General features: G+C 45.7%; 2 protein-coding genes and 2 pseudogenes across 2 annotated transcripts; 3 read left to right on the top strand and 1 right to left on the bottom strand.

Annotated features, from left to right (window-relative positions):
- Nucleotides 1-21523: 21523 nt before the first annotated feature.
- Nucleotides 21524-32344, top strand: LOC123117800 (elongation factor Tu, mitochondrial-like). The gene is made up of 12 exons (XM_044538474.1): nt 21524-21701; nt 21814-21889; nt 21976-22071; nt 22229-22303; nt 22566-22670; nt 22771-22861; nt 22938-23143; nt 23330-23413; nt 25377-25442; nt 25519-25581; nt 31681-31921; nt 32012-32344. Exons 1-12 carry the CDS (start codon nt 21679-21681, stop codon nt 32080-32082), a joined length of 1197 nt encoding a protein of 398 aa, XP_044394409.1. The 5' UTR covers nt 21524-21678; the 3' UTR covers nt 32083-32344.
- An 18437-nt stretch (nt 32345-50781) lies between these two features.
- Nucleotides 50782-52328, top strand: LOC123117799 (uncharacterized). Its single transcript, XM_044538473.1, has 2 exons — nt 50782-52007; nt 52119-52328. The coding sequence occupies exons 1-2, from the start codon at nt 50820-50822 to the stop codon at nt 52326-52328; spliced, it is 1398 nt and encodes a 465-aa protein (XP_044394408.1). The 5' UTR covers nt 50782-50819.
- Nucleotides 52329-61666: 9338 nt separating this feature from the next.
- On the top strand, nt 61667-64944 carry LOC123117798 (uncharacterized; annotated as a pseudogene).
- Nucleotides 64945-66792: 1848 nt separating this feature from the next.
- Nucleotides 66793-72089, bottom strand: part of LOC123115329 (disease resistance protein RGA2-like) — a 5489-nt pseudogene continuing 192 nt past the window's right edge.

Genomic DNA, 72089 nt, shown 5'->3' with positions numbered 1-72089 from the left:
ACTTTAGGGACCAGGATAATATCACAAAAATTGGGCTGGGAGTATCATGAAATCCAGTATGTCAAACGTACAAAGGGTTATACTCAATGGGGTGTTGAGGTCTTAAACAATCATTATTTTAATCTGCAAGGGGGTGAAGAAAATACGGACTATATTCGTGGCGCCATTTATTGTTCCCTTTGCGACTATTCTGTCAGCCCCTCTTTGCTCTGCTCTTTACTAGAGAGGTGGAGTCCCCAAACCAATACTTTCATGCTCTCGTGTGGCGAACGCACCATCACTTTGCTTGATATGTCGCTTATGGCTGGGCTGCCTATAGTTGGCGAACCCTACGAAGAATATATCCCGTCACTCACTAAGCTAAATCCTTCATTACTCTTGTACCCGAACTTTTTATTTGATCTTTTGGATGTGTGGGAGGTTCTTTCTGCCGAAAGCAAGCATAAAGAAAAATTTGTTACTTTCCAGGCTTGGTGTGATTATTTCCACAACAAGCGGGCTGATTTTTCGCCATCCGCCAGTCTTCGCAAAAGTCGTATGTATGTCGCGGCTTTTGTCGCGCTTTGGCTTTGCTGCTTTGTGGTCGTTGGTGAAGGGCCGTTTATTCGCCCTGGTGTCCTTGTCATGGCGTCTTGGATTGCTTTAGGGCGGAAGATATCATTGGCACCCCCTGCGCTTTCATCCCTATATCTTGCTCTTCGTCGTATCAGCACAAATCCTGTTGGGCCTTCCTTTGAACAAACACCTATGTCTATCCACTATATTATTGGATGGATGCATCTTTATCTGAAGAAAGCTTTTGGGGCCAAAGGCAAAGGGGACAAACTTCCTTCTCCAAAGAGACTTCCTATGCAACTGGCTATGCTAAGCACCATGTTCCGGCCACCCAAGGTCTTTTCCCCGGAGACGGCGCATGAGTTTTTTTGAAAACCATAATAATATCATATGGTGCCCCTATTCCTCGCGCAACCTGACAGGGGTCGATAAACTACAAAGGTTCTTTGCCATTTCTATTCGCCGGGGAATGCTTCCTTGGAGGTTCTCGGCAGAGTCCATCGACTTATGTGCAGCCGAACCCTATCACCCAGATCGCGTAGCTCGTCAGTTCAAGCTAGATCAACAGGTTCCATACAACCCATTGCAATCACTATTAACTGAAACTGATGTTGGTGTTGCGTATGCGTACTGGTCACACTTACTGTGCCCAGTCCAAGAGGATATCCAGCATGCCCTTGGCACTAATTATGTAGGTAGTGCTTCTCTGGCTTGGACCAACTGGTGGAGGAAATTTGCACATCCACACTCTACAACCTTGAATAGCCTCAAGTCTGGCAATATGTGTGGCAAAATCCCGTACGATGAGAGGAAAAGCATGTGTGCGAAAAGGGGAAAAAAGTTTTACCCCACACGTACTCTTTCAGAGGATGATCTCTTTATCATAAAGGAAGTATTAGTAAACCATCAAAAGGCCTATATTGAAAAAATCGAGGCAGAGGAGAAGGCTTTTGCAGATCATTGGAATCCAATTTTATATGCTTTTCTTTCGGATGATGAACCTTCCATGGAACCCCGACGTGTGAGTTAAATAACTATTACTTGATTTAACCCGTTTTATGACATCAACTCCCTGCCTCCTGCATTTTGTTAACATGTGTTTCTTTCTACAGAAGCGAAAGAAAATGGATAATGTTGAATGTCCTTCCCCCGATCCTTCACTTCACGAGCTCGGGGAAGATGATGCCCTCGTCTCTACAGGCGAAGATGTGAGGCCTCTCACTAAAAGGAAGGTGGATACCCTAAACGAAGATAGTGATTCCAATCCCATTAGATTGGATGGACCTATCCACGTATCTGACCTTGGTAGTGTGGATCTCGATGGCATACTTAGTGGAGAGGTTGATCATGGTCTAGGTGATCTAGCTAATTTAAATGTGGATGATTGTGGTGTACCAAGCTCAGGTCTTGATCCCCCCCTTGTTTCACAAAGTTTGGACTCAAACTTGTCTCCGGGCGCTGATGTTTTAAGCATTTTGTCTACTTCTGAACAGGGTAGATTTATACAGCTCTTATCCACCTTTTGACATTATTATTCATCGTTTCCAAGATTATTAATTTTACTTCTTTCTCCATTGCAAGGTGGTACAGAAGAAGCTTCTAATCTTGTTAGTGGCGAAGGAACAATGACACATATTTCAGTGTCACCCTTGGATATTTCTGCCATTACGAAGCCAATTCTGGATGCCATCGATTTGGTGTTGAAGAATGCTTTTGAAGCCTTAAACACCCCTACATTAACTGATTCTCAACGTCGTGAGATTTTCCAGGCAGTTCGATCTGTGCTCCCGGTTGGTGATACTGCTCCTCAGATTGCCGCTGTCCGCACAGGTTGGGAAAAATTCGTTTCGATTTCAGATACAGTGCAGGAAGCCCGCAAAACAGTTGAGGATCAGTCAAAGCAAAAGTCTGAATTTGTTACTACAGAGGAGAGCAAGGCTGAATCAATTGAAGCGTCTCTGAAAACCTCAGCAGCAGAGATGTCATCTGTGTTGGAGAAACATGCTGAGAAGAAGGAGCGTGTGGAGGCCCTCAAAAACAGATAACGGGAAAATGGAGTGGCGTGCCAGAATCTGATGACGGGAAAATGGCAGGCATGAGACACGCGTTCACGTCATTGATACAGAATGAATATATTCAAATGCGTAAATGCATACAATAAAAGGAAGATCAAACATTGCAGGTACATTATTTCCAGAGCTCTTACATTTCCATAAAAGATCTATTAATTACATCTCCGGAGAGAAAACCCCTGATTAAGAATTCCCACATCTCTACTACATGGGATTACAACATACGACCATTACAAAATGATAAAAGAAAATTCGTCCTCCGCGCTGTCATCGACGCTGGCATGCTCAGGGGAGCCTTGGACTTTGTTCATGTAATCATATGCGATAACTTTCATTTGCATTTGCTTTCATTTAACTCGTACTGTTGTTGGTAGTACGTGTGTGCACGCTTGAATGACTTCGCTTACTTTTCCTTGTTGATTAACCATTATATAGACTTTGATTTATTTTCTTTACTTTGTATGAGAAAGTCATCTTAATGTTTAACCAATCTGTTAAATGAGTCTTCAAACATCATGATGCACGTGTATGGGGCATAAAATCATGCATGCGCGTGTTCTGTGTATGCAAAATACATTAGTACTAACAATTGTAGTACTCCTTGTTTTATGAGTAGATGGCATCTATGTTTTCTTAATATTTGCAAGCCGTATGGGGGATGCATGATCTAACTTTTATCTTATGCGTAGATAAGCTAGATGCGACCTTTTTCGGAGACACATATATGGAGCAGATAAAAAAACATTTAATTTGTCTCGGTGGCATATGCAAGTGCACTACAATATTTCAAGTGCAATAAGACTCAGATTATGACTCCAGTCATTTTTTAGTTAGCTTTTTTATGATGTATGTCCATATGGAGGGATCATACAATTTATTCTAGTTTGGTGGATGTACACCAATTAACGTAGAGTTGGCTAGGTACGACATGTCCATTTTACTCTGCACGTGCATACACTAGATTCACCAATATCTAGTTATTTGTCGATGATGCAAACTAGCACTATTTGGGGCCAATGCATTTCATATAGTATATCCATTTGGTCTATTTTAGAGACATTTGATTAATATAATACCGCTTATGATTTGGCGGTGTTCTGTTTATGCACCATGAAGTGGGAATGTCAGTTTTCCATGCACCCAACTTTGAACATGGTTAATTAAGTTTTTCTACATGACTCAATTTTAGCATATCATGCACACATGCGATCATCAAGCATGTGACTAAGTATGGTGTCTTTTGATGAGCACTTATGGTTTTGCAATTTTTTATATGCAATCTATAGTATATAGTTTGTCCATCATGTTTTCATGTTGATTTTCCCCGAGTCATACCATTGCCGTGATTCTGTTGAGAACAAAGTCTTCACTCTACATAAGGGAAGAAATACCTTGATTTGTGTCAATATGATGAAACCAGAGGCAATTTTCATGCATTTTATACTTCTTGACCTGTATCAACATGACCATGGCAAGAACATATGTCAAGTAGTATTCTCCTGCATCAGACTTTAGATCTATAGGAATTCACCATTCATGGTCGACGTGCCGGCAAGCTTCTATACGAACTTGGTCCATCGTACATCCATGAGGCCAAATATGCCTGTACAACAATTACAGTAGCCTGAAGTCAGAACAATCTCTTTTCTTTTACTTTAAGATATTATCATATATTTGACATGAAATTCTCTCATAGTTGGCGTGCTGGGGAGCTATGATATTGCTCTGTCCATCATACAACTATACGGATAAACATTATATGAAACTGGCATTATTTTAGTTGTCTCTCATTTGGCGATCCAGCAAGTCTTCGTGACTTGGTTCGTCACACAGATGTGGAGACTACATGATACTAAATGTACCCCTATATAACAAAGTTGATTTTTCTTGCCATCGACGTTCCATCAAGCTTCTGTATGAACTTGGACCGTCGCACAATTATCAAGATCGTTTTTTACATATAAGATGCTCGCTTTTAAGATACAGACTCACATCTTTCTCATGGTTGGTGTGCCGGGAAGCCAGTACATGGGCTTGGTCCATCGCTCGATAGTGATGCTACTGTTTTTATGCATGAGAAATATTTTCAATCATGTGCACCCGTACATATTTTTTACATACTACTTTTTGTACCACGGTTTTAAGCTCATGAGGGCGTGGAATACGTTTGATGTTTTTTTTTGCATCACAATTTATACTCGTAATTCGTTGGAGTAAACAATGTGTGTCTCAGTTTACACTCATGAGGATGTGGAGTATTTTTGATGCTTTCTTTTTTGCATCACAGTTTATACTCGTAAGTCATTGGAGTAAAAGTTTTTCTTATGCCCCAGTTTATACTCATGAGGGTGCGGAGTATTTTTTTTGGTGACCCAGTTTAGACTCTTGAGGGTATGGAGTATATATTTTTTTGGTGCCCCGGTTTAGACTCTTGAGGGTAGGGAGTATATATATTTTTTGGGTGCCCCAGTTTAGACTCCCGAGGATATGGAGTATGTTTGATGATTTTTGTTTTGCATCACCGTCTATACTCATAAGTTCTTGGAGTTATTTTTGGTGTGCCCCAATTTATACTCGTGACGGTACAGAGTATTTTAGATGATTTTTTTGCATCACAGTTTATACTCGTAAGTTGTTGGAGTAATATATTTTTTATACCACAATTTATACTCGTGAGGTATTGGAGTATGTTCCCTTTTTCTGCATCACAGTTCAGACTCATAATTGTTGGAGTATTTGTTTGTGTGTGATTTTTTTAATTAGGTGCACATAATGAAGCAACATTTGTATTGAGGGCATTAATGCAAAATATATGTCCTTTCCCTTCAGATTCACTTGTCTTCTATAAGAACAAAATTATGATGATACAACATTTTCTTCCCTGCATCATCATATTAAAAAATGCACCTAGTGAAATAGTCATAACCATAATATAAAGAAACAATGGTCATGTACATCCTTTTCGTTGATAAAGACTGAACAACCTTTTTCTTACATATTTCACCTAGGAACAAACATTTCAACATGCACTAAGATAACCGGTTACATATTTCACTTAGGAACAAACATTTCAGCGGGTCCTAAGATAACCAGTTATGTTGGAATGTCGCCTATTAACCACGAAACTCACATATGCATCCAGGCATGCATACTTGATCTGGTCATGGTCCAGGTTGGACTTTTCCCAGTGACTGGCAGTGATGCTTTTGTCCTTGTTAAGACTTATGTTTGCGACCATCTTTGCTAGCTTCTCCAATGAAGCCAAATTGCCTGCTTTTTGGTTATGAACCTTGATACCGAGTCCCTGCACATCAACAGGGTTTCTGATACCCAAGTTATAGAACTTGAGTTTTTCTATGTCATTGCCAATGGCGGCACCCACAAATTTGACTGTGTCATTGTCAAGGAAGTTGTGCAGATGTGGAGGGATAAAACTCCTGGCATGAGCCTGGTATAGCTGGTAAATCAGGCAATGCTTTCCCACACAAAGCTGCAAGACAGCAACACGTTGTGGCTCTTGATTAGAGAGAGCAAGTTGTTGCTCAACTGGAAGCTTCTTACGCTCTTTGTTGTGGACTTATATAGTGTATTCACAGTCAAGGCCGACAACACGACACTTTGCATGATTAAGATACTTTTTCGAGATGAAACTTATGAAGGCAACAACTGTTGAAGGGTTTCTAGTCACCGTAGTATGAATTCTTATACCACCCTTTCTGATATGAAAAAGGCGGTCTGGGTGATTGGTGTCGACACTCTTGGGGAATTGGACACGGACTTTGCCAACCTTAATATTGCGAAGGTTGACATGGTGAACATTTCTTCATTGAGGTTGAGGGCACATCGACTCAAAAGAAGTCAGAGAGGAATCATATTCAAAGGGTGTTGATGACGACAAGGGACATGACAATGTTGATATGGGGTTCACATGACATGTTTCATAGACATGGGAATTGGGGTGTACTTCCTTGCATTCAAGGGGGAACTTGGGAGCCGTCTCAGAGCATTCTCCATTGGATTTATCGGCCAATGAAGGAATAGGCTCTGGAGCATCATCTTGAACTTTATTCTGAACCTTTGATGCCATTCCTTGTAGAAACAATGAGGAGGGCAATATAATCATGGCATTGCCCCCATTCATAGGTTGCTCATAGTGGAGTTTGTCCATTGGCTTCCCTTTTCCCTTTTTGTCGACCCTCATACTTTCCCCAAACTTGAGTGCAGAGAAGACTTTTATGCATTGATCATGTTCAGTTGGTGATGCAGTCATAGTACCCAGATGATGATTTGTTGAAGTCCCACATGGACCAACTGGCACATCAAGCCAAATGTCTCCAATGCGGAGTTTCACCGAACAAGGTACGTGACTCTCCATACCTTTGAATAAAGAAAACTATATATTAGTTTTGTTTGAGTATATTTTGCGTACACAATGTTTATATACTTCATGTACTTTAGAAATTCACATGTTGCAATCCTATGTTGGAATTCGAAGATGAGGGGAGAAATATGTCCCACCGGGCGTGCCAGAATCTGATGACGGGAAAATTGCGGGCGTGAGAACACGCGTCCACGTCATTGATACAGAGTAAATAAATTTAAGTGCATAAATGCATAAATAGAATAGAGATCAAACATTGTAGGTACATTATTTCCAGAACTCTTACATTTACATAAAAATTCTGTTAATTACATCTCCGAAGAGAAAACCCCTGATTAAGAATTCCAACATATATATTACATAGGATTGCATCATATTCCTATTACAACATACTATAAGAAAAATCCTCCTCGCGATCGTCGACGCCGGCATGCTCGGGGGAGCCTTGGACTTTGTTGATATTATCATATGCGATGACTTTCATTTATATTTGCTTTCATTTGACTCGTACTGATATTGGCAGTACATGTACGCATGCTTGAATGACTTTATTTACTTTCCCTAATTGATTAACCAATGCATAGACTTTGAGTTATTTTCCTTTACTTGTATGAGAAAATCATCTTAATGGTTAACCAATCTGTTAAATGAGCCCTCAAACGTCATGATGCATGCATATGGGACATACAGTCATGCACGTGTTCTGTGCAATGCAACTACTTTAGTACTAACAATTATAGTACTCTTTGTTTTATGAGTAGATGACATCTACGTTTCCTTATCATTTGCAACCCGTATGGGGGATGCATGATCTAACTTTCATCTTATGCGAAGACAAGCTAGATGCAACCCTTTTGAGCATACACATATATGGAGCAGATAAAAGAATATTTAATTTGTTTTGGTGGCATATGCATGTGCACTACAATATTTCAAGTGCAATCAGACTCAGATTATGACTCTGGTCATCTTTTAGTTTTTCTTAATGTATGTCCATATGAAGGGACCATACAATTTATTTTAGTTGGGTGGATGTACGTCAATTAACCTAGAATTAGCTAGGTATGACGTGTCCATTTTACTTTGCATGCACATACACTAGATTCGCCCATATCTGGTTATTTTGTCAATGATGCCGGCTAGCACTATTTGGGGCCGATGCATTTTTTATATAGTGCACCCCTTTAGTCTATTTTGTAGACATCTGGTTGATATAACACCATTTACGATTTGGGCGGTATTTGTTTATGTATCATGAAGTTGGGATATTATTTTCTATACACCCAGGTTTGAACAAGGTTGATTCGTGCTACATGACTCATTTTCGCATATCATGCGCGCATGTGATCATAGAACATGCGACTAAGTATGGTGTCTTTTGACGAGAACCTATTGTTTTGCAATATTTTTTAAATGCATTTTATTTGTTCATCATTTTTATGTTGATTTTCCCCGAGTCATACCCTGCCGTGATTCATTGAGAACAAAGTCTTCACTCTACATAAGGGAATAAATACCTTGATTTGTGTCAATATGACCAAACCAGAGGCAATTTTCATGCAACTTGTATTTCTTGACATGTGTCAACATGACCATGGTAAGAACAAACTATCAAATTTGTGAGGATACCTCTTGACATGTGTCAACATGACCATGGCAAGAACAAACTATCAAATTCATAGAGAATATTACTTGTTAGAGTGCTACTTGACATGTGTCAACATGACCATGCCAAGAGCAAATTAACAAAAATATGTGGAGGATGAAGGCTACTTGGGATGTGTCAATATGACCAAGCCAAGAGCAAGAATCATGTCACTTGGAGAAAAATTTAAGCTCTGTGTCAATATGACCAAATCAAGAACCATCATATGGAGGAAACAAGCAAGGATCATGCTACTTGAAGAAAAGTTCTAGATCTGTGTCAATATGACCAAATCAAGAACCATCATCTCAAGCAAAAAAAGCTACTTGACTCATGTCGATATGACCAAGCCAAGAGCAAAAATTGGGTAGCATGGAAAAGAATTCATGATCTGTGCCACTGTGACCAAATCAAGAATCATCATATGGGGAGAAGCTACTTGGCTCATGTCAATATGACCAAACCAAGAGCAAAGATTGAGCAAGCATAGGGAAGAGCACCAATCAGAGAAGCAAAGGGATTAGGAGAAAACCATGAATCTCACCTTCTTGCTCCACTCCTCCCAGCCTCCCTCTCCTCACGTATGTGTGTGGGGGATTTTTCTTGCAGCAGTGTATGTGAAGCAGCAGTAGAACAAGAGAGAATGAGCAGTCCAACCTTTTTGTGCGCTTGGTGACCATGTATTTATAGCAGGGAGAGCAGCGAAGAGATGTGGCTGCATGCGCACGCCCACGTTCTGTGATCGTGCGATCGTGAGATCGTGCACGTGTGGCGTTGCTCCTTTCCTTTTCTCTATTTCTTTATTGCTAATTAACCGGCAACGTCCCATCACCCTCGTATGGGCTTAATTAGGCTTTGTTTTAGTCCCATTTACTTGTATGTGTGAGTGGGCTGATGGCTCATGCATATGTACGTGTGTAAGTGAAGTACTTGGGCAATTTGTTTCTCGTTAGCTCATGTGGGCTTAGACTATTTTAAATCATTGTGTGGTCCTTGTAGCACTATTCGCATGCATGCACAGCAGCCTTGTGAGAAGCATGTCCATGCATACGTGACCATATTTCTTTTTTTTGGACTAAGCACGATTAGCTATTAAATAGCTCATTAAGGCCTGGAGTCAGGGTGTGCACGTCAATATATTTTTTGCATGCAACTCAAGGTCTAGCGTCATATGGATTATCAGATGATTATTTGATCAGATGAATATTTGACCAAGTATATTGCGCGTATATTTCATTAGCGCAATTTTTTTTGCATCGTTTCAATATTTTAGTTTGTCGATGGAGCAGAACCGAACATTTTCATATAGCCAACATTTGCCGATCTTAGCGTTCCTCATGGCAATTTTATGTTTGTATTTTCGCCGTTAGTGGCGGCGGCATGCGTGCGAGCCATGTGTCATTTATATTTTTTTCCTGATGACAAAATTTGACGAGTTTCGTCGTATTTCCCAATCGTCGGTTAATATGTGCGTTACCGACATCCGTAAATATATCATATCCTATTTTGTCAGTCCTCATTTTGAGCGGTCAATTATATATTTTAAAATTGATTCTTTTCATTATAAAAAGGATTTTCCGGCTTTGCATCTATATTTTATGCACTGTATAAATTTATTTTATCTTGGTCAAAATCTGTGTCAACAAATGCAGTAGTTGCCAGCCCTTGAGCGATCTCCCTTCGTTGGATAGAGAGTGCGAAGCACACATTGATAGCCCAGAAGTATAGGGGATCGCAACAGTTTTCGAGGATAGAGTATTCAACCCAAATTTATTGGTTCAACACAAGGGGAGCCAAAGAATATTCTCAAGTATTAACAGTTGAGTTGTCAGTTCAATCACACCTGGATAGCTTAGTATCTGCAGCAAAGTATTTAGTAGCAAAGTAGTATGATAGTAATGGTAACAGTGGCAAAGGTAATGTAAATAAGCAAAGCACAATATGTGAAAATCTCGTAGGCATTGGATCAGCGATGGATAATTATGTTGGATGCGATTCCTCGTGTAATAGTTATAACATAGGGTGACACAGAACTAGCCCCAGTTCATCAATGTAATGTAGGCATGTATTCCGAATATAGTCATACATGCTTATGGAAAAGAACTTGCATGACATCTTTTGTCCGTCCCTCCCGTGGAAGCTGGGTCCTAATAGAAACTAAGGGATATTAAGGCCTCCTTTTAATAGAGTACCGGACCAAAGCATTAACACATAGTGAATACATGAACTCCTCAAACTACGGTCATCACCGAGAAGTATCCCGATTATTGTCACTTCGGGGTTGTCGGATCATAACACATAATAGGTGACTATAGACTTGCAAAATAGGATCAAGAACTCACATATATTCATGAAAACATAATAGGTTCAGATCTGAGATCATGGCAATCGGGCCCTAGTGACAAGCATTAAGCATAGCAAAGTCATAGCAACATCAATCTCAGAACATAATGGATACTAGGGATCAAACCCTAACAAAACTAACTTGATTACATGGTAAACCTCATCCAACCCATCACCGTCCAGCAAGCCTACGATGGAATTACTCACGCGCGGCAGTGAGCATCATGAAATTGGTGAAGGAGGATGGTTGATGATGACGACGGCGACGAATCCCCCTCTCCGGATCCCCAAACGGACTCCAGATCAGCCCTCCCGAGAGAGATTAGGGCTTGGCGGCGGCTCCATATCGTAAAACGCGATGAAACTTTCTCTCTGATTTTGTTCTATGCGAAAGAGAATATATGGAGTTGGAGTTGATGCCGGTGGACATCCAGGGGGCCCATGAGGCAGGGGGCGCGCCCAGGGGGAGGGGGCGCGCCCCCACCCTCGTGGATAGGGTGTGGGCCCCCTAGCCTTGATTCTTTTGCCAGTATTTTTTATATTTTCCAAAAATAATCTCCGTGGATTTTCAGGTCATTCCGAGAACTTTTGTTTCTGCAGAAAAATAACACCATGGCAGTTCTGCTGAAAACAATGTCAGTCCGGGTTAGTTTCATTCAAATCATGCAAGTTAGAGTCCAAAACAAGGGCAAAAGTGTTTGGAAGATTAGATACGACGGAGACGTATCACACACTGATAGAAAATGTAGTAAGGAGACTTTAAGATGGATACCTCATTGGGTGGATACACACGTTCCTCCTCAGTGAGCTGAGTGACAGGCTTAACAAGAGGCATGCAATCATCAATCCCCTTAGGCTTATGCAGTGGATCTAGACTGTGAATTTTGTGTCAAACACCGGAGAGGCCCAATATCTGAACAAAACGCTCATAGGTGATGCTCAGCACGGTATCATCGGTCATCCAGGTGATAGTGTTGTCAAGGCCAAAGAAGCTGGTGGCATAGAATTGAAGGATGGTAGCTTCATCCCAATCACACCTGAAGGTCATTGCTGGACCGAGAGTCATATCATTAATGATCTTGACTGGGTTGTCGGGGAACATGGCATGATTATCACGCAAGAACTTAAGATCCAGGTACTTGTGAGAAGCAAGTCAACGGCTGCAGGCGAAGCTAGAGTAGAGGTCCTGTTGCAAGCGAGTACGGAAACGAGCATCCTCAGCATCAACCCTCATATCAAATTGATTGATATCCCTTCGAAACTCAAGGTATTGACCAGCCCCCACGGTTGTGAAATCGTGAATGGGGCGATCCCCTTTGGTAGGGATATCCATGGAGATGTGGCAACCACGGACAACAGGCATAGCAGAGCCTCGGACTTGAGGCCCGGGCACCCGGAGGCCCCCTCCGGGTGCCCGGTTTTGACTGAGCAACGGAACTCCTAGGGGCAATGTCTTCCTTTTCCTCCCCAACATAGTCCTCCTCATCCGGATCAGAGGCAGACAGACTTGGTGATGGTGCCCTACGCTTCTTCTTAGGACTAGTGGAGGTCTTCTTCTTCTTAGGTCGAGCATGTTCATCGGAGTTGGTGGAACCTTGTCGGCGATTGACTGAAACAGATACATGATAAGAGTACCGATGAGAAGGAGTCAAAAAGTATGAACAAGGATAAAGCTAATTAAACAGTGAGGATGTGAACATTTTCGAACATGACCATGGGACAAGTCCAAGTGGTAGATCAAAATATTGACATGCCCATGATTAAGTTATTTTAGCCAAGTACATAGAGAGGATTTTAGGCTAGGCAAGTGACATCAAATCTCTAGAGAGATATATACACCAAGATAGCCATGAGAGATAATGAAAACCTTGGATGGTTGTGATAATAGGAAAACATGCAAGAGTAGATAGCAGCCATACCCCGGGAAGAAGGAGGAGGGCCGCAATTCTTGGTATGAGCCATGAAGAACTCCGGCGGTCGATCCACAAGTCAACACCCAAACCGGTCCCTCCCGAGTGATTCACACCACAACCCAGAGAATGGATTGGATGGAATCGTAGATCGGGAGGAGATGAAGACGTAGGCAGGAGATTGGGGCCAGAGGTTGGAGGAGATGGCCGGGGCAGCACCGAAGCACAGCCCTGTGGCGGCGGCGATGTGAAATAGATGGGTTGAGCGAGAGAGAAGAAAAGGGGAACTGCCCCCAAATCCTGAGCCCCCATCCCATTTTGTGTGTCTGCGGGCGATGGGCCGAACATCTGGGGTGAAGCCCAGATATGCGGCGACTAGCGGTCAGGGAGCAGGCGAGCAGGACCCCAGGGTCCGGATGTCCGGCCAGTGGACACAGATAAAGACTGAGAGATGGCAGTGTAAGGGCCATAGAGATGACACAGATAAAGACTGAGAGATGACACTGGATTGAGCCGGTTTGATGCATGGCATGCAGTCTTGGACCAACTTACCAAGGAGCGTCCAAGAAATTGACATTCACCAGAGGTGGACTTCCGTCCCACTTTGTCTCCAGCCCAATCCGCATCCGTGTACCCAATGAGATCAAACTTAGCATCCTTGGAGTACCATAGACCCAACTTTGGGGTGTGAACAAGGTATCTAAGAATATGCTTAACCGCCTTATGATGACTTTCGCTAGGGGAAGCCTGAAATCTAGCACACATGCATACACTAAACATCATGTCTAGTCTAGATGCCCAAAGATAAAGCAATGAACCAATCATAGAGAGGTAAATAGATGGGTCGAAAGGGATACCATTTAGTGTCTTCAGTGAGTACAATTTTGGTTGGCATGGGTGTCCTACATGGACTATCATCAAACATGCCAAACTTATCTAGGATATACTTGAGGTATTTTGCTTGAGACAAGAAAATTCCTTCTTGAAATTATTGAATTTGGAATCCGAGAAAGAACTTCAAATCCGTATTGAGTGACATTTCAAAATTCTTGGTCATGGAGGCTGCAAACTTCTTGCACAGTGAATGTTAGGAGAACCAAAAATGATATCATCTACATAGATTTGGCATAAGATCAAATCAACATTGTCCCTCTTAGTAAAAAGAGTGGGATCGATCACCCCTCTCACAAAACCATAATCGAGTAAAAACTTCTTAAGATGATCATACCAAGCACGAGGTGCTTGTTTGAGGCCATACAAAGCCTTATGAAGTTTATACACATAGTCTTTGTGATTGGGATCAACAAACCCAGGTGGTTGTGATACATATACTTCTTCTTGTAGAGGACCATTAAGGAAAGCACTCTTCACATCCATTTGATGTAATGTAAAACCATTGAAAGCAGCATAAGCAAGTAAGATGCGAATAGATTCAAGACATGCAACGGGGGCAAAGGTCTCACCAAATTACAAACCTTCAACTTGTGAGTACCCTTGTGCCACTAACCTTGCCTTGTTACGGACGATTACACCAGTCTCATCTTGCTTGTTCTTGAAAATCCATTTTGTTCCAATGACATTGTGCTTCATAGTTGGCCTCTCGACTAATGACCACACTTGGTTGCGTTCAAAACCGTTCAACTCTTCTTGCATAGCAATGAGCCAATCATTGTCCACCAATTCATCTTGTACCTTGAGAGGCTCAACACTAGACACAAACGAGAAGTGAGCACAAAAGTTTGTCAAATGTTTATGAGTGACTCTACCTTCCGATATTCCGGTGAGAATTTTTTCAACATCAACACGACCGACCACTCGAGGCATGATGGAGGTTAGGGTTTCGCGAGGTTCAACTTCATGCCCATCATCCATGTACTCAACATATGGATCATTAATCTGTGGTGGAAGATCTTCTTCATCTTGCATTTCTTGAGGTTCATCATCAATGATTGCACTTTCTTGTTCTTGCCCTTGATGATGATCTTGTTCTTGAGGATTGTCATGAAGAGGGACTTCATCATCTTCTTGTACTTGGACTAAGGGCCTTGGTTGAGCAATAGGATCTTGAGGAGGTATGAGTCTTGAAGTAGTTTGATTGTGTGAGGCTTCCATCTTCTTGTTCATCATCATGAGGTTCTTGTTCCATTGGAAGAAGTGCAGCAACACCCATGGTCAAAATATATTGAGAATAATCTCATTCACCTACATCACTTAGATCAACTTGATCCCCATGGGAGACATTAAATTCATCAAACACCACGTCACAAGTTTCTACAACACATCCATTGGATTTGTTGTAGACTCTATAGGCGTGAGAGTTTGATCCATAGCCAACAAATATGCCCTCAATTGTTTTGGATTGAAATTTTCCTAACCGTTATCTTTTGTTGAGGATGAAACATTTGCACCAAAATACCCGAAAGTACTTGACATTCGGCTTGTTCCTAGTTAGGACCACATATGGAGTCTTTTCCAATATAGTGCGGAGAAAGAGCCAGTTTGATGCATGGCATGCAGTGTTGAAAGCCTCGGCCCAAAAACTATGTGGTGACTTGTATACATCCAACATAGACCTTTCCATCTCCACAAGTGTACTGTTCTTCCTTTCGGCTACACCATTTTGCTGAGGAGTGTATGGAGCTGAATATTGATGCTCAATCCCTTCATCACTAAGAAATTCTTCCAAGGTGTAGTTATTGAACTCAGAGCCATTATCACTTCTTATTGCCAAGATGTCTTTATCAAACTTGCATTGTGCTTGCTTGGCAAAGTCAATGAAGGTGATCTTCGTCTCTTCCTTGGATTTGAGGAAAAACACTCATGTATATCTTGAGTAATCATCAACAATGACAAGTCCATACTTTTTCCCACCAAGACTATCCCATGGAGGAGGCCCAAAAAGATCCACATGAAGGAGCTCCAAAGGTCTTGAAGTAGACACGATATTCTTGGGTGGGTGCTTTGATTGATTTTGCTTCCCGACTATGCATGCACTACACACACGATCATTCTCAAAAGAGACATTGGTTAGTCCAAGGATGTGATTACCCTTTAAGAGATCTTGAAGATTTCTCATGCCGACATGGGCTAACCAGCGATGCCATAGCCACCCCTTGTCGGCCTTGGCCATTAGACAAGTTGCATGGAATGTGCTCTCTTTCGAGAAATCAACCGTGTAAAGGTTGCCATCCAACTCTCCAACAAAGGCCACTTCGAGAGTATCTCTCTTAAAGACCTTCACATCCGTTAGTCCAAAGAGTGTATCATAGTCAACAGAAGCCAATTGGCGAACAGAAAGCAAATGTTATTTAAGGGATTGGACAAGCATGACATTTGCAAGAGACATGTCATTTGTAATAGCCACCTTGCCCAACCTGAGTACCTATCCTTTTGATCCTCCACCAAACATAATGCTCATAAATGGTTGAATAGCTTTCATGAAGTCGTAGAACAATTTGCTATCTCCGGTCATATGATTGGTACATCCACTATCGATCACCCATTTTACTCCACCAGAGAAAGCAACCTACACACAATTATGACTTGGTTAGAGGCACCCATTTTGCAATGGGACCTCTCAAGTTATTCACAAGGGTCTTAGGGATCCAAATAGCATAGAAATGAAATGCATTTTGAGGACCAACGAATTTTGCATAAACTTCTCCATCCTTAGTTTTACAGAGTACATAGGATGGAGGCATGAACTCTTTTGCCTTGTTGAGAGTGGGCATGCCCCTTGTGGCCTTTCCACTCACAACCTTACCTTTCTCCTTGTGCCCTTCTCGTACAAATGTTTCTTTTAGAGGAGTGGTGCACATTTGAGTAGACGTCTTATTCTTGCTTGTGCTTGGGTCAAACCCAAGCCCCTCTTTGGCAAACACCTCATTGTGTTGGCTCAATACCTCTTCAAGGTTCTTTTGTCCTTGAGCACATGACACGAGACCTTTCTCGAGTTGAGCCTTAAGAAAGCGATTCTCCTCAAGTATAGATGCTAGGTCACTACTAGAGTTAGTAGTACAAACTTCAACATTGATAATAGGAGAAGAGTAAGCCTTGGCTAGAGTTTCAAGATAAGTTAGCTTGAGTGTCTCAAAACTCTTTGTAAGAAGGGTGACCTCTTCTTCCTTAGTCTTCAGGGACACGGATAGAAGCTCATAATCCTTAGAGAGAGAAGCATGAGATTTCACAAGCTTACTTTTATCATTCATCAACTCTTCGCACGAGTCCTTAGCCTTTTTCAAGGAGACAAGATCTATAGCATGAACATCAATGTTTGCACCAATTTTTAAGCATAGTTCATCATTTCGTGCTTCCTCATATTGGACTTTCCGCTCAAGGATTACATATTTTTCCTTTTCCTTGGTTATGAGGGTTCTGAGTTCCTTAATGGTGATGGTGTGCTTACCCACCATTTCCATAAGCATGCGAAACATAGTGAGCTTCTTTCCTTTGAAGGAGCACATGACCTTATTTAATTTTGCAAACATGGGGTCATCTATATCATTATCATCATAATTATCCTCCGCATCAAGCTACTCATCACTAGGAGTGGAAGGAGTGAAAAGAGGAGGGTTTGATCGTGGGGTTACCTTGACCTTGTCAGGAGAGTTTTCATCCTCTCCATCTTCTAGCACGACCTTTGCCATAAGGCACTTGTGAGCGTTGCCCTTTTAGTCTTTCATGTAGTTGTAGGTGACAACCTCACCACTCTTGTTGACTAGCCTCAAGGTGTTTTGAGAATCTTGAGCTACTCCGGCAACACCACTAACATCATCCGGATCGGATTCAACCATTGCTTTCCCATCTCTCTTCTTGATCTTGGAGTTTAGAGGATTAGGCAACTTTTTCTGGGGAAAGGTCTTGGGAAACCTTGATTTATCTTCTCTCTTCTCATAAGGGCATTTGTTGGAGAAGTGGTTGGTTTCTTCACAGTTGTAGCATTTCCTCACATTCTTCTTCTGAAATCTTCCCTTGAATTTTCCCACGCTAAACTTCTTGACAAAGAGAGCAATATCTTCATATGAAGGACTCTCATCGGAGTGAGTCTCATCACCATCTTCCTCCTCCTCATCTTCTTCTTCTTCACTTTGCTCCTCTTCACATACATGCTTGGCCTTCAATGCAAGGTTGATCTTTGATGTTGGGGTACCGTGCATGGCAAGATGTTTTGTGGCATTTGCTTTTGATTCTCCAAATAGTTTGAACGTGGATATGATGTCATCCGGGGTCATTTCCTTGAATCCATGGTGTTGTCTTATGTCCCACACCATTTGGTGATTATAAGGAGCAACAACATGAAGCAACTTGTCCACGAGAAATCTCTTAGTCAAGTTGAATCCATCTTGCGTCTTGTCACAATCACATGGCTCAGTGTCGGCGGTGAGAGTCATGAGACGCTCAAGGAGCCGCTTGGGGGATTCACTTTTTTCCATACAAAAGTTTTGCAATTGACCCTTGGCAATTTCATATTGAGCAAGCCGGAGAGTGGAGGTACCGGTCTTGGTCCTCACAAAGCTATCCCATAATTCCTTGGCACTTGTGATGTGTATGTATGGTCTCCTTTGCTTGTCAGTCATACCTCTCCTTATGCACATTATTGCTGTGTCGTTGAGATGCTTGTCATATACTTCTCTTGGTGTAAGATTCTTTGGGTCTACAACTTGATAACCATACTCCAAGATCTCCAACATCTCATCATTTCCGTATCGAAGATGATCCTGCATAGCAACTCTCCACAAAGCAAAGTCGGTTGTGTCATCAAATAAAGGAGGTTTGCCTTGGGGGTTATACTTTGGTTTCTCTACTTGAGGTCTTGCATAAAGCCAAGGAACACTGGAGTGTTCATTATTAGGAGGTTGTTGGCCAAGTGCCTCGAGGCCGCACCACCAGAAAGTGGTGCAAGCATCATGGTCAATGTGGCTAGTCTCATTTGGACCAAGGCCTCAAGAGAAGCATCATGCTCCTCCTTTTTCTTAGCAAGTGCCCGTTCCAGATCCTCAGAAGTGAAGGACTTGTCTTCCGTGGAAGCCGCGTCCTTATCCTTTAGATCTGCAACAAGGGGAGTCCCATCGGGGTTCATCTCGCTCTAGGGCGGTTAAGCCACAAGAATAGAGAACGAGGCTCTGATACCAATTGAAAGGATCGAGATGGACCTAGAGGGGGGGGGGTGAATAGGTACAATTACAAATTTTAATTGTTACTAGCAAAAGAGCCCGTGCATTGCAACGGGAGAAAAAACACAACACACGCTCTTAACCCAATAACCATTACTCAAGACCACAATAGGTCCATCACCTTTATTTTATCGAGGCATCATATTTGTGTTGCCCCTTATCCTCCTTCTCACCCTCGCCGGTGATGGCCTCAGTGTTCACACAAAACAAAACGTGTTTGAATATGTTTAATCCTAAGGCGTCTCTCTCTCCCTCTTTCCTCCCTCCCTCTCTCTCTCTCTCTCACTCTCACGATGAGAAATCTATTGTTTTTCCCTGGAATATTTTTCAGAGGTATGCATGTGTTGGTATCGATGTTTTTTCCCTATATGGTTATAGTGGGATGTTTATTTGCAATCCGGATCGCCGCCGGTACGAAAGAAAAATGGATCGTGCGCTATAAATTATAAGTTTGCTTCCAAAACAATAGTTAAAAAAATATTTAACAGGTGAAGTTAACATCATATTCTGATTCCACATATTTTTCTAATCAAATTTCATATATAACATGTTAAAATCAGAGTTATGGTCTAAAAGATACGGATAATTTAGAAAATCACTTGTTTTACTTAAATATGTTTCCAAAATAATATTTAAAAATACTTCACAGGTAAAACTAATCTCATATTCATATTTTACATATTTTTCTAATAAAATTTCATATATAACATGTTCAAATCGGAGTTACGGTTTAAAAGATATGGATGATTTAGAAAAGCATTTGTTTGACTTAAATATGATGCGCGGAAGAATTACCTAAAAAGTCAGGGGGGTTTCAAAAAATGTAAAATAACGGTTCGGGTGTGACTTAAATCTAGACGGCGGGTTGATTTCAAGAAAACATAGGGGCTTTTGTGTAAAATACAAAAAAACAATTTATTTTCTTACCTAAAACAGGACTACGGGTTGAATTCTCTGAAACAGAGGGACTTTTCTGCAAAATGCCATGACGGACAACCAGAAACCCAATTTTCTTTATTATTAGGTAAAGACTCAACAATTTAGGCAATAATGCGGAATATGAAATTGAGCCTAACAATTGCAAGTGTGATAGTATGAGCTAAGAAAGGTAAACAAGTAATGCTAGAAGGAAAGTGAGCAAGCACAATATGATATAAGTAAAGACTAAGAGACAAGTAACCACAAGTAAGCACAATATGAGCTAAGATTTTCATGTGAGTTGATTTCAAAGTTGCATTATTAATCATGAAAAGAAGAGTCAGAAAGGGCAAGAAACCATAACAGCTTTGTATAGAGAAAACCAGCCATGTTGTACAGTCCCTAAGAGCATCTCCAACAGCCGCCTAATGCGCGGTGTGCTAAAATTATGTTTGCAGCGCGCCGATCGCCTGTTTTGGCACAGCGGGGAGCGCTGGCTCCAACGGCCGCTGTAAACTTAGCACGCGTGCGTAGTTCCTGCAGGTGCGCTAAAATGCAGCATGCGCGTTCTCGCACCAACAACATATGCGCTCAAAACACAAGAAAAAGATCAAACACAAACAAAATAAATCAACAAAAATAGTTGAATTTCGTTATTACAACTCAAGCAAATAGTTTATCTTTCAATACAACTCGGTGCAATGCGTCTGAGCAACTCGGTGCTCATCCTAAACCGGCGCCGGAAGTTTGACTCAGGGTACACGGGATTATCCGCAAAATAGTGCCTGATCAATCTGTTGTGGGCATTAATCCTATCCTTCCAAATTTTCTGCCGATCAATAACCGAATCACCATGCTTCGATTTTTTATTGATGTGCATAGCTAGGATCATTGCAAGATCCTCCTCTTTCATATCAAATTCTTCTTTGGAAGAATCATATGACAAACTCATCTACAATGTTCAATTTAAACTAGGCTATAAAAACTACAAACAACATTCACCAAATTCATGTAAAACATGTGAAGTCGAAGCAATACATACCTTGCGGGTGTTTTGTCGAACACCTTGCGGGCGCCGAGCGCTAGTGGGCGGCCTGGCGCTGTTCGTCAGAGGACTGCCGCGCGCGAGGGGTAGCGGTGACTAGAGGGAGATGGAGGAAGCAGCGGCGGCGCGGGGATAGGCCGAGGAAGCGCCGAAACGGTCGCCGGAAGAAATGGCGTGGCGCGGGTTGGGGCGGCACCAGCGGCTGGATGAGGTAGATGGAGTTGCGAGCGGGTGCTCGAGTGTCCAGCACGCGGGAGCGGGTGCAGCAAATAAACGGCGTGCGATGGCGTTTTGATCCGCGCGCTGAACTAGTTATGCCGCGCGGGTGGTTTTTGCGTTACCGCTGGAGCGCTCGGAGCGATAGCACGCGCGCAAAAAGCACTAATTTTTCAGCGCGGCGCTTATATAGCGCGTTTTGGAGATGCTCTGAGAAAACCAAAAAATATCGCTTGCTCACCTCGTGCTGCTACCCGTGGTACACGGACGATCGATGCTCCCGCGTGCCCCCCACTACTCCTCCAGTTAGTTAGTTAATAATGATGAAAGAACTGAGCTGCTCAAGCTCCTTCGTTCTCGGTCAACGCCTTCTCCGTTTCCTCATTTGGTTCTGTGATTTTTTAGCGGTGCCTCTGGGCCATGGCGACCTTCACATCCCGCACGTCAGCTCCTCAGATCCGCTCTTCCCCGCTCGCTCCCTCTCATTTCTCGTTTCGTGGTTTGGAGTCTGAATGGTCTGTCGTCTCGGCTGAATCTGTGTGTGTCGCATCGCAGGAAGCCCCACGTCAACGTGGGCACCATCGGGCACGTCGACCACGGCAAGACCACCCTCACCGCCGCCATCACCAAGGTCAGTCAGATCAGGCCCGCTCTGCTTCGATGCTGTGCCAGTGCCAGCGGCTGATCTGAATTCTGAAGGCATTTTCTTTTCTTTAGGTGCTAGCCGAGGCGGGGGCCTTTAGTAAGGCGGTGCCGTGCAACCAGATCGACAACGCCCCCGGTGAGAGATCTAGAGGAATCACCCTCTCGACGGTCTGCTCTCTTAGCGCTTGCCCCATCATTTTTCGTATTTGCAGTTCATCGCAATGATGCAGAGGCCCGGGCTTATCCTCCTTCCTTAAAAAAGGAAAACAAAATCCACATTTGCAGACAAGTGCTGATTTCGCGGGGTTGTTTCACCTTCACGCAGGCTCATGTCGAATACGAGACCGCCAAGAGGCACTACGCCCATGCGGACTGTCCAGGGCATGTCGATTTCACCAAGGTATATATATGATCTAGATATAAGTTACCTTACTATAAAGAAATAAGGAATTGCCTGCATATGTGGATTTCCAGCATAATCCTTCATATCGGAATGGCTTCTTGCCACATCTGAACTTTGCATTCTACTCCCTCTGTAAACTAACATAAGCTCTAAATGCTCTTATATTAGTTTACGCAGGGAGTAGAGCTTAGTTGTCTGTCTAGCACACACTTCTCTGACGCTTTGCTTGTATGCTCTTAATTTGCCGTGCATTATTTAGAACGTGATCACGGGAGCTGCTCAAATGGATGGTGCTATTCTCGTCGTGTCAGCTCTTGATGGCGTGATGCCACAAACAAGGGAGCATATTATTCTAGCTCGACAGGTCACAAATTCTCATTATTCTCAGCAGCAATTTGTCTCTTTAGCATTTTTCTCTTTGCAGCTCTGAGCAGATGGACGCTTCTCCTCTCTGTAATTCTTAGATTGGGGTGTCGTCAATTGTTTGTTTCGTGAACAAACTTGACGTAGTTCGAGATGAAGATTTAACAGATTTAGTTGAGATGGAGCTTCGTGGTATGCTAGCATTTTTCAGTTGTCAGTTTTTGGTTTGTCGATTATGCTTCTCTTGTAAAGTAAATTTGTTGTGCAGAGGTCCTCAGTCTCTACATGTTCCCTGGCGACGAGATTCCTATCATCCATGGATCTGCTTTGGCAGCCTTGGAAGGAAGGGACGAGGAGATTGGAAAGAATGCTATTTTGAAACTGATAGATGCCGTTGATTCATACATCCCTGATCCTGTGAGGGTGCTTGATAAGTCTTTCTTGATGCCAGTTGAAGGGATTGTCTCAATTCAGGTGATTGGATTTTCTGATTGCTGCGCTAAACACTGTGATATACGTACCATAATATATGTATCCTTGAGATTTGAGAAGTTAAGATCATGAGTCCATAAATCATAATGACAAGATCATACATTCGTCTTACCTGATCTTATCGTTGCTAGCTAATTATAACACTGATTAATTGGTTTGAATTTGCAGGATCATGGTACTGTTGTGACTGGACGTATTGAACGGGGGGTAATTAAAACTGGTGAGGATGTTGAGGTCATAGGGTTGACGGAGGTGAGTTAGAGCCTGATTTGTTTTTTAATGCCTGATAGTGTCCCTGACCCATGGGACATGGCTGGCCCATTGTGATTTATTTCATGAATTTGACTAGCTTTATGCAACTATTATGTATTGACAAATAACTGAAATCACTAATTAAGAGGTATTTCTCGCAAAGGCCACTCTCACTTCCTCTGGCGCTGACAAGTTGTGCCGTGCAGGTGCACCACTTGTCGAATCTTGGGAGCTATCTTTTTTTTTTGTAGATTTGTTTTTTCAAAACGGTTTATCTCTTGAGGTGTGCGTACAAATCATGAACCATTTTTCGTCAAGATGTTCGAAAGTAGATCCCATGTTAATATGTTTTGATGAACTTTTGCTCAGCAAAAAATTAAAATAAAAAAAGGGAAAAGAATAAAAATAGAAACAAAAAAAAACAGGAATTGAGAAAAATGAAAAACCAAAATAATACAAAAACACAAAAAAACCGAAACCTAGAAGTATAATTGTACTTTCCAATTTTTCTAGGAAGCACATCCCTTTTTAGGAAGCATGGTTGTGCTTCTCGCGGAAGCACATGTTGTGCCTTTCCCTTTTTCGGGGAGCACAGTTGTGCTCCTCGTGGAAATCGTAGAAGCACAACTGTGCTTTTCCCCTTTTGGGAAGCATAATTATAGTTCTCGCAGAAGCATATGTTGTTCTTTTCCTGTTTTGGAAAGAACAACTGTGCTTTTTGTGGAAGCATGGACTGTGATTTTCCCTTTTCAGGAAGCACTAACACTCTGTGCATGTTAATACCAAACAAAAAAACCATACTGAAAATAAACCAAACCAAACCAATTCTAAGTAATGTATGGTTTCTGTTTCGGTATGGTATGAACTTTCCATATCGTTGAATTTCGGTTTTTATAGTATACACCAAAAAATCAAACGGTTAACTGAATAAGCTGAAGTAAAAATATATATTTATATTTCTTGAGGCGAACAACCATATAAGTAGTCATTTTTCTTGTATAGGAGCTGGAAGAACGTATATTTTCTTGTAATATAGTTATTTTTTCTCTTTAAAAAATGTTCAGCACATCCATAACCATGAAGGAATGAAACCATGCATGCATATATACTTATATAAGTTATATACCACATATTGAGTCATAAATTTATACATTATTATTATATCATTTTCAAATTATTATTATAACTATGTGTTTTGAGTCATAAATTCATAAATTATTATTATATCATTTTCAAATTTGCATCAACTTTGGTTATTATGGTATATACCGAAACCATACCAAAATAATTTGGTATATATCAAAACCAAATGATATTTTAATTTCATACCTTATTTTTGAAAGTATTAATATCGTACAAAGCAAAAAACCCATATAAACCAGACCATCTAAACCAAATGCGCGGAGTTAAGGACAACTGTCCTTCTCGCGGAAGCATAGGCTATGCTTCTCATGAAGAAGCACTGCTTTCTCAAGAAACAAAAACAAAACTATTTGTTTCCGCCAAAACCTAGGAGAAACCAAGCAAAAGCAGAAAAGTAAAAAAAAAACCAAAATGCATGCAGAAAAATAAATAAGATACCATGAGTGCGTCTGACGCAAGACACATGGCAGCTGCTGGGCCCACCACGCGCCGTCTGGAGAGGCTCCCGTGAGCACCCACTCCATTAACCCCTGAAGGGAAACCCGTTAAATAGTTGCTCCCATGAATAATAAGATACTCATTATCATGGTAAATCCTACTAGTGAAGTTGCACATGTGATTATTGCTTGCAGGTGCAGTATATCTGGTCCCATGTCTGCTATGCACGCATGAACCTAAATGCAACACTAGTCAAAGGCTGGTTGCTCTAGTTTCCTAGTTGTCCTCACAAGTTTATTACCCATTACATTGCTACCTTGATGTACACTTTTTTGACCGTAAACCTTGATGTTACACTGATGAAACATATTCTTGGTCACAGAGTGGTCCCATGAAGACCACAGTTACTGGTGTTGAGATGTTCAAAAAGATGATGGATCATGGAGAGGTAATGATTATGGAAGTAGACCATACATTGTTCTTGACTGATTCTGAGCATTGTGCTAACAACTCCTTGTGAGCAGGCTGGTGACTATGTTTGTCTTCTTCTCCATGGTCTTATGTGCGGTGATGTCGAGCGTGGCCAGGTCAGTGAGCCAGATTCTTAGTTGAATGCGTAGACGTTGGATCTACTCCCCTCTCATAATATAAGATCGTTATATTGTGGCACGGAGAGAGTAATTAACTTCTGCTCTTAGCCTTATCGGCAGAGGTCTTTGGGCAAACAGAAATTGCCTTTTTTCTCATCAAGGAATATTTGGCATGAAATACGTCATTAGTCTATTAAGAGTGAATTCCAGTTTTTACCCCTAAGTTTAACATTTTTGACGCTAATTACCCTATTTAAGAGAATTTCATCCGGCATACCCATTTAACAAAAGTGTTGCCACAAATTACCCTCTTCTATTTTTTGTGAGTGTTCTGATCTATGGGCCCCGATTACCAGGTCCACGTGGCGTGCCACGTCGTCGGTTTTTTTCCTTGGCGACTTTTCTACAGACTGAACCGATTCGCCAGCTTCTGCCGACCGGACCGGGCCGATGGCAAGCACACGCAGACGCATGTCCTCACCGATTTACAGGTCGCTTGAGTCTGATGCACCACGATCCCATCCAATCCCGCCACGCATATCTCGCTGGAGTCTGTTGCACCACGCATGGATCACTAGAGGAGAGGGTAAACCCTGGACTTTGCCCATGGATCACCGGAGCATCATCAAACCAACCATCACAGAATCACTAGAGGAGTTAACTGCACCCTGTATCAAGCGAGAACTATTCACACATCCAGTAGGCCAACGATGTATGTACTAGTTCCATGGAGAAACAATTCAGAGGAAGAAAGAAATACCTGAACTTGCTGACAGTGACGGGCGGGGCGGGATAACGCGCCAGCATGGGACTACACGCTCGAGGCACGGCAGCCGCACGCCATTGTTGTCGCCGCCCTTCAACACCCTCCGCCACCGTCGCGGCCCTTAGGCACCCGCCGTCTCCGTTGCCGCCATTCAGCACCCACAGTTGCCGTCGATGTCATTCAGCACCTGCAGCTGCCGTCGTTTCCCTTCAGCACCCGCCGTCGCCGTCGCCGCCGTAAGCGAATCCCTAACCCTAGGCGCGAGCGAGAGTGGTGCGTGCGGTAAGAAGCCGGGCGAGCGGTGCATGTGCTAGGCTAGACGCGAACGCGGTGCGGCCCGGGTCGAGCGTCGATCGCCACGACTGACGGTGCGTGCGGTTCAGCGATCCGGTCGGGCTCAGCGGCGCGGACTGGTTTCACATGAGGAAAAAACCCAGAAAAACCGACGACGTGGCATGACACGTGGACTTTGCAATCGGGACCCATGAATCAGAATGCTCACAAAAAATAGAAGAGGGTAAACCCTGGCAACACTTTTGTTAAATTGGGTATGCCGGATGAAATTCTCTTGAATGGAGTAATTAGCGTCAAAAATGTCAAACTTAGAGGTAAAAACTGAAATTCACTCGTCTATTAACTTAAACTGTTTGCACACTTTAGACAAAGAACTCGAAAAATGATTAGATTAGACCACAAACTCCGCCTATTAAATCAAGTAAGACAAAAACCGATACAGAAGAGAAAAAAACATCCACGTGGTTGCCATGTTGGGTTGCTTATACCGGCCCTATATGCGCGGACTGATCGGCATCCCTCATATCCGGCCCATATCAGAAGCGGATATTGGGAGGCCCGGGCACCCGGGCGCATCCGCCACATCCGACTGATCGCATGGACCCACGCGGAAACATGCAGAAACCCATCGGTCTAGCAGACGTCTCCTCCGATTTCAAATGAGAACGGTAAGGATGCATTCATGGCGTCACGTGTTGCCGCTCTGGTGCGCCGCTTGAGCACCCTAGTCCAGCTATTTAAGATGGACGTCGGTACCCAAACCCTACCTCGTACCCATTTCCCTCCCCTCCCATCCGTCGCCGCCACATTTCAATCCGCTCACGGTCCGCCATTAGCCATGCCCCGACGCTGGATCACGACGTACGCCATGCTCACGCCAGAGCGGCGGCTCGAGCTCCTTGAGAAGATCCGGGCTAGGAGCGAAGCCGGATCACAGCTGACCTACCTCTGGACTCGTCGGAACCAGAGGAGAAGGAGGAGGGTGCAGATGAGGCGGATCCGATGCCTCCGAGTAAGGGCTTCGCCATGCCCGAGGCATTGGTGGAGTTCGAGATGGCCCAAGCGAAGGAGGCGGCGGTGCAGTAGGTCATCCTCGACTCCATCCAGATGACGCAGACATGAAGGTCAACTGCCGCCTTCTCTGTGGGTTGTAGAGCTCGATGAGATCTTCGCCGAAATAGTGTCCGACGAGGAGCCAAAGGTCCGGCAGGTAGCCATCCGCCCGGAGACGGCATTGCCGGCTCGGAGGTTGTTAACATCTCCGTAGTATGTAGATTTTATTTGGCATGCTTGTATGGATTTGATGTATCAAATATGAGATAGCTGGATGCCGCGGAGCAAAAATAAAGGGTCATCAGTTACTGTTCACAAACGTATCCGGGCGCATCCGCAGGCATATAGAAAGTCGGATTTGCAAGTCCACCTGTAGATGCTCTAAGACCGCCTCGTGAGGTCAATATACCTAAGTTTGTTGGCCACTAAAAGTGCAAAGTGACTTGTCTCTGCATTAGGTTACAATAGCGTCTCGCGCTCGCGCGTTGACGCGCTCGATTTCAAACAGCGTACGTTTTCAGATCAATCTGGTTCGATGTGTTGTTTCCTTTTTATTTCTTTCCTTCTTTTATATTGCATGCAGCCACACACCCCCCTTAAAAGCAGGGATAAAGAGATTAGACTACCCATAATGAAAGTAGCATAGATGGTAATATTACACATATTTAGACAAAATAGATGATGTGGCAAGTAATTAATGAAGAAAGAGAGGCATGTGGTAATATAGCTAGTTACTCATAGTATAGGTAATATCACACATACCAAGACAAGATGAGTCTACAACCTAATAAATAAAGTGTTGTATGACACCACACATATATTACTTTCCACTGTAGAGTTAGTAACATATGCATGTTACTAGTCTAAGTTACTCCACAGTTTGGCTAGTCTTAAAGGAAGAACTCAGGGGCAGAGAAAGAACAGAGGAAGCACTCAACGCAAAATCAGGGGGTGAGGGAGATCTTTTTTTTAGGAGAAAATCTATCCGGGCCCCACGTAAAATCACGGGGAAAGTGATTAGGAAAAACTCCACGCAGCCCATCGAGGGTTGCGACGTGCGCTCGTCACTAAGTCTTTTCGGTCTGATAAAACGTCAACAACAAAGCAACGCTAACTTATGGCTGTGGAGCGAATAACCTGTGGTTGGATGGTTAGAGGGACTGTGGTATCCCCAGTCCACCAGGGTTCAAATCCTGGTGCTTACATATATTGCTGAATTTATTTCAGCATTTCCGGCGATGCGCATTCAGTGGAAGGAGACGTTCTCGTCAAGGACGAGATGCCTACAGTGACTTCGTAGATTTCAAGATGATATGGATGTTCTAAAAAAACTTATGGCTGTGGATTATTGCTAGAGGACACGAACAATCTGCTGCTGGTCGGTGGCAGTTGACCATGCCGATTCCGCAGCATCCATACGGAAACTATTTGCGTTGCACTGGTCCCTCAAGATTGCGGATTCGAATTGCGCGGAACACACCACGCGGCTTATTTTAATTATTTTAAAAGCGAGCAAACATGAAACTCGGCACTTTTGTGGTGAAAATCCTGTAAAAATTAGTTAGTTTCCTGTAAACTTTATCAGTTTGCAAGTGGTTCAAGATATGCCAACATGACATCATGTGCAGTGGCGGAGCCAGAAATTTTGTGAAGCCTGGCCGAATTTGCTCGTAAATGTCTAATTTTGAAATCGCCTAAATAACCGATGTTTAAATACACAGGATATAACATAGCGCCAAACTGAATGACTAATCGACATTAATAATGAAGTAAAATGCAAGTATAATTCTGAAGTGAAATAATATATCAACATTCATTTTTGTAGACGTAAATAACATTATGACTTGACAACAGAAGTCACAGAACTAGGCCATGCATAGAACCAAACTCATATTGCCAGAGATATCGTCCAAACAACATAGAAGACAATATAATGTAAAACATGGGTTTGTAATTCACATAAATTAAGTGGTGTGATTGGTGAATATATTCAAAATGGAGCCAGTCGAGGAGCCAGTCGCTTCCCGGCCGCCGCCGGCACGCCCAGCCTCGCTTCTTGCCGCTACTCTGTCTCAGCGTCCGCTCCACTCCCAACCGGGTGCGGCAAAGACGAACAACCGAACAGGCAGGGTAGCAGGGAGGGGTGGATCCTATATGACCGTTAGCGTCAAACCGGCGCAGCTTCGCTGAAGCCGAGCGAAGCCAGCGATCGACACGGGCCGGCCCGCTTACACCGAGGAACTGGTTTGGGGAACTTTCCCTAAACCGGTTTTTTCCTTCTTTTTTTGTCTTACAGGTTTTTCCGGTTTTCTTCATTATTTTTGTTTTTCATTTTCCTTTTCTTTTTTCCTGCTTATTTCTTCCTTTTCTTTTCTTTTTATATTTTCTCTGATTTCTTATTTTTATGTTTTCCCATAAAAGTCAAATTTTCTGCAAAATGTGCAGGATTTTAAAAATCCGTTTGAATTTTCCGAGAATGTTTGAAATTCCAAATTTTGTTCATGTTTTCATATTTGGTTCACGTTTCAAATTTTGTTCAGAATTTCTTGTTTGTTCACTGTATTGAAGAAAAATGTTCACCATACATTTTAATAAAATGTTCACTCTTGTATAAAAAAATTTCATCGTGTATATAAATTTTGTTCAACTGCATTTCAAAAAAAGTTCATCGTATTTAAAAAAAATGTTCAGTGTGTATTTGAATTATGTTCAAGGTATACTAAGAGAAATGTTCAGTGGGTATTTTAAATTGTTCAAGTTTCAGAAAATTATTCAGTTTTCAAAATTTATTCACAATTTAAGAAAATGTTCACGTTTTAAAATTGAGTATTCTAAAAAAATTACGATTTCTCAACATTTGGTCGCATTAGTAAAAAAACAATTTTTTGGCCAAAATATGTTGAAAAACCCCGGACCTGCCGCTCCTTCGATTTTAATTCGTATAGTGCTCCATAACAGTCGTACTCAGCCCATAGGTCAGCTGGCTATCACTGGTAGTAAGCATCGCTAGTTTGGGAGTTCGACTCCCACCAGGATTTGAACCCTGATGGGTTGGGGATACCACTGTCCACCTAACTAACTCAACCACAGGTTGATTCGCACTCGCTAACGAGCGTTGAGCAGGAGGTGGAGCGCTCGCTGTCGAGTAAACCACATTCGTTTCTCTCGCTCGATTCTTCCTATTATTCCTAGGCCCAGGTGCTTACACGAAGCCCAACACTGAACGTAGCCCAACACAGTGTTGCCCGGGTGATCATATGATTAGTATTCCGGAAAATGCCCAACCACTAATCACCTTGCCAAATGCTAATCATATGGCAAGAAGTAATCATTTGGTGGAAGCTTTGCAAATATATTTGGGCATTTTCCGGAAGGTTACTTCTTGCCATATGATTAGCATTTGGCAAGGTGATTAGTGTTTGGGCATTTGGCTGAAGCTTTGCAGATATATTTTGGCATTTGGCGAAAGGTTACTTCTTGCCATATGATTAACATTTGGCAAGGTGATTAGCTTTCTATTAAGGTTCTTTATTACTTTTTGCCAAGAAGGCTGGCCTTGGCAGAAACTAGTACATGGATTAATAGCCTTCCGCCAAACAAAAAGCTACTAATTATTTTTTTTAAGGGAATCACATAATTATTTGGTGATTAAAATTTAATAGAGAAAGACATTTACGCCTACGGTTGGATGGCGGCCTCCCGCATCCATGTCCGCAGACTGCCCCCCCCCCCCCCCCCCCCCCCTGTTCGCGGATAGATGCGGGAGGAAATGTGCGGGTGCCGTTGGGGATGCCCTAATGACCCATTTCACTCGAATATTTGCCACGCACAGACATTTTCTAGTTTCTGATCTGGTGATGCATAAGTTTGCTTCATTTTGATCTTGCATATTTGTAACACTATCTCTATCTTGTGTCTTTTCCAGTATTATTTGCTGCTTTTATTAGATGATTTTCATTTGGTGTTATTTCCTACAATACCAGGTGGTGTGCAAACCCGGCACTGTAAAGACCTACAAGAAGTTTGAGGCCCAAATTTACGTCCTCACCAAGAATGAAGGCGGTCGCCACACGGCCTTCTTCTCAAATTATATCCCACAGTTCTACTTCAGGACAACTGGTATCTGTGGAAAAATCGAGTTGCCTCTGCATGTGAACATGGTTATGCCTGGTGACAGCATAACTGCAACCTTTGAGTTGATGTTGCCTGCTCCGCTCGAACCAGGTCTGCCTACATTTCGTACCTTCTGAGATTTTCGGCATCGGGATTGCTTTAGTACTATAGAACTTCATCTGTCTGTTATATGCTTTGCAGGTCTAAGATTCACGCTGAGGGAAGGAGGGAGGACCGTCGGCGCCGGAATGGTCACCAGAGTCATGAGCTAATAACAATAATATGTTCCGACCTTTATTATTTTGGATTAGGGAGTTTTAGTAAACAAATGAATGTTGATATGAAGGATTTGTATGATCGGAAACACGAGATAAACGAGAGCCGAGAGCAAGGGGACTGGTGTGCATTTTGTTTGGATGCATTCTTCCAACCAACTGTGATGGATGATGGTTTGTTACCATTCCGAAAAATTGCTATTTTTTCTTCTCATGTTGGGTAGTTTGCTGTGTAACACCGCAGCTTGTTACTTTGACATGCTTCTCTGGCATATATTTAGCTCGGTGATTTAATAAGACCGTCTCATTTCCCGATGCATTTTTAGTCGATCGATGTATCCTTCATCTTTTATGGAGTTTGTGAATTGTGATTGGTACCATGGGAAAGACGCCATGCGGTGTGTTGTTTTTTCCTGTGTAGTCTCTGGCTGAATGGTTGCTAGAAATAGTCCTTGCGAAAGAGCCCTTGTTACCATTCACATTATTTGATTGAAACATTAGGGTAGGGGTGTGTAGGTTCAAACATTATGCTACCCACAAGGTTTCTGAAAAGTGAAACTCTCATTTCAGTCACTTTCCAGGCCCAGGGGGTGCAAGATCAGCATACAACAAGTAACCTCTTTGTATTGCGGTAGATTCAGTGTTGATGTTAACTACATAAATTCAAAAGGCTAGTGTATTACCAGAAAGTTTCCCAGAGACACATTCTTGGGAGGGGGAGGAGAATTTCAATGATGCCCCTAGCAGGCGAACACATCTGCCTAAGGCAGGCTAGGCAATTACTCGGCACATTCAGAAAGGAACAAGATAAATATGCATCCAGATTGCAGTACACACACATAATTCAGATAGGTACTACATTGCAAGGTCCACAGCGATCAAGTATTATCTGGCTATCAGTAACTACTACAAGTTCAAATTACTGCTTGCTTCTGTCACCGTATCCGTCAACGCATTTTCTTTTTCTTCTTTTTGCGAGGAACAAATTATCATCTCCACTGACGGGGAGGATCCATTCATGAGTTACTCCTTGACCTGCGCCGGCTAGCTTCATTCACCCGGGATCTCCTTTTATCTTTAGCAGGGAGGTCCCTTCTTTAATACCCAATCATCATTTTTCGAAAAGAAATGGAGGTTCCCTTTAAATGCTACAAAACCCTCAAATTTATACTCTTGTGGAATCTAGGCAAAAAGGGAACACAACTGGCAGAAATAAAAAAAACATAACATGATGCAAAATGCACTCATCAAAGCCCATGATACAAAAGGCATCTTCTTGCAACTTACATTATGCCTAACAAGAGATATGCATATAAAATCTTTACGAAAGGCAGAAAAAAATCTGATAGATATGTCATAGCATAAAGTAATATTGCCTTATTTGAACAATCTTATGATTTTTGTCAGAAGAGAAAAATCAATTCATGTTTGCAAAGCAACACAAATCAGTCATGGATGGTCATAATTTTTAACCAAAATTGGTGGCTATATTTTCTTGTGCGAAAATCCCTATTTATTATTAAATTTTGAAATATTTGTAACCGTGGTTATTTTTATCAAGTTGTAGGACCTTGGTTTATACCACAGTTGTAGTCTTTGCTAATAAAAATCAGCAGCTGTTGGACAGTGACAACACAAACAAGAAATGGCACTATACTGGTTCACCCGAAAAGGAAGAAGAAAAGTTACTTGGGAGTTGGGACTGAGGGCATATCCAAGAGCAAACATATAACCGTTGCCTCATGTGTCCGCAGATAGAGCCTAGTTGCCTAAAAAACAAGGCACCCAATGGCGTATGTTTATCTTCTCTCTCTCAATATCCATGTGCTCCCTCACCTTCGTCTTCTCAAGCTCCATTTGCTCCCACGGCTTCATTTCTCGATATCCATCCTCTTTGTCCATCTTCTTTCTCTAGACATTCAAGTAGATATTGTATATTTCCTCCTCCTCCATAATATCCTCCTTTTTTTTCCAATTCTATGTATTTCTTAAAAAAGGATCCCCGCTGCTGACATTGCGCTCGCCGCTCTGTTAGGCACAACCCTATCTTCTCCCACTTCCCACCTCATCATTCCACTTATTTTTGACTTGGACATCGGTGCACTTCCACCTCCACTTGTCTCACTTCATCCAGCCCAATAGATTGTTGGGAGCTTGAGCCAACATTGTTTTTTCCCTTCGTCTCGGGGCTTTGAGAATCTTCAAAGAGCTCACTCAATTTGGGTTTAACGTTCAAATCCATTCAGTAAATTAAATGACCTATTCTCATTTTGACGGTATAATGTTGCGACCAAGCACAACCATCAAAATAACCACATCTCAACATATTGCACAAAATAAAGAAAGCAAAAGATATGGTGATCAGTTAAATCAAACATACCTTAGATGGCTTCAGACTCTCCCACCAGACTTTGGTTCCTATTTACCACTTGCGCATAAGCACCACAAAATTTGCTTACTACCTGATGCAAACAATATCTTAGAGCTAGAAGTCCGAAGGCAACACTGGCTTAGATCTAGAAGTCCAAAGTCAATGTTAGGTTAGGGCTAGAAATCTGAAGGCAACACTATTACGTGAGTCTGAATCCGTGGTCCGAGGCATCCTCACAAAAGGCAATCCACGCCCCGCTCCGGGTTTGCTGCACACACTTTGCCACAAAGTCGGCACGCCGTTCCTCAGATTTGTTCATGCCAAGGTAGCCTCACCTGACTTTGATTGCGACGTGGTGACCCAACTGTTCCTAGCTAGGTGGTTTCCTGTGGGGTCTTCCTCACCTGGGTGGCTGGGTGCCTATGACTTCCATTTCATGCGCATGTCCTGCTCCAGCTTTTGTCGTGGCTCCCTCTCCTAGGAGCTGTGCAACGGAAAACCATATTCGTCGCTTGCTGCGGTGAATTGATGGGCATCACATAGGGCAAGGATGCTAGTGATGAGAGATGCCGTGCCCAACCGCCTGAACCGGTTTTTTTCCTGGGTTATTTTCTTCCCTGTTTTTTCTGTTTGCATTTTCTTTTTCATGTTTTTCTACTTTTTATATTTCTATTTTCTTTCCTATTTTTTTTATATTTCTACTTTTCAAAAATTTCTAAAATATTCTTATATACCAAAATTTGTTCAGAATTCTCAAAAAAACTTCCCATTTTCAAATTTTGATTGGAAAATTCGAAATGTTCCAACATTCATAAATTTTTTCGAACTTCAAAAATTATTCACCCTTTTGAAAAAATGTCCGTAATTTCAAACAATTTTATAATTTCAAAAAAATAACATTTGAGAAAATGTTTGGATTTTCAGAATTTGTTCATAAATTCAAAAAATGTTCAGTAATTTCAAAAACAATATCATTTCCTAATTTTTGTTTCATATTTTTAAAATTTGTTTGCAAATGCAAGAATTGTTTGAATATTTTAGAAATTTGTTTGTAATTGTGAAAAATATTTGTGTTGTTAAATTTTGTTCCCTTTTTTAAAACAAACATTCTGGAATTTGAAAAAAAGGATCATTTTATAAAAATAAGAGAATTAAACAAATATTTCAAAATTTGTTCGCAAATTCAAAAGCTATTTTGGAAATTTCAAAAAATGTCAGCTTTAAAAATGTTTGCATTTTCAAAAAATTGTTCAAATAATTTCAACATTAGCATTTTGTTTTTACCTGTTAATTTTTTTACATAAACTTCAAATTTTGTCACATTGTTTCAAAATTTTCTTGTGTTTTCGAAATTTGTTTCAAATAATTCCAAAAACTATACAATACAGTAAATAATTATGCTGCATAAATATCCCACTCCATTGAATTCTTAAAAATATTGCACTATATTAATCACCTGCAGTCATTCTTTCTAGTGGCCAGTGTCACTCGTCGACATGCTGTACATCACGAGTTCGAATCCTCTAAGCAGCGTGTCGCTTTTTTGTTTATTTTTGGCGGAATAAACATAGTTAGTTTGGTGCCTTCGATTGGGCCAGCGCAACCGCGGTCTGCAAGTGCGTCGGTGTGCTATTTGACGCAATGAGCATCCAATAGGAGCTCCCCTGTGGAACTCCTCTCATAGTTCCCTTCTCAAGCCCAAGTAAGCGGATGCCCGACAGTGAGTCCATTGCTTTTGCCCTCTCCAAGTGAGGGGGTGCCCTTATGTTTGTAGGAGATTGTTGTGACAATTTACATGCCATGCCAATGGGCATTTTACAAGTGTGCATTTGCTCTTGTCATAAGACCTAGGGCATAGGGGTAATCTTACTCAAGAATATTCATATGGCATCTAATATATTCCTTTAAGCTTGTACTCCCTCCTTTCCGGTTTAGATGGTCAATTCAAAATCTTCAGAGTAATAAACTTTTTTTTTCTAATTAAAACATTTCCCTTTGGCTCCCCATACATGAGGGAATGTTATTATTAGTTTCCCCTTTTTGACACACCCTCTCTCTCTCTCTCTCTCTCTCTCTCTCTCTCTCTACTGGAGTATTTTGGAGATTCGATGTCCTTTGAAATTCTGTGAGCCGCTAGGTGACTAAATAAAGTATCTATGCCGTAGCAGCGCACATGTCCACGGATCAATAACGTGGCAAAGGGCCAGGCCTATGCCGACGGCCAGGCCGTCGGCATAGGGCCGACCTTATCTCCTTGCGGTTCGCCCCCACCACCCATTCGCCATCTCCCCCTTCCTCCCCGACCCACACCCGCGCCGCCGCCCACCACCTCAGCCGCCCGCCCTGAGCACGCCACCGCCGGCCCCGAGCCCGCCGCCGCCCGCCCTGAGCACGCCACCGCCGGCCCCGAGCCCGCCGCCGCCCGCGCCTCCCCGCCCCGAGGCCGCGCCGCCCCTCCCCGACCCCGCGTCGGTCGCTCGCACCGACCCGCCGCCCCGCCCCGACTCCGGCCGCCCCGACCCCGCGCCTCCCCGCCCCAACTCCGGCCGCCCCGCCCCGACCCCGCGCCTCCCCGCCCCCACTCCGGCCGCCCCGCCCCGACCCCGCGGCTCCCCGCCCCGACCTCGCGCCGGCCGCCCCGCCCCGACCCTGCGCCGGCCGCCCCGCCCCTACCCCGCGCCTCCCCGCCTCAACTCCGCCCGGCCCTCTCTAAGGTGATTTTTTTGAAGTTTTTAGTGTTTTTTAGTAATTTTGTAGCTAGTTAGATATAGATAGTTGGATAGGTATTTAGGTAGGTATTTAGATAGGTATTTAGATAGTTAGATACATAGTTAGATAGATAGTTAGATAGGTAGATAGTTAGATAGATAGTGAGATAGGTAGTAAAAAAATTTGGTTAGATGAGATGCTATATGTTCCATACCTTGAAAAAAAATTGGTCACGATGATGAATATGTGATGGCGACGATGAATATGTGATGACGATGATGAATATGTGATGGCGATGATGAATATGTGATGACGATGATGAATATGTGATGCCGATGATGAATATAGGTAGTAAAAAAATTTGGTTAGACGAATAGGTGATAATGATGATGATGAATATGTGATGACGATGATGAATATATTGTTAATGTTGTTAGTTTTTTTGCCTACATGATGCAAAAATAAATGAATGCATGTTTAAATGTTTGAAATATGCTCTATGAGTTGTGATGTTCTAATTTTTTGTCGCGATGGAATTTGCAGGCTTTGTGGTTTCTCATTTCATTGGAGTGACCGTTGTCCGACGCGTTGGTCCCCCTGAGCATCCCTCTGCTGTTCGACTACTTCCTCTACAGCCGAGGGTGAGCTACAAGTCCATCTCCTCCAATTTTTCATATCACTAGATTTCATTGTCAAGTCAACTGACGTAACCTAGGCGTCTCCCGTCCGAAAGGGTTGCATCGATAAATATGCATTCAATTGCATATTTATCACCACAGCTCTTTCGGATTGTCCAGCGTTTTCCATGGACAGCCCGAGGATGTGTAGATTGGGTATGTTCTCCATGTTCTACCCCGTTCCGAGACAGGATTTCGGCGGTGCCTACCCATCGTTCTCCGGAGCACATTCTCTCGGCTATTTGCCGAGACGTGTATCTGGAGAACAGCGGGGAGGTGCTGCTGAAATTTTGTCTCGGAACGGGGTAGAATGGAGAACGTACTCAATCTACACATCCTCGGGTGGGATTAGGACCCATCTTTACCTATTAGAGATGTAGGTGGATTAAACGCGGTAGAAACTGAAAATTTGATGTGATTAATTTAAGTGAATCCTTAATTATGTTGTGTGGGTTGCAAAAAAGCAGAGGATGGCAGATAATCAGTGGATGTACAGTGGTTTTATCCGTCGGAATCGAGTAACATCAGAGTGGATCACGAAAACCGATGTGTATTTGAAGGAGATATTCCGTCGTCCAATGAGAATTATCCCACCATGCCCTTGTGCGAGATGTGCCAGACGTCACCGTAGAAATCAGACGGACATGAGTGAGCACCTTCGCACGCACGGATATATGCCAAACTTTGACATGCCGCCGATAAACATAGCCGAGCAGGACCGTGGTAGAGAGGAGGTGATGCGACAACGCATCGATGGATATGAGGATGACGGGGTCAGGGACATGCTAGATGATGTCATTGTTGCAGAAACGGCAAATGCGACACCTTCAGAGAATGAACCGGAGGAGCCGGAGGCAACCGCAAAGGCCTTCTTGGAGGTCTTGGCCTCGTCGAAGAAACCTCTTTATGCGGGTGCGAAAATATCTCAGCTGGATGCCATCTCGCAACTGATTGTAGTCAAGGCTGAGTACGGCTGTAGCCAGAAATGCTTCGAAGCATTCCTGGGAGTATGGGCTAACAGCCTCCCTGAGGGTCATGAACTGCCGAAAAGCATGTACAATACAAAGAAAATCATGAAGGCACTCTCTATGGATTATGAGAAAATAGATGTTTGCCCGAAGAATTGCCTTTTGTTTAGGCACGAGTATGCGGATGACAAGTACTGTAGGAAGTGCGGTTCGTCTCGGTACATTGAGGTGGTCGGTGAGGATGGTGAGAAAAAGCAGCTAACCATCCCCGTTAAGGTTCTTCGGTATCTTGATTTTATAAAAAGACTGTAACGCCTTTTCATCACGAAGGAGTCTGCCAAAATGATGAAGTGGCACAAGGAAGGTATAAGGTACAATCCAAAAAAAATCGTACATCCATCGGGAGGGGAAGCATGGAAGTCATTCGATGAAGAATACCCCGAGGAAGCAGCCGAGGCTGGGAATGTCAGAATAGCCATATCAGGTGATGGGTTGAATCCATATGGTATGTCGTCCAATCCATACAGCTGCTGGCCTGTGTTTGTAATTCCGCTCAATCTTCCTCCCGGTGCCCTAATGCAACGGAAGACCATGTTCTTGTCGCTCATCATTCCGGGGCCTGAATACCTGAGGAAGCAATTGGGTGTGTTTATGCTGCCGCTTGTGGATGCTTTGCACCATTCTTGGTACTTTCCGAGGTTGACATACGACCGGGATCTGCAGAGAAATTTCTTGATGAAAGTTTGGTTGCACTATTGCATGCATGACTTTCCCGGCTATGCTCTATTCTGCGGATGGTGTACAAGTGGTAAGATGACATGCCCAGTGTGCATGCAGGCTCTACGAATGATTTGGCCGAGTAAGGGTGGCAAGTATGTAGCCTTTGACCTGCATCGACAGTTCCTCCCTCCAGACCATCTAGACAGGGAAGACAAGAAGAACTTCACGAAAGGCCGGGTTGTTCATGAAGTAACCGAGATTCCAACATTTTCGGGGGCAGATGTTCTTGCTCAGCTAAAAGCTCTCAAGCCTAAAGTCAAAGGCAAAGGCAAAGCCAAAGCCAAAGGCTTCGAGGGATATGGTGAGACGCACAACTGGACTCACATTACCCCCTTCTCGCAGCTTCCCTATTTCAAGGACCTCAAACTTCCTTACAATATTGATGTGATGCACACCGAAAAGAATGTGGCAGAGTCCCTTTTCCACACGATCCTCAACATTCCTGATAAGACGAAGGATAATGTAAAAGCTAGAGCCGATCAACAGAGAATTTGTGATAGACCACGCCTGAACATGAAGCCTCCCACAGGCGGTCGAAAAAACCGGTTCAAGCCAGATGCTGACTTTGTCCTTAAACCGCCAGAAAAAAAGAAGTACTTATCTGGCTGAAACAAATTTTGAAGTTCACCGATGGTTATGCATCGAATATAAGTAAGGGAGTCAATCTTTCAACGGGCAAAGTGACCGGCCTGAAGAGTCATGACTACCATGTATGGATTGAGCGGATAATGCCGGTGATGGTTCGAGGCTATGTCCCCGAGCATGTCTGGCGAGTGCTTGCCGAGCTTAGCCATTTCTTCCGCACGCTCTGTGCTAAAGAAGTAAGTAAAGAGGTGATTGAAAAATTGCATAAGAAGGCACCGGAGTTGATAGTCAAGCTAGAGAAGATCTTTCCGCCAGGCTTCTTTACTCCGATGACACATCTCATTCTGCACCTCGCGAACGAGGTATTATTGGGGGGCCCTGTGCAAAATCACTGGCAGTACGGCCCTGAGAGGCAGAACAAGCATCTCCGACGGAAATGTGGAAACAAAGCTAAGATTGAAGCTTCCATAGCTGAGGCAGTTATCCTAGAGGAGGTGTCAGACCTCAGGACATCATACTATCCAGACCACGTTCCCCATCTGCATAGCAAGGTGCCTCGATACAATATAGAAGAGCCCAAGTATCAACCCAGGCTCGATCTATTCAACGCGCAAGGTGGAAGGGCTGGGGCCTCGAAATCTTATAACATGCCACGACAAGAGTGGGAGGACCTCATGTTCTATATCTTGCACAACATCAAGGAAGTTGAGGAAGTGTGGATGAGGTAATACCACTACACCATTCCTTTATGTCTTCCACATCATCATGTTTCATGTTCACTTAGTCCCGGTCTAACACCGCTTATCTTTTCTTAGTGATTTCGTTCAAGAGGAATGGACAGGAGTGAATCCTTCTACTGAGGCGGAGGCACTTACTCTTCTCCGTCATGGAAACCCTGGACGTAAAATTTTTGTTGCTTGGTTCATGGAGAAAGTAATTTTCCACACTCCCCTATTAAATACCTACTTCAACATTTATTAGTTAACCGAACTAATGCATGCAACAATTTCCATTATACTTGTAGGGAAAAGATCCGAACATATCTATGGATGATGAATTGAGATGGGTTTCCATGGGTTTTGACCCTGCCGTCATGACATGTAAAAAGTATGATGTGAATGGGTATCGCTTCCATACAGAGGAGCACCAAAACAGCCGCCCCGATCCCAAAACTATAAATACTGGAGTGTACACCCCCGGTCAAAATTCAGTAGACTACTACGGAAGGGTACAAAATATATACGAGGTTAAATTCCGCCAGGGGCGTGAGACCCTAAGTCTGCCTGTGTTCAAATGCCGATGGTTCGATCCGCGGGAGGGGGTAAAACATACGCCTTCCATTGGTTTGGTCGAAGTTAAACCATCAACCGTCTATGCTGGAGCCGATCTCTTCATTGCGGCTACCCAAGCTACACAAGTATATTATCTGCCTTACCCATGCCAGAAAGTGTATCTAAAGGGTTGGGAAGTTGTGTTCAAGGTGTCGCCACATGGTAAGCTACCAGACCCGAATGAAGACGATTACTACAACATTAACCCCATGACATACGAGGGAGTGTTCTATCAAGAGCAACCTGATGATGATGATGATGATGTGGTTAGAAACGATGACGCTAGACCATTGGGTGATGATGATGTGGACCCAAACGTCGATGATGCACGGAATGATGGTGAGACCATTGTCAATGAAAATGACATACTTATGCTAGAAAAGTTAAACGAAGACGCTGACAACGAGGAAGAGCCTCCACCTCCTTCGGACAACGAAGATGATATGATTGATAGTGATGATGAGATGGACCGAGAAAGAGGTTACAACAGTGATGATTCATATGGGTTCTAGCAGATGTACGTTTCAAGTCTTTTTTTCTATAGTTTAGGAATATGCCTTTTTATGCATTTTTATTAATGTGTTTATTATCATGCCTTTTTCTTCATTTCATTAATTTACTAATTGCTTTTTCTCTTTTCAATGCAGGTTCGTGGAACATGGGTAAGGGGAAGGCCGACGGCGTGGGTTTCCTACGCAAGGTCGTCGGCCTGCCTAGTCGGAGTGGTCGAGCACGTAATCCTCCCCCTCGGCTACTTGACGATGACTCCTCACAGGGAGGTCGAGGGAGAGGTGCCCCTAGAGGAGGAGGGGCGGGAGGAGAGCCTCTAGAGGATGAGGTGCTGGGGGGAGAGCCACTACAGGGGGTCGCGACCAGAAAGAGCGCACCCTCACCGACTTAGGGGTGTTGTCTTCGAGGCCCTCCTCTAGTGAGGTACCCTCCTCTAGTGAGGTACACTCTAGGGAGGAGGAGGAGGAGGAGGAGGAGGAGGAGGAGGTGGAGGAGGAGGAGGCACGCGAGGAGGAGGAGGAGGTTGGGGAGGGGGGGCAGGCGAGGAGGGGGGTGGTGGCGGGGATGATGGTGGTGACGGGAAGGGGGTTGACAACAAGGGATGGCTGCGTGGCAACACAAAGCTACCAAAGCAGGTTCCTGCTACTGAGGAGCAGAAGTGGCTCATTGAGCCCACGGGAAAAGAGTAAGTGGTTCATTATTTTGCTTGTCACATGCTTATTCCGGTTGTTATTTATTTTGCTTGTCACATGCTAATAGTTCATTCTTTTGCAGCAACTGGATATATTCTAAAGGGGTCCGTATTCCCAACGGCCTCATCACCGTCTTGCTGAAGTTATACTGGCCGGGGTTGTACTGTCCGGATCCAGTCAGGCAGCCGGACCGTCGGGTTTTGGCCACGAGCTGGGACCACTGGGAAGCGGCCCTCCACGCGGACCATGAGACCCATGCGAAGGCCGTGATCACTACTTTCTGGGTGAGTTCTCTTCAGAAGCACAAGTCCATTCTAGTTTCATGAATGATTTAACTCATGGCTTCTTCCATTCTTGTTTCATGCATGATTGTAGAAATTCTATCGAGTTCTTCCGGAGCACAGGGCTAGAGCGGACCAGATCGTGCTGCGCCAATGCAAGAAGAAGGCCCGCCAGATGCAGTACGAGGTGTGCTATGTGGCCATCTCGACATACTACCACGACGTTCTTGGTGTGAAGATGACCAAGGAAGAAGCGCGGAGGATGTGCATTACCTTGGAGAGGCCCGAGTACTTGGCGGTAAGTATAAAAGATTTTTCATTATGCTTTCATTACCATGTGGTACATTTCACCGTTTCATGTTGACAATTATGCTTTTATTATATAGGTGTGTCCAAATTGGTGTTATGGAATAGACGAGTCCTGGGCAGCATTGGTGGATCTTTGGTGTGATGAGGCTGGAGCCTGGGCGGCTATGAGAATCAAAAATAAGGCTAACCGAGGGAAGGAGGGCGTACATGCTCAGGGAAACCGAAACCACTATCTCCACAAGGCAGTTAATGTATGACTAACCCCATTAAACATTCTTCTTCTTCTATTTACCATCACTTTCTTATGTATGACTAACATCTGTTTGGTGGTGCAGGAGGAGAAACTGAAGCGGCCGCTCTCACACATGCAGGCGTGGGAGATCGCCCATACGCGGAAGGACCCCAAGCCTGGCGAGCCCAAGTACTACGGCAAGAAGACCGTGGGGAGGAAGAAGGCCTACTCCGAAGCATATCTGAAGTTACATCCGGACACACCTGACCCCATTGCGGCGGATCTGGACAAGAGGGCGGTGGTGATCATGGGGCCCAAGGAGCACAGTCGGGAGGCGGTTCTCGATGCTGTGGTCACTCCGACTATCTCCTACACACAGCTCCGTCGGATCGACCCGAGCCTGAGCCAGCGCACGAGCCAGCCAGTGACCAGTGCACAGTCCCTCTTTCAGGAGCAACAATCTGTAAGTATTTTCCCTCTTATCTTCATTGCTCACTTTATTTTCCGCATCTAGTAGTTTTATGAGTTCCATCATGTCATACCGTAGGCCTACCTGGAGTACACACGCCAGGAGACCATGGCGTGGCATCAGAGACTTCATGAACACCAAGTGCAGAGGGATCGCCAGCTGGAGCAGGCTTTTCAGGAAATGGCGGCCGGCAGGTGTCCTCAGTTGCAGCCAGCACAATGCCCTCCAGCACAACCAGTGCTGCTGACCTTTGAGGAGTTTGTGGCACAGAACGCTGGCCCCTCGCCGGTTAGTTCATCCCCAATCTATTCACCCAAAGAATGTCATGCCTTTCAACACAGTCATATATCCCGTTAATATGTCTTTTCAACATGCAGGGAACAGGTGAATCTACCGTTGGCGGTGGTCTTCGCAGCACTCCGGAGACACGGAGCCCGACCACTCCGATCCACGGAGGCGGAGGTGGAGGCGGTATTGGCGGTAGCGCTGCCGCTAGCAGTGACGACCTGGGCTTCGGCGGTCTTGGCGGTGACGACCTCCGCGGTGCTCGACGTCCTGGCGCTTAAGCCTAGTGTGTGGTGATGATGCTTGAGATGACTTGTGTGTGGTGATGATCATTTAGAGACTTGTGTGTGGTGCTTTTCTATATGCTTATGCTTATGTTGGTTGTGATGATGATCATTTAGAGACTTGTGTGTGTGATGATGCTTATGCTTACGTTCTTTGATATGTGCTGCTGATATGTGCTGTTATATATGTGCTGTTATTTGAATTGAACTGATTTGAAAACAAACAGAAAAAAGAAAAAAAATCAGAAGCAAACTATGCCGACGGCTATGCCGTCGGCATAGGACTGGCGTGAGCTCCCAATTGCTGACGCATGGCACCTATGCCGACGGCATAGCCGTCGGCATAGCTTTTAAACTAAGCCGACGGCTATGCCGTCGGCATAGGGTGCCACGCGTCAGCAACTGGGAGCTCTGTGGCACACCTATGCCGGCGGCCTGGCCGTCGGCGTACGTTTTGACTAAGCCGACGGCCAGGCCGTCGGCATAGGGGTGCCATGTGGCGTCCTGCGGCTGGCCTGACTTAACGGTGGCCGCCGTTAGGCGTGATTGTTGCCGACGGCCGGGGCCGTCGGCATAGATGTATGGCCCCCGTCGGCGTAGCATATATGCCGACGGCTTTTCTATGCCGGCGGCCTCCCTGGCTGTGCCGACGCATATGTTGTCGACGGCCCTATGCCGACGGGGGCCGTCGGCATAGGTCTATCCCGACGGGACTCAGGGCTATGCCGACGGCCCTGGCTGTCGGCATAGGGGGCGATTCCGGTAGTGAGTGGAGATGTTGATCCTCGGTTCCTGCACAACATTCCATTCATCAATGTAGCTAGCGACAACAGAATCTGCAATCACATGTGGCTCTGCAACTCTTTTCCCCTCCTTGGTATCATTCCTTGCCAGCCATACACCATGTAGCCCCTGGACCATTGTTGCTCTTTACTCCTTCAGACTTTTCGCAAGCCATGCCACAGATGGGAGCAAATGGTTGTCGGTGGGATCGCCACCGGAGCTCCCTTCTCGGAGCACCCGACTTTCCAGAAAAAAGGACAGAGTGAGGAGTCTGAGGACACGCCCAAAACCTGTGACAAATCGTCTCCTCGCATCCGCATGCAGCACAAAACACACTCGGCTTGATTCGTCGATGATGAAGTTGAGCGCCAATCGACCACTAGCCCATTCCACGTCATACGCCATCTGTTGTGGACCTTAGCCTTGTTCAGTGCATGGGTGTCCCAAAAGAGCCAGCCATTCCTTTGTTGACTGTCGATGCTAGGAAGCCTCCGGTCGTCCGATCTTCGCTCGTTTCATAGTCATACACAGATGATATAAGCTGACTTGACTGAGAACTGATTCTTCTCGTTTAGTGCCGTGTGATGTAGCTGTCCATCCCCTTGGTTGCCAATTGAAACTTGCATGATATCATTTGGAGTGTAGACAGATGATTTGCAATACGATGTATTGATCAGGATGCTGGTGCACGCATATATAATACAAGGGAAGGCCTCTACCTCAACTATATAAAACTAGGAGGTGGGCCACAACTCCAATACACGTGCAATACAAAATATATACTCAACACCCCCCGCAGTCGAAGCGTCGCTGGAGACACAAAGACTGGACCGAAACTCCTCGAAGACGGGAGTAGGCAATCCCTTAGTCATCACATCAGCAAACTATTGCGTCGTCGGCACGTGGAGAACCCAAACACGACCTAGGGCAACCTGCTCGCGCACGAAGTGAATATCGAGCTCAATATGCTTCGTCCATCGATGGTGCACCGGGTTGGCGGAGAGGTAGACCGCGCTGACGTTGTCGCAGTAGACAAGAGTGGCCTTGTGAACATCACAAAGCAACTCCTGAAGCAGCTGAAATATCCAAGAGCACTCGGCCACGGCATTAGCCACGGCGCGATACTCTGCCTCAGCGCTGGAGCGGGAGACCGTGGGCTGCCGCTTCGATGACCAAGAGATCAACGAGGGCCCAAGGTAGACGCAGTAGCCTGACGTAGAGCGTCGCGTGTCGGGGCAGCCAGCCCACTCAGCATCCGAGTAGGCCACGAGGTCGGTGGAGGCGGAGGCCGTCAGGGTGAGTCCCAAGGACATGGTGCCGCGTATGTAACGGAGAATACGCTTCACCAAAGTCCAGTGAGGTCACGCGGGGCGTGCGTATGGAGGCACACCTGCTGAACAGCGTACTGCAGGTCGGGGCGAGTCAACGTCAAGTACTGTAAAGCACCAATGATAGAGCGATAAAACGCTCCATCAGATGCGAGAGACCCCTCCAGAGTAGAGACCTTCGCCTTCGTGTCGACGGGGGTAGGCGCCGGCTTGCAATTAAGCATACCGACACGCTCAAGGAGCTCGTGGGCGTACTTCTACTGATGCAGAAAGAAACCGTCAGCCCGGCGGATCACCTCGATGCCGAGAAAGTAGTGCAGGGCCCCCAAGTCCTTGAGGGCGAACTCATCACGAAGACGAGCAGTCAGCCGCTGAAGGAGACCGGGGGTGGACGCCGTGAGGATGATGTCGTCGACGTAGAGCAGCAGATATGCAATGTCAGCTCCCTGATGATACACAAAGAGTGAGGCATCGGAGCGAGTGGACCGAAAGCCCAAAGACTGCAGGAAGGCTGCGATACGCTGGTACCAAGCCCGAGGCGCCTGCTTCAACCCGCAAAGAGAGCGGGAGAGCAAGAACACGAAGTCGGGGTGCTCGGCGTCGACGAAACCAGTAGGCTGCTCACAGAACACCTGCTCGGCGAGATGACCGTGCAAGAAGGCGTTGGAAACATCCAACTGATGCACAGGCCAGGAGCGCGAGACGTCCAGCTGAAGGACGGCGCGGATCGTGCCCGGTTTCACAACTGGGGCGAAGGTGTCGGTGAAGTCCACACCCGCGCGTTGCCGAAAGCCACGAACCACCCATCGAGCCTTGTAACGCTCGAGAGAACCGTCCGGGCGAGTCTTGTGGCGAAACACCCACTTGCCAGAGATGATGTTGGCACGAGGGGGGCGCGGAACAAGCTGCCACATGCGGTTGCGCTGCAGGGCGTCGAACTCCTCCTGCATCGCAGCCAGCCAATGGGGATCCCGAAGGGCGGCACGAGCGGAGGTGGGGATGGGTGATAGCGTCGATGTCGAGGCAGCACACGCATACTCGTCAGAGGAATAGCGCGTGCTCGGCCGATGCACTCCTGCACAGGCACGGGTGACCGGGCCGGCGAGGGCGGCGGGTGCCGCGGCAGCAGGGGCCACATCGGCGACGGGGCCACGGCCACAACAGGGGCGCCCGCGGCGGTGGGGGCCGTGGTGTCAGGGGCGGGGGCCATGGCGTCAGAGGCCGCGACGGTGCCAGCCGAGCCAGCCGCGGAGGAGGCGACAGGCGAGGTCGAGGTCGAGCCCGTCGCAGGAGTAGCGGCGCCGGCCGGGGTGGCGGGTGGGGTGCCCGTGGGCTCGACCTCGGGCGAGGGAGCCGGGGACCCGGGGGCCCGGTCGGACTCAACCTTGGGTGAGGGAGTCGAGAACCCGGGAGGGGGAGGCAGAAGGCGCCGGGCCGGGGGAGGGGCCGCCGGGGGGTGCGGGGGCCGGAGCCGAAGGAGCCGTGGCCGGAGGAACCTGAAAAAAAGGAAACACCATCTCGACGAAGTACACACGATGAGTGACATGATCATAGCACCGGTAACCTTTGGTGTTAGGAGGGTAGCCAAGGAAGATGCATGACACGGAGCGGGGTGCAAGCTTGTGTGGCGTGGTGAACGTGGTGCTAGGATAACAGAGACAACCAAAGATGCGAAGGCCATCATAGGACGGTGGTGTACCGAAAATAAGGTGGTGAGGGGCGTAGTTCCACCGGGGACGACACAGATGAATGTTGACTAAGAGAGAGGCGGTGGCGAGGGCATCGGGCCAGAACCGAGCGGGCACGTTAGCGTGAAGAGCAACGTGCGAACGCAGTCACTAAGTGTGCGGAGAATGTGCTCGGCGCGGCCGTTCTGCTGTGAAGTGTAAGGGCAAGTCAGACGGAAGGTGGTGCCGTGAGAGGCGAGAAGTGAGCAAAGAGCGACGTTGTCAAACTCTTTTCCGTTATCAGTTTGGAGTGCGAGTATGGGGCGACCAAACTGGGTGGTGACATAGGAGTAAAAGGTGGTGAGTGTGGCTAAAGCATCGGATTTACAACGAAGGGGAAAAGTCCACACATAATGAGAGTAATCATCTAAAAGCACCAAGTAGTAAAGATAGCCCGTGTTACTCGCAACAGTTGATGTCCAAACATCACTATGAAGTAATTGAAACGGAAAAGTGGAAACTGAAGAAGACGCAATAAAGGAAAGACGAACGTGCTTGCCTAAGCGACAAGCCTCACAATAGTGCTCGTCGAGCTTATCACATGAGAAAGAGAAACTCCTAAGAATTTGACATAAGACGGTGTGGTTGGGGTGACCCAAGCGAGCGTGCCAAAGGTCAATGCCGGCGGCAAGGGCGACGGGTGTGGGGGTGGAGGCGCCGGCTTGCACTGGGTAGAGCTCATCGGGACTGTCACATCGGTGAAGGACCATCCGGGTACGGGCGTCTTTCACAAAAAAGCCAACACCGTCAAATTCAACAGTAAGGGGGTTCTCACGAGTAAGACGACGAACTGAAACTAGGTTTGTGACTAAATCAGGTGAAACAAGAACATTAGACATAGCGATGGGTGTGGAAGTGGAGGGAAAGCTAGTGCTATTGATATGAGTAATAGGTAAGGAGGAGCCGTTGCCGACAGTGATACGAGTGGGTGTGTGAACGGGAGTGGAGGAGGTTAGGTTACCGGGATGAGCTGCCATGTGCGCAGTAGCACCTGAGTCCATGTACCAGTCGCCTCCACCGACAGAGCTACTCAACGACGGCGCGGAGTGCTGGGCGGCGAGGAGGGTGGGGTCCCATGGCACAGGTACCGGCGGCGGCGGAAGGCCCCCGTAGGGCGACGCCGGGACGGGTCGGCCATAACCACTGAGGGGCGGCGGCGCAAGGAGGGCGCCGTAGCCGGCGCCAGTCGGCTGGAAGGGCCGCCGATGAACGCCTGGTGGCCAGCGGGAAGAGCCTGCTGGTAGTGCGGCGCCTCCCCGGTGTCTTGGGCCCGCTGCTGCTGCAGGCGGTGGTGACCGCCGCCACGCCGGTTGCGTCGGCCCCATCCCCCTTGCGGGTGCTGCGGGGGAGGCGCTGGTGGCGACAACGGTAACAACCGGCGGGTGCGGGAGGACGCGACTGGATCGGCGCGGCCGGTGGAGCGGGTCCACCGCAGATGGTGAAGCAGCCCGAAGAGTTCATGGAAGGCGTTAGAAGCGGCGGGAAGAGGAAGGGGGCGGTGGCGGACGCGGGAGCGCGGCGGCGGCGGCGCGTCGGGTTAGGGTGGTGGCGCGACGGGGCGGCATCGGCACGGTAGGTGAGAAGCGGCGGCGGCGGCGCGCGCAGGGAGGCGCTGCGTGGCGGCGGTGGCAAGCTACGGCGCGGCGGCGGCGGCAGTAGGGAGTGGCGGCGGTGACGGCGCGCGCGAGGAGGCGCGGCGCGGCGGCGATGGCAGCTGCAGGGAGATGCGAGCGCGGAGCGACTTGCGGTAGCACGGAACGCGGCTGACGGCGCGCGGGTACGCAGCAGCCGGAGCTAACCAGGCGCATCAGAAACAATTCGGCGAGACGTAGTTGACTAGCAAAGATAGCTAGCCTTGACTTGATGGATTTGCTAGCTATGCAAGACACGCACACGAGAACAGGCGACTTGAACGTGTCTTGGCGTGCGGAGGTAGCAGCCAGCGGGATCAACAAGCTAGCGAACGGCACGGGCGTGGGAGGTAGAAGCTAGCGGGCGGGAGGCGGAAGCGAGGAGGTGGGCGGGCGGCGGCGGCGGCGGTGGCTACCCTAGGTTAGACCGAAAAAGATGATACTATGTAGACAGATGATTTGCAATACGATGTATTGATTGGGATGTTGGTGCACGCATATATAATACAAAGGAAGACCTTTATCTCAACTATACAAGATTAGAAGATGAGCCACAACTTCAATACACGTGCAATACAAAATATATACTCAACACGGAGGCTGCTGTTGCATCCGGGCATGGCTTTCAGAACTCGAGCGCATGCATAAAGAGGAGTGGACATGCAAAATCCTTGGTGCTTGCTTACCCAAGAGCCCAAGACTGCATGCACCGGCTGTTATATATTGTCTGCTATTTTCAGATCCACATATTTCTCTGCCACAAACAAGAAAATATTTGTGAGATGTTAGACCTGGCCCCGCGACGGAGGTGGATCAAAGGGCGACTAGCGGCAGCGCCCCGGCCGGCCGGAGGGGAATCTAGGAGGGACAGTCAGACGCACCGACCTGGCCGCCCGACGGAGGTGGCTTCCTCCGTTCCGTCCAGATCCACGGGCGGGACGCTGGACGTGTGGAGCGGAGCGCCGGAGGAGCCGCGCCTACGGCTCCGGGCCGCATACAAGCGATTGGTTCTGCTTCTAACCAAGGTTTCAACCGGCCTCCGAATCTCGTCGCCGCCGCCACCGCCGCCGGACAAGTTCAACATCGACGACCCAGACGAGGACAGAATCAACGCGCTCACCGACGACATCCTCCTCGGAATCCTCGAGCGCCTCGACCTGCGCGACGCGGTCCGCGCCAGCGCAGTCTCCACGCGGTGGCGGCACCTCCCCCACCGGCTCTCGCGCCTGCACCTCGACGTCCGCCACTTCGGCGGAGCGACTGATCCGGTCGCGACCATGGAGGCGTTCACGGCAGCGATGTGCAGGCTACTATCTCCTCCGGCTCCCGCCGAGTGCAAGCGCGCCATCAAGACCCTCCTGCTCGACTTCTTCCCTGAGTCGGACCCTCATCACCTGAGCTTCATAGGCCGCGCTGTCGAGGACGTCGTCGCCCGCGGCGAGACTGAATGTCTTGAATTTTACATACGCTCGCCACGCAAGGAACTCCCTGGCGGGGTGCCTACCGAGTCCGCGCGGCAGTTCATGTCCTTCTCCCGTGCCTGCCCGGTTGCCTTCCGGTGGCTCACCGTGCTAACTCTCACGCAACTCATGTTGGGAGACACCGACGTGGCCGAGATCATTATGTCTTGCGACAAGCTCAAGCACCTTACCCTTAGATACTGCATAGTAGACGACGAGCACTCCACGGTCAAGATCGACACGCCGTGTTCTGGGCTCCAGGTGCTCGACTTGTTCCGCGTTGTTTGCACGCGGGTCGAGCTTGTCGCTGTCCCCAAGCTCAGGCAAGTGTCGTGCGAATCATGGCACTGGGGGAACCCTCCTGTGAGCTTCGGCTACGTTCCAGACCTTCGCGATGTGACCTTCAGTTGTCATTCCATGACGTGGCAGGCGCCATTCTTGCTGAGCGAGTGCCTGTCAAGGAGTGCCACAAACCTGTCTAAACTCACTATTAATTTTTGCTGCCAAATGGTTAGTTAATTTCTATTCATTGCACGAGTTTCGCATGCTTCTAAATATTGTGCATTCTTCTTCTTCTCTACTAAGTGTTAGCTGTCTACTGTGTTCTTCTTCTTGCTGCAGATTTGGATTAAGCCAGAACGTCCAAAGCATCTCACTGCTATGTTAAAAAACCTGACGTGTGTGGAACTTTTATCCATCTTTCCCGAGTGTGATGTGAGCTGGACCCTGTTTATCCTTGAAGCTGCACCTGCGCTGAAGCATATTCATGTGCATCACTTACATGCAGGATTTAGTTCATGCACATTTTTCAAAAGCTTTGGAGGGGCCTAAACTTACCTAGATGGTAGTATTGATCTTCTTGCAAAATTTTAAATGGCAAAGATGTTTAACTGCAATTGTTGCTATATATATGCTTTCCTGCATGCATGGGTTGGTTGCGAGTTTAATTGTACCATGTATTGTTTACTTTGTATGTCAATCATCCATGCATGAAGTTGTCCCGAGATCGGTATGCATGTGTCGGAACGGTCGAGGACAGCGCCGAGAAGACCAATGTTGTGTGGGACCCATCCAAGAATTTGAAGCACCTGAACTTGAAGTCGCTGTTGATGTCCGGGTTCGAGGAGAAAGACAAAGTGACAAACTACATAAGGCTAGTCATGGAGCGAGCTGCGGGATTGAAGAGAATCGAGATGTATGGTGTACACCCATGTGAGCAATGCGATGCCATTGACCCGAGGAGATCCCAGGTGGATGAAGCTCGCAGACGTCTGGTCAAGGAGCGACTCACACATGGATCCTCCTCATCCGTTGAGATAATAATAATGTGCTGACGGGTATGGTCAAGGAATGCAACGTCGTCTCATAACGATCGCTGCTGCTGCTGCTGCTGCTGCAGCAGGTGATGAATCTGCATGTGGTGCGCCCAGTAGTTATTTAAATTTCTAGGTACGTATAGCGCGAGAACACTTGATTTATCTGGACCTTGCAGTATAGCTATATTGTGCCGTCTAGATGTATCCTTTTTCTTTTTAGTAATTGCCTCACTACAGAAAAATCCTGTTTTCCCGTGTGTTAGGCTATAAGCCAAGAGCTTTTTTTCGGATACTCGGCTTATATGCCTCTACGCCGTGTCTAGGCAAAAAAAAAAAAAAACACATGGCAAATACGAAGGACTCGGCTTATAGCCATCTATAAGCCGAGTGTAGCAAAAAAGCCCTAGGCTTATAGGGAGCACAAGGTATCTACAGGCAAAAGCACTCGGCTTCCAGCAGGCATTCGGCAAACACATCTGCCACGTGTCGACAACGGAGGTGGCTGACGGCACCGTCACGGAGCATCCTATAAGCCGTGTGCCGCAGGGTAGCACTCGGCTTTAATAAGCCGTTTGCCATGAGATAGCACTCGACTTACACAGTATATAAGCCGTGTGCCCTGATGGTCAAGGAGGACGAACAAGGCCGAGTAGTCTCAGGGTGGGCCAAGTCCATGGCCCAATGTCCTCCTACGCAGACCAAGCACGTCACCATCTTGGAGTAAAAGCCGAGCCTACACATCAGAGTATGATACGTCCCAAACGTATCTACTTTTTCAAACACTTTTGTTGTTGTTTTGAACTCTAATTTGCATGATTTAAATGAAACTAAACTGAACCGACGTTGTTTTTAGCAGAGTTGCCATGGTGTTTTTTTTTGCAGAAATAGAAGTTCTCGGATTGAGATGGAAATTTACGGAGAATATTTCCAGAATATATAAAAAATATTTGTGAAGAGAACTACTGGAGAGGGGCACCCAGGAGCCACAAGCTCAGGGGCGCGCCCTGTGAGCTTGTGGGTCCCTCGACCCTCCGATTGCCCTAATTCCAACTCCATAAATACGGTTTCGCAGATAAAAAAATCAGAGAGAAAGTTTCATCATGTTTTACAATATGGAGCCGCCGCCACCTCATGTTCTTCATCGGGAGGACTGATTTGGAGTCCGTTCTGGGCTCCGGAGAGGGGGATTCGGCGCCGTCGTCATCATCAATCATCCTCCATCAACAATTCCATGATACTCACCATCGGGAGTGAGTAATTCCTTCGTAGCTTGCTGGACGGTGATGGGTTGGATGAGATTTATCATGTAATTGAATCAATTTGTTAGGGCTTGATCCCTAGTATCCACTATGTTCTGAGATTGATGTTGCTATGGCTTTGCTATGCTTAATGCTTGTCAATAGGGCCCGAGTGCCATGATTTCAGATCTGAAACATTTATGTTTTGATGAATATATTTGAGTTCTTGATCCTATCTTGCAAGTTGTATGCACCTATTACGTGTTATGATCCGCATACCCCAAGATGACAGCAATTGAGGTTCTTTCCGGTGATTACCGTAGTATGAGGAGTTCGTGTACTCACCATGTGCTAATGCTTTGTTCCTGTTCTTTATTAAACGGAGGCATCCCTTATATTTTCCTATGGACCCTACTGCCATGGGAGGGTAGGACAAAAGATGGCATGCAAGTTCTTATTATAAGCGCATATGACTATATACGGAATACATGCCTACATTACATTGATGAATTGGAGCTATTGTGTATTGCTCTAGGTTGCGGCTGTTATATGATGAATGTCATCCAACACAAATATCCATCACTGATCCAATGCCAAAGCTTTTCTCATATTGATCTTTGCTAAGTTACTCTGCAGTTGTTGTTGAAATCATCACAAACTGCTACTCTTACTATTGCTATTGTTACCGCTACTATCAAAACTATCAAAGTACTGTGCTACTAAACAGTTTGCTGTAGCGGTAAAATTTCCCAGGTGGGTTTGAATTGACAATTCAACTACTAAGGATCATAAATATTTTTTGGCTCCTCTTGTGTCAAATCAATAAATTTGGGTGAAATACTACCCTCAAAGATTGTCATGATCCCCTATACTTGTGGGTAATCAAGATATTTTTCTGGTGCCGTTGCCGGGGAGCATAGCTCTATATATTGAGTTCACTTGGGATTTTACACGATAAGAATCTGAAAGACACTTAAGACTAAGATCGTACCCTCTAATACGAGGGGAGGTAAGGAACTACCATCTAGCTCCGCACTTGATTCATCATTTGTTTTGAGTAGGCTTGCGACACCACCACCTGTTATCCATTTTGATACATAGCAAGTAATCGATGATACTACTTCCGCTGTAAATGAAACTTGTGATGATGCTAGTGCTCTGCTTGATGATACTATGCCACCAAGAGAATTTATTGATGAACAACTTGCTATTCTGCCTAGCTGAAACTAATGAAAATTATGATTAACCTATTATGCTTAGTTGTCGCACTGGAGTTGAAATACCTGATGGTTATATTATGGATGAGGAGATAGCTAGAGAATTTCTTGCTTGTAATGATAGAGATGATGCGAAGAAATTATCGAGTAAGCTTAAATAAAAATTTATGATGGAGAGAATGAAATTGATCCTAAGTTTGCTACTTCTCCTATCTTTGTTACTGATAAGGATTATGAATTCTCTGTCGATCCTGAGTTAATTACTTTGGTTGAATCTGATCCTTTTCATGGATATGTAATTGAAGCTGTTGTGGCAAACCTTACTAAATTAAATGATATAGCCACCCTATTTGCTCATGAGGGAAAAATCTCTATTACTATATTCTTAAGTTGTTTCCTTTCTCATTAAAGGTTGATGCTAAGAAATGGTTAATACCCTTGCTCCTGGTTGTGTGCGTAGTCCCCAGGATATGATATATTACTTCTCTGAAAAATATTTTCTTGCTCATAACAAATTAGCTGCCTTACAAAAAATATTTAAGTTTGTGCAAATTGAAGAAGAGAATATCCCTCAAGCTTGGGGGGGGGGGAGGGCTTCTCCAATTGCTTAATGGTTTACCTGATCATCCTCTTAAGAGAAAAAAAATACTTGATATCTATTATAGTGGACTAACCGATGCTTCTAGGGACTACCTTGATAGTTGTGCTGGTTCTGTTTTCAGGGAACGGACTGTTGGACGGGCTGAAGAACTATTGAATAATATATTAAAAAAATCGATGATTGGACACTTCTTGAACCACCAACTAAGCCAACTCCGAAGACGAGAGATATTCTATTCCTCGGTCCTGAAGATATGCAAGAGGCAAAGAAATCTACGAAAGTAAAGGGTATTAAATCTGAAGATGTTAAGAATTTACCACCTATTGAAGAAATGCATGGGCTCGATATCTCGACACAGGTAGTAGAGGTAAATTCTCTTATTAGATTCGATGAAAGTGATATTCCTTATAATAAATCTGCTAGTCAATGCCTAGATGAATTTGATAACTACATTGTTAATCAAAAACATTGTAATATGTATGTTAGCAAGAAATTAAAACATAATGCTTTCATGATTGATCATTTGAGTGATTTGATGTTTAGAATTGCTAATGATGTTAAAGGTTTAAGTGTTATTCATCCATGGTTCATACCCAGTTAGAACAAGTTGCTATGTCACAAAACAATTTGCTTAATGAAATGAATAATAAAATGAATGATCATGTTGTTAGGGTAATGACTAGAGGAGGTAGAATGACTTAGGAACCTCTGTATCCTGAAGGTCATCCTAAGAGAATTGAGCAAGATTATCAGAGAATTAATATCGATATGCCTAGTTCATCTAAGAAGAAAAAGAAAAAGAAAAAGAAAAATGATAGAACTTCGCATGCTTCTAGTGAACTTGTGATAGAAAAACCTTTTGAGAATTATAATGATGTTTTTATTTCTGATGTTGAGACACAATCTGGTAATGAATATTCAGCTAATAATAATTATAATAATAATGATGATGTTCATGTTGATGCTCAACCTGATAATGATGTAGAAATAGAACCTGTTGTTGATCTTGATAACCCACCTCCTAAGAATAAAAGATATGATAAAAGTGATTTCCTTGCTAGAAAACATGGTAAAGAAAGAGGACCATGAGTTCAGAAACCCATGTCATTTCCTACTAAACCTTCGAAAAATAAAGATGTGGAAGACTTTGAGTGCTTTGTTGAAATGCTTAGACTAGTAATTTCACGTACTCCTTTGACTGATATTTTGAAAAGGCTCCATATGCTAAATACATGAAAAATATTGTCACTAATAAAAAAAGATACCTGAAGCTGAAATTTCCATCATGCTTGCAAATTATTCTTTTAAGGGTGGCGTACCTAAGATGTTAGGAGATCTAGGAATACCCACTATACCATGCACCACTAAAAGAAGTTATGTTAAAACTATTTTATGTGATTTACGAGCCGGTGTTAGTGTTATGCCTTTCTCTTTATATAGAAGGCTATATTTGAATAAGCTCACACCTACTGAAATATCTTTGCAAATGGCTGATAAGTCAACTGCTATACCTATTGAAATTTGCGAGGATGTCCCGGTTGTAGTTGCAAACATTACTATTTTAATAGACTTTGTTATACTTGATATGTCGAGGTCGACGCTATGTCGATTATCCTTGGAAGACCCTTTTTGAATACTGCAGGGGCTGTTATTAATTGCAATAAAAGCAAGCTTACTTTTCATGTCAATGGTAATGAACATACAGTTTATTTCTCGAGGAAACAAAGTTCGGTGAATACTATCAATATTGTAGAAAAAATTGCGACAATCACTATCGAAGGTTTCGAATTTCCTCTCGTGTCAGTCAAAAAGAAATATGAAGCTCTTATTGATGGGGAGATGTATATCACCGTTGAGGTAACTTAGTGTTATACGAAGGTTCTTCAGTTTCATGTTACTCAGAAATAGTTTGTTAATAAGACTTGATCAACCTGATTAATGGATTATTTTTTAGAGACATGTGGTTGATGAATTTAGTAAGCACAGCTTACTGTACCTACTATTTGCTCTCTGTTATTTAAAGTTTAATAAAGTAGAATGCCATGTTTACCCTGTTTTCTGAATTATCCGTGCAATAAAAAATATCCCAAACAATAAAAAGTTCATAGAATGTCCTGAAAATTTAGTATGAGTTTCCTGCAATATTTTAAAACAATTGGCACTAAACACACCCGCGAAGGGGGGCACCTGTGAGACACAAGCTCATAGAGCGTGCCTAGTGAGCTTGTGGGTCCTACAGGGCCCCCTCACTTATTGCAGCCATCCATTGCCTTCTCTTACCTTCTCTTATCAAACCCATGTTCTTGCTCATTCCCGTGCGATTTTCGATCTCCTTGCTCGGAGCTCCATTTCCGAAACTGTTTTGGGGGATTACTCCTTGGTATGTGACTCCTCCAATGGTCCAATTAGTTTTTGTTCTAGTGCTTTATGTTTTGCAAATTTTGTTACTACTGGTGACCAAGTATATGAGCTTGCATGTTGAATTTGTATGGTCCAAAGTAGTTTTGATGCATGATATAGCCTATAGACACTTGTGCGAGTAGTGCCTATCAACTTTGTTAAGTTTTGTTCACTTTTATTTTGAGGCACTAAAAATTCAGAAATGTTCTGAGAAAAATAAAATGCTTAAGTGGAGGTTGAGAGGTTCTTCGAGCCAGAGTCATAAGGAAACTCTGAAGCCCAAGTACAACCTTCCTTGTGCGGCCGAGGTGCGGTCGTGCGAATGGCCATGCAACACATTCTTCAAGGATGTGAGCATTCATGATGATTTCTATTATTTGGGAAACAATGCCGGCATCATTCCCTTCATCGAAGATAAGTGTGACCAATACCCACTAGTATAAAAAGGCCCATTAGTCTCGGTTCCCAAACCGGGACTAAAGGGTCGGTACTGAAGGCCCCCTTTAGTCCCGATTGTGTTACGAACCAGGACTAAAGGCCCTCCACGTGGCCGCTCTCTGGAGCTCCACCTTTAGTCCTGGTTGGTAAAGGATTTTTTTTGAAATTTTGTTTTTCTGATTTTTTTGAATTTTTTCTTATTTTCAAATTTCTGAATTATTTGACAATTCAATCTCTAATCACCCACTCTAATCACCCATCATCACTGCTCAATTATGTACTACTCATTCCAAATCGTCTAACTTTCCGGCCGGTCACCCATCCTTTCACTACTCCAGCCTGAGCACGCTTAACTTTCGAGTTCTATTCCCTCTAGTTTCCAAGTCTGCACTTGTTGTTTTGCTGACAATACTAAGCTGTCAATCCTATTAACCCTTAGGAGTTGAACTTGAGCATTAAGCACCGTTTGACTTTGAAACTATTATTCTAAAAAACAATAATTATTTATTAACATTAATATTTCTTGAATAAGTAATTTGACCATAGTTTGACTAGATTTCGGAAATAGTTTGACCACAGTTTGACCATAGTTTGACCAAAAGTCAAAAAAACTAACAATAATTATTTATTAACACTAATATTTCTTGAATAAGTAGTTAGACCATAGTTTGACCGCAGTTTGACCATATTTGACCATAGTTTGACCACAGTTTGACCAGATTTGACCATAGTTTGACCAAAAGTTTAAAAAATTAAAATAATTATTTATTAACACTAATATTTTTTGAATAAGTAGTTTGACCATAGTTTGACCATATTTGACCATAGTTTAACCACAGTTTGACCAAAAGTCAAAAAACTTAAAATAATTATTTATTAACACTAATATTTTTAATAAGTAGTTTGACCGTAGTTTGACCACAGTTTGACCAGATTTAACAAAAAAATCAAAATAACTGAAATTTGAGCATATCTTTTTTTCCTTTTAGAATTTGAGGATTCTAATAATTTGCAAATAGGCCGGAGGCCGCCAAAATCGGATGCGGATTTTTGTGTTGATTTTTTGATATATTATTCGTTTTTTTGATATCGTATGGAAAAGATATGGCCGTTTTACTTTTTCATAACACTTTTTTTAAAACATGTCCACATTTAAGTTTTTTTAATTTTCCTAACTAGTAGATGTAGTAACATAACTACATCTCGAAGGATTTTAATTTTTGAGAAAAGGCGATATACGGGGGGGGGGGGGTGGCTAGAGTTTGAATCTTTAGTCCCGGTTTGAGACAGGAACCGGGACTAGAGGGCATCGCACCCTTTAGTCCCGGTGACATGAACCGGGACTAAAGGGCATCGCACCCTTTAGTCGCGGTTCGTGTTTGCAACCGGGACTAAAGGTCCCATATGAACCGGGACTAATGCCTTCCCGACGCCTTAGCCGCTCGAACCGGGACTAATGCTCTCATTAGTCCCGTTTCGTAATGCAACCGGGACTAATGTGTATATCAAGTTTGGACGAAAGCCCCTGTTTTCTACTAGTGACTTCCTCCTCACGAATTCTTTCGTGCAAAACTTTCACTTTCATGCTAGGAGAGATATAACCACTGTGTCATTCCACCTCTATGATATTCCAAAAGAAATGACATTTGAGAGATTTTGCAAAGTTTGCATGATTCCGAACTAGGGCAGCCCTATAGAGCCACATCCTAGTGACGTCTCAGATTCCATATCTGAGGTAATTGTGGGGGAGTTGAGAGGAGTTTCTGAAGCTAGGGTCACTAGTTTAATTTTTTTTTTTCCATTTTGCGTTATTATTCATTATTTGGTGGGAGGTGTTTGACTGGTTGGTGGGAGAGTGAACGCTCAGTTCACCTGGCCTTACTATTTGCGCCATGCTCAGCGTGATAGAACTTTAAATTTGGGGGCTATGATCACCTGACGGTTACACATTAACCGTTCGAAGGGCGTTATTTATGGTGGTATTTATGTTTCTCGCCTCGCTAGACATTTTGAGATTCCTATTGGACATAACGAGGAGGAAGAGATGCTCTTACCTACTAAATATCTTGATTATGATAGCATGGCTGGGTATAACTTTATTGACAATGGTCCAACACGATTTTAGTATAACTTGGTATTTAGTCAGGGTACCCGTGAGATTATTACCTTCCATTCACCATCTTTGTTCTCGATCTTTTCAAGGGCAGATACATCATTATGCCGAAGGACATTTACGCTTATTGGGGGTTGACACTGCTCGAGCCTGTCTATCAGTGGGAGTCTTAAAAGACCGTTTACCAGTGGGAGCCTCTATCGGCCACGAGCTAACTAACTGCCAACTTCCTGAGCATGTGCCGCGGCGCCCTCCTCTAATTTAGCTGCATGCTATCTTTACGTACTAACTTCCTTGACCGAATCACTCGGTTCAATCATCTTTGCCCAGCTTGCATGCACCGCGCATCACACGCCACACATCGTCGTCGTCCGCATCAGCGCGCGGCACTTCGGCAGCTCCTCAAAACTTACATGCCAGCCAACGGATCTGGATGATTTTTATTATTTCTGGTATTCGTTGTATTGTTATGATTAAAAATGAATAGATCAAAAAATTTATCGTAAAATGAAAATACATTGGCCCTACATGACTATAACTCATGCAGAAAATAAACATGCAGATACAGAAAACATCAAGATTATATCTAACATCCTCCGGATTGCACCCGCACGAGTAGATCGGGGGACAATGGGACGCTTCGGAAAAGAAAATGTAAAACCCCACATCCGGGCATGTTGCATTGGCCATGCTGCTGTTTTGTAAAAAGGCTTTCAGAACTCGAGCGCATGCATAAGGAGGAGGGGACGGTGCTTGCTTACCCAAGAGCCCAAGACTGCATGCACCGGCTGCTATATATTGTCTGCTATTTTCAGATCCACATACTTCTCTGCCCACAAACAAGAAAATATTTGTGAGATGTTAGACCTGGCCGCGCGACGGAGGTGGATCAATGGGCGACTAGCGGCAGCGCCCCGGCCGGCCGGAGGGGAATCTAGGAGGGACAGTCAGACGCACCGACCTGGCCGCGCGACGGAGGTGGCTTCCTCCGTTCCGTCCAGATCCACGGGCGGGACGCTGGACGTGTGGAGCGGAGCGCCGGAGGAGCCGCGCCTACGGCTCCGGGCCGCATACAAGCGATTGGTTCTGCTTCTAACCAAGGTTTCAACCGGCCTCCGAATCTCGTCGCCGCCGCCACCGCCGCCGGACAAGCTCAACATCGACGACCCAGATGAGGACAGAATCAGCGCGCTCACCGACGACATCCTCCTCGGAATCCTCGAACGCCTCGACCTGCGCGACGCGGTCCGCGCCGGCGCAGTCTCCACGCGGTGGCGGCACCTCCCCCACCGGCTCTCGCGCCTGCACCTCGACGTCCGCCACTTCGGCGGGGCGACTGATCCGGTCGCGACCATGGAGGCGTTCACGGCCGCGATGTGCATGCTACTGTCTCCTCCGGCCGAGTGCAAGCGCGCCATCAAGACCCTCCTCCTCGACTTCTTCCCTGAGTCGAACCCTCACCTGAGATCCATAGGCCGCGCCATTGAGGACGTTGTCACCCGCGGTGAGACTGAATGTCTTGAATTTTACATACGCTCGACATGCGCGGAAGAAGCTGGCGGGGTGCGTGCGCAGTCCGCGAAGGAGTTCATGTCCTTCTCCCGTGACTGCCCAGTTGCGTTCCGGTGGCTCACCGTGCTTACTCTCACGCAACTCATGTTCGGAGACACCGATGTGGCCGAAATCATTAGGGCTTGCGATAACCTCAAGCACCTGACCCTTAGATTCTGCACACTGGTTGAGGAGCACTCCACGTCCACGGTCAAGATCGACACGCCGTGCTCTGGGCTTCAGGCCAGGTGCTCGACTTGTTCCGCTTTGTTTGCACGCGGGTCGAGCTTGTCTCTGTCCCCAAGCTCAGGAAAGTGTGGTGCGAATCATGGTACAGGGGGAACCCCCCGGTGAGCTTCGGCTACGTTCCAGAGCTTTGCGATGTGACCTTCAGCTCTCATGCCATGACGTGGCAGGCACCATTCTTGCTGAGCGAGTGCATGTCAAGGAGTGCCACCAACCTGTCTAAACTCTCTTTTAATTTTTCTTGCCAAATGGTTAGTTAATTTCTATTAATTCATTGCACGAGTTTGCGATGCTTCTAAATATTGCGCATTCTTCTTCTTCCCTGCTAAATGTTAGCTGTCTATTGTGTTCTTGCTGCAGATTTGGATTAAGCCGGAACATCCAAAGCACCTCACTGCTATGTTCAGAAACCTGACCGATGTGTATCTTTTTGGTATCTTCCCTGAGTGTGATCTGAGCTGGACCCTGTTTATCCTTGAAGCTGCACCTGCGCTGCAGATTTTCAAAGTATGGTGATTACTTTACCTTCTTTAAATTTAATCCACATCTTAGCCTGGATATATATAACTCACTTCTAGTATGACATGCTTCCGGAATATTCAACATTAACAAGATATGCCAGGAAATCGATCTGATTTTCAGTTACTCATCAAACTCTGTTAGAAGTAGGTAATTACATTTTAGCTAGGGAACACATGGATTGCATATGCATGATGGTGCAATGCAACCGGAGGTTTCGTTGCTCCACTGAATTTTGTGAGGGGACTATGATTTCATAGGAATCCTGGAAGCATATTCATGTGTGTTACTTTTATGCAGGATTCAGTTCAAGCACATTCTTTTAAAAGCTTTGTAGGGGCCTAAACTTACCTAAATGGTAGTATTGATCTTGTTGCAAAATTCTAAATGGCAAAGGTGTTTAACTGCAATTGTTAGAGCATCTCCAACAGATGCCCAATATTAGCGTCGCGCCCAAAAAATCACAAGTTTAGCGCGCGCGGAGTTAAAAGTAGCACTCCAGCGGACGCTGCATAATAGTGCTCGCGGTAAAAAGTGTTGAGCGCGCCCGAAGAAACCGGACAAGAAGCTGTATATTTGAGGCATGAGCTTCCGCGCGCTGTACTTCTCCCGCGCGCTGAACTCCTCGCGTGCGCCTGCCGGTAGCCTCCTCGCGTACGCGCGCCAGCCTGCCATGGGCGCGAGGCGTGGGTGCGGCCACGGCAGGGCGGCGCGGCGCGGCCACGGCCACGGCAGGGCGGCGCGGCCACGGCCACGGGCGGCAGCGGGCAGGGGAGGAGCACGGGCGGCGGCGGGCAGGGGCGGCACCACGGCGGGGCGAGCAAGGGAGGCGCGGCCACGGCGAGTGCGAGCGCGGCCACGGCGGGCGCGGGCAGGGGCGGGCCAGGCCACGGCGGGCGCGGGGCGCGGCCACGGCGGGGCGAGTAGGGGAGGAGCAGGCCACGGCGGGGGGAGTAGGGGAGGAGCAGGCCACGGCGGGGGGAGCAGGGGAGGAGCAGGCCACGGCGGCGGCGCGTAGCCACAGCGGGGCGGAGCGCGGCTGCGGTCCACGGCCACGGCCGCGAGCAGGCGATGGGCGGCGGCGCGTGGCCATGACCATGGCCGCAAGCATGCCACGGGCGGCGAGCTAGGTACAGGTTAATTTTGGGCGTCTGCTGGAGATGTCACCGTTGCTAGCTTGGCTGTATATTTTTGGGCGTCTGCTGGAGTTGCTCGGTCATGCCGCGCGCTAAAACACTATTTTGGTGCTTTAAAAAAAATTTAGCGCGCGGCTCGGTTGGACGCCTGTTGGAGATGCTCTTACTATACATATGGTTTCCTGCATGCATGGGTTGGTTGCCCGTTTAATTGTACCATGTATTGTTTACATTCTATGTCGATCATCCATGCATGAAGTTGTCTTGAGAACGGTATGCTTGTCTCGGAACGGTCGAGGACAGTGCCGAGAAGACCAATGTGGTGTGGGACCCATCCAAGAATTTGAAGCATCTGAACTTGAAGTCGCTGATGATGTTCGGGTTCGAGGAGGAAGACAAGGTGACAAACTACATAAGGCTAGTCATGGAGCGAGCTGTGGGATTGAAGAGAATCGAGATGTATGGTGTACACCCATGTGAGAAATGCGATGCCACTGACCCGACAAGATCCCAGGTGAATGAAGCTTGCAGGCGTCGGGTCAAGGAGCGACTCACACATGGATCCTCCTCAACCGTGGAGATATTAATAATGTGCTGACGGGTATTAATTGTCAAGGAATGCTATGTCGTCTCATAACGCTCGCTGCTGTTGCAGTGATGATTCTGCATGTGGTGGGCCCAGTAGTTATTTAAATTTCTGAGAATACTTGATTGATCTGGACCTTGCAGTGTAGCTATATTGTGTGTACTGCGGTGTCTGGATGCATCATTTTCTTTTCAGTGCTTGCCTTTTGTATGCTGATTTGTTCACCTGCTTGGGGCATCGCTCAAATTCTTCACTTCTTAGGAAACCTTGTGGTAATAGACACCCCCCTCCGAATTTATGTAACACTGCTGAAGCAGCTAAGGTAATGTAAGCGAGGTTGACTGCGGCGCTGTAGATAATTGCATCTTGTACTTCATTCAAATTCTTGTGGTAGGCATTCAAAAGTTGTGTACAACTGACTGGACAGGGCGCAAATTATTTAGATGGAACCTATATTAAAACAGCCCATATACATATATATAGCATTGAGACAGAGATAGACAGGAAGAGTACATGCCCATCCAAGAATATTTCCGAGTCCGTGCACTCTGCAATTCACATACACATCATACTGCCATATCCACAGACTCCATAAATATTGACCGCATGGGTGGAGCTGGAGCAAATGACTCCATATTCACATACTCCCTCCGTCCGAAAATATTTGTCATCAAAATGAACAAAAAGGGATGTATCTAGAATTACTCAGTTAGATGCTAGTATTGACAGTAGACAAATTAAGAAGGCAAAGCCTACTTACCACAAGGCTTTTTGATCTAAAAAGCAGTATTCAAATATATTACCACTGTAATGTGAAGTTCACACTAATAAGTACTTTTTCCACATATCAAATTCGAGCATATTCTACCTGCTCGTTATTTGTACAATTACTTTTAGCTTGCCCCAGATTCCTGATTATTGACTATATTCCACCAGACATTGAAGATGCATTCGATTCTAATCAGATTTAAGATATTTCCTCGATTCTATCAGGATGCCTGGTAATGGAGAAATGAGCGAACCTCGTCAGACTGTTTGTGTTCCCTTAATGCAGTTGAATGGAGTTCAATATAGAAGTCTTCTTTTCTGAACAAAAAAAATCTCGTCCCACATTAGATATTACAGGACATGGGAGGAGACAAACGAATATATAATCAACAAACCAAAGTATATACCCTAAAAATCAAAGTATACAAGAGACAATACATGCATGATTTTTGCCCTTTCGCTTGTCGGTTCTGGCCCTCTCTTTGTAAAACTAGAGATCACCCAGATCCAACTCCATTATATTGGCAATATTTCATCCTGCTATAAGCGCGGATCACCTTCTCTTGATCGACGGGGTCTGCCATTTCACAGGTTAGCAAAAGAATCAGTAAACATAAGCCACCAATTACAGAAGCTACATAGTAACATATTGAAAGCATTAAATGTTCTTCTTTTGAGACTAAGCTGACTAACCTTTGATATTTCTCTTGGGGACGTGCTCAATATTCTGCCAGTTTGGATGTCCAATCGTTTCACATGACTTCATGAACTTGTCATTGCAGTGAACGAGATTAAAAACCTCAAGAGACTGGGGCAGAGTTGGAAGCCAGCGGATGTTTAAGCAATGATCAACCGTCAGTTTCTTGATGGACATGAGGTTCTCCATATTACTTGGTAAGCTGTCCCAGCTGCAGCCCCATAGCAGCCAGAGTGAACGCAGATGAATGAAACCCTCGAGATTAGGAGCAGGTCCGACTTGGCTGCATTCCTAGAACTCGAGTTCCTCTAGGTCCTTTGGGCCGCCGCCGCTCTGCTTACCCACCATCCAATTTGGGTACCTTGAACCTTTCTAGTACGAAAGACATAGTGTTTCAACCCATATGGGAGGAAAAGGCCCTCAAGTACCTCTGCTTCAACTTCTCGACAGCAACTGTCACCATCCCAGTTCAGTGTGAGTTCTGTGAGTCGTTCTTTGGCTGATAGATCAGCAGACCCTTGAATATAATCTTGATGACTTCCTCGATTGCTGAACCCCAACCAGCATTATAAATCATGAGAGACCGCAATTTTTTTAAATCAATGATCTTCCCTGCATGAATGCTCCACTATATTGGTGAATATAAAGATGTCGAACAACTCGTGGAACTTCTGTCCAAACTTATTTTCCCTACCCGCTTTCTCGATTCTAAAGCAATTACTTCCGGCGACCATCCCTACAAAATCATGCAGCAGATCATGCATTAAAAAGTAGTCCTTGCCATTTTGGTCCTTTCCTCCTTGCTGCAGAAATGAGGTTGACACTAGTTTATAGAAGTATTCTCGACCGATATCTTCCATTTCTCCCCTTCATTAGTACTTCTTATAAACCACTCTGCCACCCACAGTTCAACTAATTCATCACACTGCAGGTGATGTTTTCTGGGGAAAATATTGCAATAAGCAAAGCATTGCCTAGCATGTTGATCAAAATGTTCGTAGCTCCACCATAGAGCTCCCATGGCCCCTCTGACAGACTTTTCATTTCTAAGAGCATCTCTTGCAGACCCCTCAAAACCGAGTTTACAGTTCGCTCGTTGTTTTGGATACGGCCCGAAAACCCTCTGCGAAAGAACAGAAACCTCAAATGGAACTATAAATTTTGAATTTAAGACTTCGCGGGAGAAATAGAACGAGTTCATAGTTCTTGATAACCATACATAGTTCATACATACACTAAATTACACTAATAGCTAGGGGGATAGGCGGTCACCGTAACCCTATAGCCAAAAATTGGCTCACCGGAGCCATCCGGGTGCGGCGGCGACCTTGTGGCAGCGGACATCCTCAGTAGATGTCATCCTGCGCCTTCTTCTCGCGGCGTCATGCGTCTTGGTTGTCGACAAACTCCTCCTGCACGAGCCCATGCTTGAGGAGGACGTCGTCCAGGTTGGCAAGGGATCGCCGGCGCTGCTCCTCCTCCTCCTCCCACGCATTGTGCGCCATGATTGCCCGCTCGAAGATGCCCGCCTCGGCCGGGGGGAGGAAATCCTCCGGCCCGATGATCCCACCGCCCCGCAGCACCGTCTCCGCCTCGTGCTCCCGCTTCATCACGCGGAGGGCCGGGAGATCAGCGGGCTCCCTTTTTCACTGGTGTGAGGTGCCGCGTGCAGGGACTCGCCCCCCGGCGGCGGAGGATAAGCCCGCATCGGAGAAGATCAGCTCGTGTCGGCGGTCGTACTCCTCCGTCTCGCGGCGGAGGAGCGACTCCGGCGGCCGGAGGCTGTTGTTGGTGTACTTCCTCGCCACGCGCTTCCTCGCGCCATCCGCTCGGACACACCGCTGGCGGTCGGGGTCGTCCCTCCCGCCAGAGCCGCGACCGGTGCTCCACATTCCACCCCACATGGTGGCGTTCGGCAGCGGGATTGGACTCACCGACTATGAGATATAGAAGGGGGATTGGGGAATCGTGGCAGCGGGGGGATAGGGTTTAGACCCATATCGGCGCCGCGAACCAGTAAGTATATCGCGTCAGGGGGGTGGGGGCGTTTGCGGAACATCATAAAATGTTTTATTTGCCAGGCAAGTTTACGAGCTCTGTCCTGGCCAAGAAAAATGGGTCGAGCCCATATAGTCACCGGGATTTTGCGGGTCCGCGTGTTTTGAGGGGTTTGCTAGAGATGCTCTAACTATTCTCCAAAACTCAGCATCAGGTCTCATACCTAGCCGTCTTCCAACTATTCTGGCTGTTAGAGGCGACCCTTTCAACCTTTTTTTTTGAAACGAGGCAAAAGATTTGCCATATTCATTGATTAAGAAGAAGAGAATTGCCCGGTTAATTGACGGAAAACCAGGCTAAAACCGATACAACTCAACCCACATGACATGGGCACCACCAGCCAACCTGGCCACCGACATGGGACACAAAGCTGCAAAGAAGAAAGGCACTCGCCGAGGAGCCGCAAGCGTCATCGTCATCACCGGTTGCCTTGAACGAGCGACTCCGACTTCACCATAGAGCTTCAACCTCGAAGCCAACCCGCAAACAGCTGCATAGAAGCCACGATGGCACATGCCACCGGATGGCCACACGCGCAAGCAACCGACAACTCCGACTTTGACGACGAGCCTCACCAGGGAAATATGCAGGACTTGCGCCGACCATGCCCTAAGAGCACCTCGGACACGCCGGGTAGAACCGTCTATCGAAGTCCATGCCGCGACCCGAGCTCCTCTCGACGCCATCATCGTTGTCAAACAAAAACCAGCGCCCTGCCTCAGCAAACCACACGGCGAAGATGCCGCCATCCACCAGTCTCCCAGTCGTAGCCGGCTCCGAGACGATGCCCCCAAGGAGGAGAAAGACGCGAAGACGCCTCCATCGCCCGATCCAGCGGATCTGAGGTTTTCCTCCGAAGCCCAAGCCGTGGGGAGGAGGAGCACACCTTCACGACGACGCTTCCAAGAAAGATCACGGCACCCGCGGGCACCGCCGTCGCCGGCTCCGAAGAAGGCCAGAGCAAAGATTTCTCCCGAAGATGCACCGACCACCTGCCACCACCGACCGTCGCCCACCCTCCACCACCTGCTGAGGCCGACCTCATTCTGGCCGCGGGATCCCACGATCCACCGCGACCAGACACGCACCACCCCCTGGCCGAAGCCGCCGTCCACCACCGCAGCACCACCATGGCTACCACCACCGCAGCGACCAAAGCCACATCGCGAAGCGCAGCATCCAGATCGATGCACCTCGCATCAGATCCAATCGGAGCTGCTCAGGCGAAGAAGCAGAACAGCCAGCAGGCAGTCCCTCCATAGCACACCTCGCACCCTAGAGAAGCCCACCCGCCACGCTCAGCCGGTCACCGCGCCCGCCGCGCGCCTTCCGCCGTCGCGCCAGGCCGGTCACCGCGCCCCACGCGCACTAGCCAGAACCGAGCCGCCGCCGGGCGCACGCACGCCGTCCACGCCCAAGCCACGCTGGAGCCCGGGCCGAGGCCGCCGCCCCGGCGTCCCTTCCGCCGTCCGCAACCGACGCCAGATGCGCGCCGCCGAGCCGTCACCCCACGGCGCCAGAGCCGCCGCTGCAGGCCGGCCATGCCTGCACACCACCAGATCCGGGCGGGAGGGCCCTGGATCCGTCGCCCCCGCCGGAGGAGAGGAGCTCCAGCCCGCCGGCGAAGGGCTCGCGACGACCATGCGCTGGCGCCGCACGAGCCAGCCATGGGCTACCCGCGCCCTGGAGAAGAAGCCCCGCCGCCGCCGCTGCCACACGGGCTTTGCCCGGCGGAGCATCCCGGCGGTGGCGAGGGGGGAAGACGACGGCGGAAGCCGCTGCCGGTGGTGGCTCGGGTCTGCCGCCCGTGTCGCTCGTCCTTTTCAACCTTTTTGCAATGCCAACCCCAACCACATTCAGTCTTCTTCGAACATGATCGTCTAGAATTGCTCCTTCAAGTGAATAGTGCATTAACAAACTACAGAAGACATCATCATCCAAGTCAGATATGGGAACACGTCTCAGTTTCTTAGCACCCAAAACTAGTAATGCATCTTCAGTTCTACTAGTCACCAGAATCTTGCTTCCTACTTCTCCAGCCTTCAGCGGAGAAGATATCTGCCGCAGGTTCCCATGCTGCCTGATATCGCACAAGACATCATCTAGAACCAAGAGAAATCGTTTTCCATGCAATTTCTCCTCCAACTTATCTTGTAGGGTGTTAAGATTATTGAGTTGAGGGCACGAATTCCCTGTAGCTGCCTCAATAATTTCCTTAAAAATGTCACCCACGCTAAAATTCTGAGAAACATGAACCCACATAACAAGGTCATAATAGCCGCCCTTTTTTTTCTTGCTGGTCCTTCTCATGGGCATAAACTAAATCTGCAAGGGTAGATTTCCCAGACCCGCCAATGCCATGAATACCAATTACAGAATAACATAGACCACCGTTGGTATTTGGCTGATCAACACCTTCCTTCTCATGAAGCATTTCCGTGATCTTGTCACGCTCTTTATCTCGCCCGAATACTATTGGCGGAGGGGGTCCCCGTAGTGACTGCGCCTTCTGAACAGGCAGGAGCAGCTTGGCTTCCATTGAAATTAATCATGGTCAATAAGTTGAGATGTTCTACAAATTTGTATGCATTGCTTATAATATCGTCTATCTTATCTAAGTTTTCTTTCAAATCCTTCTTTGACATACCAGTAGCCTGCGAAACAAAATCAAAGGGTGCAGTGTCCACAAACAATAGGACTTTTATGTGAACTGCAAAAAATAAAGCGTAAACATTTTAAGAAGGGTCAGAATTTCTAAGTCACCCTTAGCAAGGGTTTGTGTGTAAAACAAGCGTGGCATGGTATGCTAGAAGAGTGAATTGTGCCACAAATATGCGGAAACTCAATTTGGCTCCCGGGTTGTGTGCGAAAAATAATTTTTGAAATGTCAAAAAAATCCAAATAATTCTTTATGTATTCATAGTCACATCTAAATGCTACCGGCAAAGTTTTAGGCAAAAAGGTGAAATATTTTGGCCTACGCAAAAAAGACAAATTAAAACACCAAATTTTACCCCAAAATGTCACCCCAAATATATTTTTAGCGATAAAATGCTACAGCTCCGTTTCGCATGAATATTGTCAAGCATGGTTGCGACACTAACAAGAACATCCACAAAAAATTCAGAATATTTTGAAAACATTTACCACTTTTTTGAGTTACTGTTCCTCCGGGAGAAAATGCTTCCGGGAGCCAAAACGCCTCCCAGGCACTACCCAAACAATTACTAGAAAAAGTCAAAGTTACCAGGCACAAGCTTGGAAAATTGTGTCTATAATTGAAGACGAAGTAGTAGTAACTGATGATGATTCATTATGCACATATTGATGAGGATTGCATCATCTTAACATAACTAGGAAAAGATCCTGTCTATAAAACTATTCGACTGTAGTTGAATTATCTTCTAAAGTTCAAATATGTAGCAGCACAATGTTTGAGAACAAGTGAGAAACCGAAACACGTAGATAAAAAGGGCCATTTCTTATCATGTGACCTATCAGATATGTAGCACCACAATATTTCAGAACATGTGAGAAAACGAAACACGTAGACAAAAAGGACAAACCTTATTTTTTTAGGGGGGAGCCCTTGGGCAGGAGTTTCTTCAGCCAACACCTCTTACATAGAGACAATGATACTCAATGTCATCCAAGATGTCTTCGGCTTCAAAGCATTCTTAAGATCGTTGAAGAGCTGCTCCACACGAG

Source organism: Triticum aestivum, chromosome 5B (assembly GCF_018294505.1).
Source record: "Triticum aestivum cultivar Chinese Spring chromosome 5B, IWGSC CS RefSeq v2.1, whole genome shotgun sequence".
In the NCBI taxonomy this organism is placed as follows: Eukaryota; Viridiplantae; Streptophyta; class Magnoliopsida; order Poales; family Poaceae; genus Triticum; species Triticum aestivum.
This window is presented reverse-complemented; position numbering and strand designations above follow the sequence as displayed.

What these genes read in the sequence shown, in the direction of transcription:
- LOC123117800 (XM_044538474.1), top strand. Translation starts at nt 21,679, where the DNA reads ATGGCGACCTTCACATCCCGCAC. An exon ending in TCACCGCCGCCATCACCAAG is followed by an intron (nt 21,890 to 21,975) that starts GTCAGTCAGATC and finishes TCTTTTCTTTAG; the next exon opens with GTGCTAGCCGAGGCGGGGGC. An exon ending in AGGTCATAGGGTTGACGGAG is followed by an intron (nt 23,414 to 25,376) that starts GTGAGTTAGAGC and finishes TCTTGGTCACAG; the next exon opens with AGTGGTCCCATGAAGACCAC.
- LOC123117799 (XM_044538473.1), top strand. Translation starts at nt 50,820, where the DNA reads ATGTTAGACCTGGCCCCGCGACGGAGGTGGATCAAAGGGCGACTAGCG. An exon ending in TTAATTTTTGCTGCCAAATG is followed by an intron (nt 52,008 to 52,118) that starts GTTAGTTAATTT and finishes TTCTTGCTGCAG; the next exon opens with ATTTGGATTAAGCCAGAACG.